General features: G+C 40.9%; 3 protein-coding genes across 3 annotated transcripts; 1 reads left to right on the top strand and 2 right to left on the bottom strand.

Moving 5' to 3' along the window:
• Window positions 1-340: 340 nt before the first annotated feature.
• Window positions 341-7,342, bottom strand: LOC117493080 (dihydrolipoyllysine-residue succinyltransferase component of 2-oxoglutarate dehydrogenase complex, mitochondrial-like). Its single transcript, XM_034143477.1, has 15 exons — window positions 7,174-7,342; window positions 5,344-5,377; window positions 5,048-5,090; window positions 4,727-4,791; window positions 4,568-4,642; window positions 4,397-4,452; window positions 4,188-4,296; window positions 3,488-3,613; window positions 3,333-3,406; window positions 3,148-3,245; window positions 2,888-3,018; window positions 2,675-2,748; window positions 2,502-2,585; window positions 2,215-2,382; window positions 341-1,510 (listed from the first exon to the last, which is right to left on the bottom strand). The coding sequence occupies exons 1-15, from the start codon at window positions 7,234-7,236 to the stop codon at window positions 1,376-1,378; spliced, it is 1,335 nt and encodes a 444-aa protein (XP_033999368.1). The 5' UTR covers window positions 7,237-7,342; the 3' UTR covers window positions 341-1,375.
• A 1,038-nt stretch (window positions 7,343-8,380) lies between these two features.
• On the top strand, window positions 8,381-16,127 carry LOC117492489 (prospero homeobox protein 1-like). The gene is made up of 4 exons (XM_034142770.1): window positions 8,381-9,658; window positions 10,045-10,146; window positions 10,730-10,924; window positions 13,809-16,127. Exons 1-4 carry the CDS (start codon window positions 8,381-8,383, stop codon window positions 13,974-13,976), a joined length of 1,743 nt encoding a protein of 580 aa, XP_033998661.1. The 3' UTR covers window positions 13,977-16,127.
• An 85-nt stretch (window positions 16,128-16,212) lies between these two features.
• On the bottom strand, window positions 16,213-46,427 carry ylpm1 (YLP motif containing 1). Its single transcript, XM_034142769.1, is given in 22 exon segments — window positions 16,213-16,517; window positions 17,381-17,557; window positions 17,752-17,873; window positions 18,451-18,502; window positions 31,967-32,050; window positions 32,141-32,224; window positions 32,331-32,414; window positions 32,501-32,677; window positions 32,784-32,903; window positions 33,028-33,090; window positions 33,186-33,340; window positions 33,433-33,623; window positions 34,569-34,749; window positions 34,834-34,923; window positions 35,019-35,160; window positions 35,353-35,476; window positions 35,766-38,552; window positions 38,774-39,288; window positions 39,524-39,712; window positions 44,251-44,475; window positions 45,527-45,649; window positions 45,651-46,427. Coding segments are annotated over 21 exon segments (6,126 nt in total). The 5' UTR covers window positions 46,122-46,427; the 3' UTR covers window positions 16,213-16,517; window positions 17,381-17,410.
• Window positions 46,428-53,174: the final 6,747 nt, after the last annotated feature.

The raw sequence follows: 53,174 nt of genomic DNA, 5'->3' as shown, positions 1-53,174 counted from the left end.
AGAAGATGAAACTGAAGGTAAAATGTGCCGTCAACAAATTCTCTGCTGCTATACAAATTCAGAAAAGCCGAACAGAAGTACCCAGAGCTCAATGACATTTCTGTCCATTGTTTTGTGCGAAAAACTATTTTAAAGCCCAAAGACTTGCAATCATATACTGTAGGAAACATTCCGATTCTAGAGCCTGTGACTCTAAAACATTAAACCAATCGTCAAAGTAGTTGTAATCTAATGGATAATTTAGTTAATGGAAAATTGAATGGAGGGATTGTTTAGCGTCTTGAAAATCATTATGTACAATGTTATTAGTGGTAAGTAAATGTAGAAAGACACATTTCAGTACATAAAACTCTTGAGATGTTTAATGTTTAAAACTGTTTCTTTAAATAGATACAAGTATTTTATATATAGGATAGCATAATGAAAATCTCGTCCAACATTGAAGCTCAACATAAAAACCTGCTGCCAAATTGTGCGTTTTGAACATTTCTCCCAACATATTGCCCAAAAAGAAACAATATACTGTAAAAAAACATATAGTGTTTGGTTTTTGTTTGTATGGTTGAACATGTGTGTCTGTTTTACTAAAAGCTTGTAACAGTTTGATCAATATGTTTAGACTTACATGGACAAAGGATCTGCAATGCAGGTGTAAATAAAAAGGATGCAAGACATGGATGAATATGTGAAGCAGGAATATAACAGGAGTCGCCTCCAGACATGGCACGGGTATACACGCCATTTATCCAAAAAACATGGTTTCCTGGTTGCGGATTCGTTAATCAAGGCTGTCGGTAGTTACAGTTACAAGCCGGAAACCAAGGAATTCTCTCAATCCTTTGTTAACATTAAAAGACATCTTGAACTAATTTGAATGAGCTCCGCTTTGCCCGGCTGTGGAAAAAGTGGCTCAGGAGCTCCAACTAACGAGAAGGGGAGAAACTCATGAAGGTTATTGTTGCCAGGAGAAGCCATTTTGTTTCATGATTTCACAAAATGTGTTCATCTACTGCTTCATATGTCCATCTGAAGAGCACATGGGTATCATAACACACCCGTAATGACTTATCTTAAACATCTTAAGCATGCGTTTGCCAATCTTAGTCCTGAGACGTTTAACAGTAGTGTGACATGTCTCTCACATTTAGCAAAACTGTAACCAATTCAAGATGCTCTGTTGATCTAGCCAAAACCCATTTTAAGTGTATTCTCTAAAGATAAAACCATATATCTTAGCTCCATTTGGTGTTTAAACACTACTTTAATATCCTAATAACCAAAGTCGTTTAGGCAATTTTGTACGATTTGTGCGTGTTTTGTGAGGTGGAGTTCATTTTATGCAGCTTTAAATAAGAGTAATGTGGCTGTAGAAACATCACATGTCCAGAAGCAGCACTCGTGGGTCTTCCACCACTGCTTTGATCTTGCGGAGGAAAGTCACCGCTTCTCTGCCGTCGACCAGTCGGTGGTCGTATGTCAGAGCCACGTACATCATGGGGCGGATCTCCACCTGCCAGAGCAGAAAGAGGTTTATTACTTATGGTTGAGTTTACTGTGACAGTGACACTATTGCTAACCAAATAGGTCAACTGAAGTCACTCTTTTTTTTAGTGATACTTTTACATCAAGACGTTACTGTAGGGCTTTGCAGAATGTCATTTTTTTACATTTGAAGCTTCTATTAAGGTTTTCAAACAAAGCTTAAAATGCCGGTCTCCATATTTTATGATGTCATTACCTTAAAACTAATGATTTGTCTTTATTGTGGTTATATTAATAAGATGCATGGTGCTGTTTGATTAGCAAACTGATGTCTCCGAGGCAAAATAACAACATATTGATTGAAGCTTAATAGGTTATCAGATAAAAACACATTGTGAAATGTAGGAATAATTACATATATCTTAATAATTTGCGAATTTTGACGCTCTGGAATTATTGGAAATATTTGAATCACACAAGTCAGAATGAATCCTACTAATCTGGAATCTAATTCTACAAACAGAAAAATACTAGTTATGTTAGTGTAGACTACATTTCCTCTGGAACTCTGCAATAATACAGGGTTTAATCCTAATGATAATAACAAAAAACAGCTCAGAAATAAAATATTGATTCAAAATAAGAATGTTAACATTATGTATGAGAGGCTTTGAACTATTTGGTACTGCTCTACATAATAATAATCTGCGTCTACAGACACACAGCTCCCACCTTGCCATTGATGGCCACAGGGCGGTCGAAGATGCCGTGCATGCCGAGGATGGCAGACTGGGGGGGGTTGATGATGGGCGTGCCAAACATGGAGCCAAACACGCCGCCGTTGCTGATGGTGAAGGTGCCTCCGTCCATATCTTCAACAGCTAGCTGATTGCCACGGGCCTAAAGCACACAACAAATCGATTTCACATTTTTTCTAATACATTTAAAAAGATAGTGGTTTAAATCAAAATAGCATAGCATTTTAAAATGACACATTTCTATTGCATTAAGATTTGTACCTTTTCTCCCAATGCATTAATGGTTTTCTCAATGTCAGCGAAGTTCATGGTCTCAACATTACGGATCACCGGTACAACGAGCCCCTAAACAAACACATGTTAGTCAGGTGTATGAAGCATTAAGAGGCTTTAACAGCTGTAATTTAAAAAGATTATATATATATATAAAGTACCTTTGGAGTTGACACAGCGACACTGATGTCTACGTACTCCCTGTAGACGATCTCTTTGGTTGAATCATCGATAACTGTGGTAAAAGCATATAACGATGCAAGTGAGAAAAAATAAATAGACACATTTAAAGTATTATTCTAGGCTGTGCTAGCAGGGAGTAAACTCCATTGGGGAAAGTAAACATTTAAAGCGAAAGAAGAACATTGTCTCACCGGCATTGACAGCAGGCTGGTCGGTCAGAGCGTAAGCAGCAGCCTTCACAAAGGCCGACATGAAACCCAGCTTGATGTTGTGCTTCTTCAAGAAAGCATCCTTATGGAGTTTCCTCATGTCCTGGATGTTGCTGAAGCAAAATTAAGGAAGTATTAACGAATCTGTTCAGTAGGAAAACCTCCTGAACCATTGGCATTTGTCGATTGAACTGTATATACTATAAAGTCAGATAGAATAAATGTTTCCAGCTGCAGCTCACCTCATGTCCACCTCGTTGAAGGTGGTCAACATGGCGCAGGTTTCCTGGGCCTCCTTTAACCTCTGGGCGATCCTCAACCTCATGCGGTTCATCTTCACCTGTAGAGAAAGAGAAAATACATAATGAATTCCTATCAAAACATCAAAACAAATGAACTAACATCAGGAGAGTTTCATGTGCGTTACCCTGTTTTCTCCTCTGCCCCCTAATGTTGGGAGACGGGGGGCGGGAGCTGCAACTGTGGGCTTGATGGCAGAAACTTGATAAAGAAGGAAAGACAGAATGATATGTTAACAGTTTGCTAGTGGCGTGGATTTAGATGCTACAGAAGGAAACTCACTAGGTTTGGCTTGGGCAGCCTGCAGTGGCACTGGAGGCATGGCAGTGAGGGCTGGAGGTGGTGGGGGGGGAGGGGCTGCAGCTGGGGCCTCTGCAGCCGGGGCGGGGGCAGCTTTGGCAGCAACGACTGGGGAGACAGAAGTAAATAAGGACAAATGTAGTATGGGCCTCATGATGACGTAGTATCATGCTCGTTTTTTCTTTTTAATTCATTTCTTATTTCATAGTTTTTCATCATTTTTATTTTTATCTTTGATTTTATTAATCTGTGAGAATCTGTGCTGTCGTGTTTTTCATCCTTACCCTGTTGCTGTTTGAACTACTGAATCCCTCACGGGGATTAATAAAGGTCCATCTTATCTTATCTTAGTACACACTTTGGCTCAATATGCGTCATAATTCAATACATTCAGCAGATTCACAGCAACACCTGTAATGTAATGTACAGCACAGTGGGAAATATAGAGGTCTGCTCAGCTGGAAGTAATACATAGTACCAAGAATAGAAAAATGGCTAGATGTTTCAAAACGTTAACTGATTGCGATAATTGTAAACTGTGTATTATTAAGGGAGAATAAAGCATTAGTGTGAAGTTTAAATTGCACAGTAAAGTATCAAAAACGTAGTGTTTCATTACTGAAACTCGAGCATATTAAAAGTGTGTTTTACAGGTTTGTTTAGTGATGATAACTACGCGTACCTCCTTTCCGGAGTTTGAAGAGCGGCATCCCTGCTTCTACTTTCTCTCCATCAGGCACCAGCAGCTCCTCGATGACACCAGATGCTGGAGCGGGGACTTGTACTGAGGTCTGGAAGTGTGAAAGACATTTTTTGTAAATATTTGTCATACTCTGAAGGAAACATTCATTAAGGTCATAGCAAGGAATTAACAGTCTTTCTTGTTCATACCTTGTCTGTCTCAATTTCGCACACCACTTCATCTTCTGACACCGAGTCGCCCACAGCTAAAACACAAACAATAAAAGATTATGTATTTCATGTTCAAATATATGGCTACTTGGGACACTTAGACCTGTGAAATTCTGACACTTTATCAAAGATATGTTGACGAATACTAACCTTTCTCCCACCTCACGTCCCCCTCTGTAACAGATTCTGCAAATGCAGGAGTGTTGACTGTGACCACCTCATCCCCTGTACAGAAACAAAACAGCAGTTGCTATAAATGAAACACCGAGCATGGTTGTCTTCATTACATGATGTTGTTGCAACACGTACTGTGGACAGCAGATGTCCTGAAGTATCTGATGTGGAAGACATTCCCTGATGATGGAAATGCACATCTAAATGTTGAGAAAATAACGGTTACTTTTTAATTCTGGACAAACTAAATGATTGTGTTAAAACAGACACACACAGAATACTGATCAACACACAGCCTTCCTAATTAATCTACATTTAAAATCCCTTTTAATATACTGTTATGCATTACTAAATAGACAGATCTAACACTGACAATGCTGAAGAGTTTTGAAACATGCAGTAGTGGTTACGGAGAGGCATTCAAAGACAGACAACAGAATGGGAGAGCGCACTTACGGCTGCGAATTCCTGTAAGCTACCTGGCTGCAGACAGGTAGGCCTTCAGAGGGAAAAAGAAAAGAGAAAGTAAATCAACCAGTGCTTCTCCTGAGGCTCCAACACAGATGTGAGTTCTCTGAGCGCTCTAATGAACCACTTGTGGGTTTCTAAGGCATCTTACTCACTCAACAAGCATCACTTACTCTGCTTTGGGTAATCCACTCAGAGTTTGTTTATTCATGAGCAATACAATTTGGAGTGTGGTTACTGATAAGGTTCTTAAAGGTCTAGTATACTCTCAGAGGCACACTTACCTGATACACTTTGTCGGAGCAGCACATTATTGGCCTAAAAAAGAAAGAAAAGGAAAACAGTAAAAATCTGTTTCATATGCATTATATTATACCTGCAGCTTTTAAATCCCATTAGTGTGATTATGATTAGTGGCCCTCCCCATTCTGAACCTGTATTTAGCTTAAAGTAAGCTTTAAAAACAATAGATGACTTTCCCCATAAATCTTGCACAGAGGTTAAAGAGTTATTGAGCCTACTTAAACTGCTGCAGCAACGAGCTTATGTAAACTGTACGTTTACATAATACATTTGCTGGTAAACTCCAAAGAGCTTGATCTTTGAGTTAAACATCTGGACTTTTCAATGGTGGCTGAGATGTTGACTGCGCCACATTGCTTACTGTATGATTCATGTTTGTGGGTTTTTTGAGGGCAGAGCCTCTCGTGAAGAAGCCTGCCTAGTTCTGGCTTCTTCACTGATGTCTATCCTGATGTCTATCCTGATGTCTATCCTGATGTCTATCCGGCATCCTACATTAGTAGGATGCCGGAGCTGGGTGGAGTTGTCAGAAATGTCATATTTACACTAGGTCAAAGCTTGTGCCGGCATGCAGATAGTTTTTAGAGTTTTCCCTTCTCTGACTCACTAGAACAACTGGCGCTGAAAATGTAACCATCAAAACGCCTAGTGTACAACATTACACTGGCCGATACACAACAAACATATAGGTTAAATCATTCATATTGTCAATCTCTTCTACTTGAGTTTTTCTCCTCCAAAACTTTAGGATTATTTAAAAAAATGATAGATTTAAAACAAAACAATGTGCGTTATTACAGACGCACATTTGCAAAGTTAATTAAGGCAGTATAACAGAACCACCCTGCAATAAATAGAACTTTAAATAAATATTTCCCAGTATATCAAGAGCAAAAACTATTTTCGATTCAAGATCTGATCTATCAATTGAAAGACAAGGTCCTGAGGTCCTGCAGGACATTCATTGATGTAATATTCTAAACCAAAACTGAACGATAATGAAAAAATAATTAGTTGCAACCTTAACCTTGACTTTTTTTATTTGGTACACCTCATTAAATGAATACCCTGCAATAAATCCTGCCTCCATGAAGGTTATTATGTTCATATTCTTTACTGTAAGTGTGTGTGAAAGTTAGCTGATATAAATTGGGTGGACAAATGTATAGCAACACCTCAGTATGAGACAATAAAACTCACAAACACCTCTATCTTGTCATTTTAAAACAAACACTCGGCCTTAGTCCACTGTAAACACTAGCACAAGTCTCCTTGAAATATTGAGAACTACACTTCTTAACCCCGACAAGACACACAAGCTGTTCTCCTAGTGATCATGTTTCAGTTCAATACCTGCTCAAAGCAATGAAAAGACAGCTGTAGCTTGTGAGGGCAGAGCCAAGCAGCACATATATGTCTAACTTGACATGGGCTATTTCTGTCAGGTCAGCTGAGACACACACCTCAGTCTTACAAACACAGGACACCACAACATGCTAACATTAGCCTGTCAAGAGGGCTAAGAGTAGTAAACCAGGTATTGAAACAAAAATAATATAGTTGACAGCGACATGAAATACATATATTGTTTTAATAGTCAGATATAGATACTGTTCTCTTCAAACGTAACTTCCCTAGCCTCCTCTAAAGCTGTCAGTGTGTGTCTGCCCTTGGTAGGTGAGGCCTCTTCATAAGCTAACGTCTGTTGAATGCTAACGGTAGCTAACAGCTAGGTGTGTCTTGTTTTATTCAAGTTTTTATCGTTCCAGAGTTATTCCACAGAATCCGTTCAGTGTTTCTTTCCAACATACCTGGCTGACCGCTGACAGGGAGCGACCAAGCGTCCTGTAAGCACATCTGGATCGTGATAACATAGCGCTAGCTTGCAGCTGTGTTCCTTGTTATCTGACAGCAGTTGAAGAAGCGGTGCGGAAGCTCCGAGTGGGATGAACCATTGCGGTTAGAAGGGGAGGGGTGTGTTAAACCCATAGGTTAAATCCTTTATATGTACAGCCTATGGTTAAACCAAAGCCTGTGGCCCGTCAGATTCCGCGACTCAAATAGCAATTACAGTTGTTTTATGTTTTATCCGTTTTTATCATGCATTGTTACATACCTTAATATGATTGCTATTACCAAAGCTGGTGCTCTGTAGAATTTAGACAGTCCAAAATATTGATAGCTGTAAACCGAAAAGGGTTTGTGGAATTAGGGCTACTCAATACACAAATCAAATATATAAAGTGTTGTCAATGTTTGATGTCTGAAAACTGTTAGGAAGATGCTATAAAAAAAAAAGTAGTATGGTAAAACATTTTGCAGAAGCAGTGTAGCTGAAGATCCTGCAAAACACTATACTGAATAACAACTACAATCTGACAAACATCATAAAAAGGACAAAATAAAAGTATTTTTTAGATGGTAAAACATTAATGTACCAATACCTGCACAACAACAGAAAAAGGATAAGGAAATATATACAGTGGGTTGTCTTCAGTTCACATCAATCTAATTATGTGCAGGTAGGGATGGGATAGGGTGGCATATTTGGCCACACCTCCTGTTTTTTGGAGGGTCTTTCAGCTGGACCGCTACAAATAGTCACTCCAGCAACAGAAAGCTCCAGACCTGCAGCCTTCTGGGGTCTTTTTCTACAGGCAACAGGTGGGTTTCATAATACTGTGTATGTGCTCTTTATTTTTCTAATGTTCACATTTGAGTTTTTACTATTTCTTTACTGTCATATAAAACTAGAATGTAATATACTTTTTACATTTTTGAATCAAGTCTGAAATAAATTAAGTTAAATTAAAATGTGCCAAGAAGTAGCCAATATAGCAAATTCTTATTTAAAAAAAAAAAAAGATTTTATTTTTACAAGATCCATTATTGTTGTGTTACGTCTTAAAGTTGAAAAGTATTTCAGTTCACTTGAATGACATTTTATTAGGAATTTCTCACCACACCTGCATCAGTAATTAATTATGTTTTTCCTTCACAGTGCTGTCTTTTGAAGGCATGAATCCAAGTGTTTGGAGAGAAGGTATGTATTCTTCTAGCAGCATTTGCCTTGACGGCTTTCATGCAGAGCATCTCTCCTCTTTTCAACTGGACCCTGTGCTATCAAATGTAGATGTGTCAGCCGTTTCCGTGTCATTACACAAAGACAGCGAAGACAGAAAAATGCTATCGGAGAGTGCCTATTACAGAAGTGGGGATGCTGGTTCAAGTTTGATGAATCCATCCAAAGACAACACGACTGGACATTCACCCATAAGAAGGCACCCAATTCCTGCATCCAGTTCCTGTGGTCATGATGAGTGGAACTTAAACAGTGGCCATCAGGCAAAGCGTGCCAGAGTAGAAAATATCATCAAAGGCATGATCAGCTCTCCAGGTATGCACTGCACCAATGTGACCAGAAACCAATGCGTGAAGTCAGACGGCATGCAGGAAAAGGAAACGATACATGAGCAGGACTACGTGGAAACGAGTGGATTTGGCAGCCAGAGAGCAGGAAAGCAGCTGGAGAATCAGCATCTCAGAGCAAGGTTCGACCATGTGGACGAAGTAGTCGACACTATAGACAAGGACGAATCTCCTGAAACATCTCCAAGGGACGCATTCACAGATTCATACAGTGAGTTTCAGACCAGCTCAAGTAGAGAATATCAAGGACGGAAGTCGGTGATGAGCTACTTCCAATCCCAACCCGAGAGAATAAAGCTGATGGCAGAGGTTTTAAAGTACGAGCTGTCCAGAGCTGTCAGTAGGAGCGTTGACTCTATTTTCAAAAGCATGCCACTTATACAAACAAACATTGAGGGGAATGCAGAGACAGATATACGTCTTCAATCATCAGTTGGTGAAGATGAATTGGGACTAACCTGTTGTGGAAATGCAGAGGTGCAAGTCCCAGATGTTCAAACCGAAGCTCTGTCCTTGGTCGTACAAAAGCCTCGACTGGAAAACAAGTTTGTCCTTCACCATCGTCCACAACCTCCAATCCTGTTCGGGAATCATGACTCTGAAGATCAGCCGTCAGAGAGGAATCACGAAGCCGTCCGTCAACATGCCCTCAGGTGCTCTCAGGATGCATGCTCCAGAGTTGGTCCGGCAAAGTTTGACACCCTTCGGAATTCAATCAAAGTGAGGTCGAAGGTCAACTCCAGGTCTGTGAGAAGCCCACAGACTCACACTGTGTCTGTGGACCCCACGCTGATGGAAAGCCCTGGTCTCCCTCATGTCAATATAGAGTCCGACTGCCTAGTGAAGACCAACCTGTACATGCTGAATGTATCCTTTACAATGGAGTCATACTTTTGATATTTTATTCTGTTTTCTTGTGGGTTTAAGACTCAATCAGCAGTGAGAGAACGTTGTACTCTCTCCTTGTATACACTTCTTAATCAGCTGTCTTTACATACCAGAAATATCTCTTCATTGGCTTATTTGAGTTCCAAATCACAACCTTTTCTGTGACGGTATTCTTTCTTCTTGCTTAAATTACTTTTCACCTTTTAGAATCCAACAAGTTATTTCTTTGATCTTTCAAATTTTAAACAACATTTCCAGTTGTCTTTCTATTTGTCCCAAGTTGTAACGATTTAATGGAGGGACAATGTATCCAGTCCAGTCATGTTTAGGGTGTGTGTGTTTACCCTTAACACTGGTGCATACAGGAGGGTCTGACCACAAATCATCTGAAGAAAGCAAAGCTCATGTTCTTCTACACGCGCTACCCGAGTTCCCTGGTGCTAAAGATGTGTTTCCATGATGTGCAGGTAAGAAATATTAATCACAAGTGCAATTCTTCCACATGTGTGATTTTAATAGATCATTTTACAAAACATGACTTAATTTTACTGTAAGGAATACAGATTCTTAAACATTTTGGGAAAGTCACTGTGTTTTGCTTTTAACTGGACATATTTTTTGCTGATTCTGAGAAAAAATGTAACATTTAAGCAGTCTGAAAATGTCGGTTTTTGAACCTGCGACTTGTTTTGATGATCCCAAACCAGTTTGATTCCTCAATAGTGCATCTCTGTCACCACAGAATAAATAATCAGTCCCAGACAAGAAAATACTATTTGTTTTTTATTTGTCAACAGCAATAACATCAAGCAATCAGATCAGGATTATAAAAACATCACTATTGCAATTCTGTAAATCTGAAAAACTGTAAAAATGGTAACCATGTGGTAAAATACTTTTATTAACGTTTATTCATGTTTTATTTGCTTTATATTTTTTAATACAGTAAATAATAATGATCACCTTCTCTCTCACATAGAAACTAATTATTTATAATATATTAAATTACCCACTTCATTTCACTCACCCGTCCCTCTGTTTTTTCCTCAGTTCTCGCGCTGCATCACCTCTCAGCTCATCAAGTGGTTCAGTAACTTCAGGGAGTTTTTCTACATCCAGATGGAGAAGTTCGCCCGTCACGCTCTCATCGAAGGAGTCTCCGACGTGCGGGGTCTGACTGTGGAGAGACAATCAGAACTTTTCAGAGCTCTCAACATGCACTACAACAAAGCCAACGACTTCCAGGTAAACTGCTGCTACACTGAATGTCTTACTGCCCTGAGAGCATTACATAGTGGTCATATTTGCCTCATTGATTTGTCACTCAGTTATTTGTGTTTGTGTTGCTTTGGGATCTTCCAGGGGGATCATGTCATTGTCTTATTTTTGTACAGTCCAACACATGTTTTAATTTTATTAGATGTGTGTGTGTGTGTTGTATTGTTTCAAAGCATCATTTTCTTATGTCTGCTCGATGCATCTCCTTATTTATAAACTTGCATAAATTATAGTTCCTCTTCAAGGTTAACTAAATAGAAGTGTTCTTTTATTTGTTTATGTTATATTATACACACTTAGTAAATAGTTAATGATGTAAAATACATTTGATTATTTTCATTCATGCTTGCTTTTTACTGAAAGTATAGAAAGAAGGTGACTTTATTTTAGCCAGAGCTACTGCATTATTATTTTCAACATGAGGAATAAACCACAGAAATAGATTTTTTGGGTAGCGAGGCCACTCTCTCAACATTCAAATGTAATCACATTACAACAGCAAAACTACTAACAGACACAACAAATACATAGATAGTTATACTTATGATAAAGTAAACACTAGGCAGAAATAGTTATTTAATATTCAAGATCACATGCTGTAATTAAAGAATTGTGGGACTCCAAGTATATTTAGTATATTGTCCTAATTTCTATTATAGCACAGTTAATAATGTTCACAGACGGTCACATATTTAACATAAAGCAACTTAGCTTTAATATTATTTCTACTAACTAGTACAACTATTATACAAATATATTACAGCAGCAGTGAGAAAGATAAAATAGAGTGATAGGAAATTACTTAGATTTATTTCACAAGAGTGAATGCTATGATAATGAACACAGCTGATTAATACACATAATAATGGCTGCCTGGAGTAGCATGCTGTGAAGTACATGTCAATAGTTTGTGTAACTTGTTTTATTTTGTTAACTTTAAATATAAACACATTGTTGTTTTGGAGATTTTAAGTCATTTAGTTTGTTCCATTTGTGTTCAGTATAACATTTACCACTGAAAGAGTTATTTCACACTGTGGTTGATGTGCTATCAACATGTTGACTTGTCATTATATTACTTTGTTGGTGTATAGGAATTATAAATCCATTCACATTATTATATAAAATAAAAATATTTGTGATGTTGAATTAAATATGAAATTTCCCATGCATTAATGTGTTATAAGGAAAAACCTTACTGCACATTTAGGAATATATACTTTAAAACGGCTATGAATTACAGATTCAAATAAGGTTTTTGGAGCCAGATATGTCGTTTAAAAAAAAAAAAAAATACATTAATAAATTAACATTATTTATTATTATTCTAATGTTTTACATTTTCTTTAAAGTGACTTAAATCACCAAGCTCCACAAAAGAAGGACAAACAGCCTCCTGCTCTGTACTCTGTTAAAGATGCATAACGCTCAGAACATCTTATAAGTTAAATGTAAATATTTAAGATGTTAATAAGTACGATTTTTGTTGGATAAAATTGACGTTGACATTTCCAAGTATTTTTTACATGACTTAAAATTAGTGAAAAGGGACCAGTGTAATGGAAATAATGTGAAAACATTCATCTTGAAGTGTCAAAGATTAGAGAAAATACTACAAAGGACAAAACAATTGAAAAACAACATGCCTAAACATAACATGACCACCTTATAGTTTCTAGGTTTGTTTTCTGAGTGACAGACTCTCAACCTTCCCTCCTTGAGTCTTCTCATGAAACACAATTAAGATGTTAATGTTCTTCAGTTTATCTCCCAATTTATGTTCAGCATTATAATCAAAATTATTTGATATCCTTTGTATTGTTTGACTGTTTGGTCTCAGGTCAGACAGATTACACACATGGACACCCAGCAGTGATGCTGAAATCAAATGTGCATGTTAGACGGAATGAAAGCAGACTGTCTTTTTTTATTTATCAGCTTGACTTAGCACAATTTAAAGAGTAAATGCTCTTTTTAGAGTTGGACCTCAACTGGTTTTTTAATGAATCACACACTGGCACTGTACTGCAAAAGCATCAACATGCACACACAAACAGTAAATACTGACATCTCATGACCATAGAGGCAACCCTTTCTCAGGCCTCATTTTGAGTTGAAGGTTAAGTGTTAAGGGCATGGCCAAACAGTCTGTGTGCACAATGGATTTTCAAAACATAAAAGGGTCCATCCTCTGGGGAGCACAAATGTGCTCACAAGATGTCATGGTAGATTTACTCTAAGCTCTGATGTATGTACAAGTAGGCCTTTTGATCAAATGGTGGTGAGGAAAAAGCTGAAAATAACCTGTACACCAAAGTATTTGTTTGTTTTTTTACGTTACAATCTTGAATATTTCCATGTTGCTCTCCTTAGCGGCAACTATGACAATGAGTGATAATTGCATGTGTTTTGGATCAAACTATAACAAAAGGCCACTGGTGTTAGGGTTAGATGCATACACCAAGCCCGTAGTACTGCAAAGGCTCATCATTGGGCCATAGCCTCAAGATCCAGTGTGTTACCTCGTTTTGCTAAACATTTGACAACAGACAATTATTTAATTGAAAAACGTCATGCTTTTGACTTGATTGGCAATTTCATATTTTCAGAATTAGCATTCGTCATAAAATAATATGATCAACTGAATCCATTCTTTGGTTACTGTGGTTGAGAACGTTTATTGATCATTTGAACTGTTTGAATATTGTTATAAATAACCGTACTTGCTTTGTTGTGTTCAGACTGGTTACTTACCTTATGGTTTTCCAGGCATCATAACGATTCTGTAAAATATAAACAGTATGTGTGCAAAAGTTTTTGACATTTTCAATCTTCTACTGTGACACCACAGGTCCCTGACAGTTTCCTGGAGGTTGCAGAGATTACATTAAGAGAATTTTACATTTCCATTTCAATGGGCAAAGATCGTGATCCCTCGTGGAAGAAAGCGATCTACAAGGTGATCTGTAAACTGGACAGTGACGTACCAGCTCAATTCAAAAGTCATCACTCTGCATGACAACCAATCAGAAGACATCATGTGCTGCAGTGGCTACTGTCACCATGTGGACTTACTCGCCTTGATTAGCAAAGTACTAGTTTTTAATAAAGAACCTGCTGTATTGTACAAGTGAGTTATGTACATGCTTGCACATATCCAGTCTCCACCCATATAGCAGACTGATTTAGGCTTCTATGGCTGTTTTTTTCATGAGGTCATTTGATATTATTAGTATTTTGCTATATCAACCTTATTGTATAGCAATAACACATAACAATTTTATCTGTGAAATGTGTGCAACAGAACACATTTTTAGAGGCATTGTTCTTTAATAAGGACAAAAAAAGGTCCACACAACACAAGTGAAAAAACACATTTATTATACAGCAGAGCTTTATTGTCAAAATATTTGTATGTACAGAATATATTAATGAGATTACATTCCAAACATTTTAAAATTGGTAATTTTCAAAATAACAGTGTTTCGGTCTTTCTTCCATACTCACTATGAAGACCCATCCACTTTGCAGATGATACACTGAGGCTGGATGTCCGCAGGAAAATCAAACATGGTCTTCACCAGCGGTGCCGTGTGTTCGGTCATATTCGATGATCCATTTTTTGTCTTCAGTGCAAATACAAAATTCTCAGCAGGTAAAATTGTTGGCCATTTGCTTCACAAGTGTAACGTTTGTAAATATAAAAAGTATATTCAAAGCGGAATTCAATTGCTTACATATTAACCATGACAATCACACTCAGTGAGACTGAAATTGGGCACTAAATACGAACAAGCAGTTTGAACATAGGCATTCGAAATAACGTCTTTCAAATATTTTCCTTTAAAGGTCACCTATTATGCAAAGATTAAGTGTCCCCTCTATGAAAGAGATTTGGAAAGTTTCAGGAATAAATATTCTCTCTCTTTTTGTCAGATTTTGGCCACTTTATGATGTCACAATGTTTGTATGGGTTGTGCAACCATTAGCTATCATTAATAATCAGCTGAATGTGGTACAGGTAACATTTTTGTATCTTTACTCTCGATGTAAAAATGGGGTTTAAAGTCTAAAAAAATAGAATTAAGACAAACAAATAAAATACTATTCTAGTCATGAAAAGTCACTGTGGGCTCGACTTGTCATTGAAGTAACCAGGGTTTAAACACTTGATCCACAATATTCCCAGTATTCCCAACTTCCCGTAGTTTATCAGGACAAATTGTGGTTCTTTGGAAATTGAGAGTTGTTGACAACATTGGGGTTCTCCAATATCATTTACTGTTATGGTCACAGGTTAGAAAACACCCTTTTCAATCCCGCAATTGTGCATTTTCATTACACTTTATTTTGTGATACTCGCCGTTGAAGCTGAAGTGAAGTTCAAGTTAGGCTAATTCTAGCCTAGACAATACAAGTACATAGAACTGTATTGATTTACAAAATACACACAGTACCATTAAGGGACTGAGAGGCAACCCACAAAGGCGTAAAACTGTTCAGCTTTGCATTATGAATGTAGCCCTTTACTCTTTCCTTTGTTCTCCTCACTTAACCATGCACACTGAGAAACATAATAACAGTACTTCTTTAAAAAAAAAAAACAGGGTCAATGTGTAATATCTGGCCACATACAAAAAACAAAAAAATAGGGGCAGCAATTCATCTCGAATACTTGGTTCATATAATCTAAATGTAGTCATCAGTTATTAAAACTTAATGAAAAAGCAAACTAACAACAGGTCAAGGATACGCAATATTGACCCGATGGTACGAAATGTGCCATTTTGGGCTACTTTCAATTTAATCCAATTAGCGAACTATTAAAAAGTCACATGGATCCTTTACCTTTAATGTAATTGACGAGTCCTTCTGGACTCTTGGTTCTTCATCATCTAACGTTGGACTGAGGGCAGACAGACGCTACATCGACTCACGCCTTCTGAAGTACAAGAGGTGTTACGGTAAAAGACTGTCGGAGACGAGCTGGTTAGCATGCTCACTTCAGTATATATATCTGCAACACAACACACGAAGATTTTGACATAATATCAAAAGTGTCATGTGTTTGGTTAAGTTCTAAATAAATAAAATCTGGCCATATCTTACACATTGCCACTTTAAAATGTCACAGGAGGGAAAGAGGTGAAGTCGGAGTGATGCAAATAATACTTCTTCCGCCCCAATGATGAATCTCCAGGACATTCGGCCTGTTGTTCATCGGGCCCTTACGCAAGAAAGACTCTCCAGGTTGGTAATTTTGTGAAAGTTTATTGTGTTTTTTCAAGAATTAAATGGACCAAAAAACACGGCTACAGTACAGAAAGCATGAAGAGTATAAAACAGTAACATAACTGAATACAGACCATGACCAGAAGATGCACAGTTACAAACTACAAATTGAACAGCAAATAAGCAGTGTCTCTTTAAAAATAATGGAAAAAGACTTATCCTTATCGATCAAATAACTAATAATTTGATAACAATCGGTGATCTTGCCACCTGGATGAGTCTCTTGTTCCACTACAAGCGAGCTTCAGTATTTTCACATTCTTGAAACCTTCAGAAAGAAAAAGAAATGATTGATTACTTGGTTAAAGACAAACTTATTATTGATCATGTTAAACTTTTACATGTGAAAACTTTGATAATTCCCTGCCATAAAATGTAACTTTTATAAATTCGGAAATACTGATGAACAATCCCTTTATGCAGAATTAAGTAACAACTGTATTTGTATCATTACAGAAGGCAGTACAGGTGCTTTACAAGTGAAAATATATGCCCGCAATCAAACCTATTGAGGGTTTTTTCAGTTATTCATAGCATTTGAAGACAAGCCTTTTTGAAGAATTGGCTTCTTGATCAAAAATGAAATCGCATTTAAAAAACATTTGATTTGTAAATTCCATTTCAAATTGAAGGTATGTAATAAGAAAAGGCAAAACATGTCGCCATTAAATTACATAAATCCAATACAAACATTTATTTGGAGCTTCGGCCGGAGAATTCACAAGACATATCACGGGCCACGAGTTGACCACACGGTTGAGATGCCACAATCAAATCTGAAGAACCCTCCTGTAGCTCGAGGTTTTAACTAGTTCAGAGTGTAATAATCAACATTCTTCAATAGATAGACTAAACAGCTGAGGACACTGAATCACAGTTGTTGTCGCTTATGGCTCGGGGTCATCTACACCCCGAGAAGGATGTGTTCCAGGTGTCCCACAACAATAACTATCTCTGACCGAGAGTTGCCCGGTCATAAACTGGCAACATCAACAAAATGCTAGGGCAGCCCCTCCTTATAGGAGATAACGGCTGCTCAAGGTTGGTCAGCTGCGTCAGAGGGCGAAGGAGGACATGCAGGGCAAATTATTCCCCAACACTAACAACAATATAAAAAAGAGTGACACATACCTTTCAATGAAGGGGGAAAAGATTATCTTCTTAGAAATACTTGGTACGGTTAAGAGCTCTTTGTGCCATCTGGCCGCTCTCGTCCGTTATTCTTTCCCAGTCCGTTTGACCCACCACAAAGCCGATAGCGCGCTTTCGATCTGCTTCCTTCTTCTCTTCGAGATCAGCCCAGCGAACCTTGACAAGACAACCACGGTGTTATGACCAGGAAGTGGATCATTTGAGATAATAATTTATATTATTTTACATTAATTTTATAAAAAATTGTATTTTTCCGCACTGAAAGCCACCCTGGACGACCTGTAATTGTTTTCCATTAATAGTTAACGTCATTGGCGAATCTACAAAGCAGCTGCTCTGTGGCAATTTACCCTTTTCTTTCCTGGTTGTGACATGCGCGTAGCATAATCGTCTGGCAGCTGAAGGTAGTCCTCCAGGCCGGACATGTCTTCACGTTTCCTTTTCCCACCGCTCCCCAGACCATCCAACCTGTCTGTATAAAGATCACTGAACTGGTCAGTTCCCCCTCCACATAAGAACTTAAAATGTATCATCCTGACATTTATTTGTCTATGCAAAGACAGCTAGTAGATCAGCATTATCTGTTATCCTGCTTCACATTCACACAATTAAAACTACTCTGAGGGGTTCTTATTTACTTTCCCCCTAATGTGCCTGGCTTTGGATTTGTAGAAATTATTTAGAGAGTATAGTTTACATGAGTATGTAGTTGACAAATAGTTAAAAAGCTAAGAAGGCCCACTTTGCACTTTTTGGCCTTTGGTAGAAGAACCTTATCTTTACATTCTCTCGGGACATTCAACCAAATATTTAGACATCTTAAGATGCAGACAAGTAATTGTGCTAAATGTGAAGCCTTTGTCAACACAACATGAATAGCTTAGGTCGTTGTCCTTCTGCGTGCACAGACACACAGCTACACAACATCATAAACATCACAAATCAAACCAATCATTTCTTAAGCCTCTCGAAAAAGGTGAAATACTGGGAATTCAGTCATAAAACAAAGACTGACAAGACTAACAGACTAACAAAAGAAGAATACCTACCAAGTTTCGCCTCGGACGTGTCCATCTCCCATTTGCTTTTTGGAATGTAGCCCTATATTATATAAAGAAACACTTCAATGGTTAAACATCTGGGTGACACGGGGAGAAGGAGAGAGAAAGCAGGGAGGCGGCTGAAAAGAGAGCAGACTGGTTTATCAGAAGTTTAGAGACAAACATAACTGAAGGATGAGACTGCGGGAGGACACATAATGTAACAGGGGCATGCAAATAGTTTTGATCTTGCAAGTTAGAAGAGACTCATGTTTTTAGACTTAGCATTTATCTTGGCCACATGCAAAAGAAAATTAGGAATGGACAACAGCTGTGCTGCTTTGAAGAGCATTGGTTCTGTGCTTTTGCTTTGAAAACTAAAGGTCATCAAGATAACCCTGTGTGAGTTAATGATAATGTGATCGACATATTTTACATTACACAGAACAATGCCCTTGTGTCTGAGTCTGAAATGCTCCTACTCCAGTTTTCTTTTTAAGTAAAAGCTTAACATATAAAGTATCCTGGTCAAAAGCAAACTGAGGTTTCTGACGAAGCTTCACATTTCCCTAACCAATCGTCAGCTGCAGAGTCACAGTGAGGCCATTTGGTCGGCTAGCACTAGTCAGTCCCAGGTTTATGGTTTATGGTTCTTCGAGGACGGTATCTCGGAGTATTGCATGCTCCAATTTTGATATCATGTAAGTTTCTGGTTCAGTAAATCACTTAAAATCACGAAATATTTTATTTTAACAATCTAAACCATGACCTTTTCACCAAATCCTAGGACAGATTAAAGATTGTCTGCAACAAGTAATGAATTAAAATGAGTCAGGCCGATAACAGTTGCATCTGTGGCACGTTCTGTCAAAGTGCATGCCTAACCAAACTTTTTCTGGTTGAAAAACAATGCATTTAGTTCAATAATCTCTTTTGTTCAAAATATATATATTTTTTCCAGTTTTGGTTCATACATATTTGTTGTTTTTACTCTTTAATATTTTTGTAAGGCTTTGTGTTAAAGGCTTGTGTCTTTCTAACTGCTTTTTATTCTTTTTACAACAACATTGATCTAACCCAGCCTTTAACTGTGGATTTTAAAACTTATTAACAGTTTTAGGTAAGACATTTAATTCCACATAGATATGTATTCGACAAAATATCAACTTTTTTTCTGACATTTATTCGTTTTTGGTCTGTGTTTAATTTATTATTTGGTTTAGTTCTTTATTTCTTAAGATGCATTCACATCAGTCAAAGTATACATTTGTGTACCCCCTTTATTTTTAGTGTTAAATGAAACACAGGTGTTTTCAACGATTTGTTCTGATTAGACCTCTGCTCAGGTTTAAGGTGGGCGGAGCTTTGTGTGGACATACGAGAGTCAGAGATGTCAATCAAGCGCAGGCTGTACAGGAACCCTGACAGAAGTCTCATCAGACACGTGAGAACACCTGTGTGGGCGGAGCTTTAAAGAGGTCCATGTTATTTGGTATATTAAAATGCACATTTTGTATGTTTTTTTCTAACAATATTTAAAGTGTGTAAATTATGATAAATAAACCCGTTTTGCTCGGCTTGTATGCACATATGGCACAACAAAACACGAATGATAAAGATATGCAGCTGGAAACTCATCTTCCAGTAGCATCTGCTCAGGTCAGGCGCTTTGGATTTCAGAGTTTAACATACAACTCGAAGTTTGATCATTGAATATAGAGAAAGGTGGCAACCTTTTAAGAGAACAGATGGATAAGTCTGTTTGAATTATTTATGATACACATTTAAGGCACACTGCATAACAAAACAATTAAATAAACTATATACAGGCTGGATATCCAGCTTGTACTGCCAAGAAGCAGCTTCTGCATACAATGTGCAGTCGAGTACAACACTACATCACTGATGGATGTGGTCGCAGATAAAAACAAGCCATATCTGACCACATTCAACTGTGATGCTGGTGTGATAAATCAAAATTGTACAAATATATTGTATTAAGAATAGGGCTGGGCAAGTAAACACATTATTACTGCGCTAACCCATTAAATAATAAACTGTTTATTTAATTAATATTATTATTATTTTGAAAGTCTGTTGCTCACTGGCTCTGAATACACATACAGACAAACCATGGGTCACAGGAGGGCTGGGATGTTGATCAGTATTGGCTTAGGATGGGCGTCATCAGGCGTTTCAACCAATGAGAGCATTTGGGGCGGGCCTAAGATTCTTGAAGTTGAGATTTACAATAAATATTTTACCTGCTACTGTGTGAAGGGAATACTGCTGTTAAAAAGCACCTTATTTGTTTAAAGTGTTTTTTCAAACCAAATCTTATTGCACATTTGTTCATAGCAGTACTTTTAAAATCAAAAGTGCGCTATACACTACTTTTGAATTCATTATTGAATTAATTGCAGAAAATCATTTTTTTATCGTTGCCTAGCACTAATTAAGAACAGTAAAATAGTGCAGCATCACAGAAAGAAATGTTTTGAATTGTGCTTACTTTACTACACCATAGTAATCTTATTAATAATTATTTAAACATTTCCATATGAGAATATGTAAGTATTTAGCTTAAAGTGCACCTATCATGCTATTTTTAGGCAATAGCATAGGTCTCAAATATATAAAAAACATGTCTATGAAGTATTTTGCTCAAAATACCAAACAGATCATGATATCAGATATGCGCGTCGCTGCTAGGGGGCGCCAGCCAGGTACCGAAAAAAAAAAAAAAATTAAATAATAATAAGTGGCGTTTTTTCATTTTTGATTGTTTGTTATGTGGATTTGTAGTATTTGTGTTACTGTATGTTCAATAAAGGTGTATTTTTGCTAAATCTTGAGACATTGCCACTGTATGTACTAGGCAGGGCCGATTCATAGGCGGTCGTCTAGGGCAGTGATTCTCAAATGGGGGTACGCGGACCCCTAGGGGTACGTGGGGGTACTGCAGGGGGTACGCGAGAGAAAACAATAAAAAAGGTTAATAAGACAAATGCTTGTCACGTTGGTAAGCCACCAGAGTTTTTCAAAAGAAAACTTGCTGAGTATAGATCCTCCCAAGAGATTATGCGAAAAGCCTCCACAACATCAGCCAAAGCACTGGAGGCATCGTATGCGGTATCACTGCTCATCGCTAAAGCCAAAAAGCCGTTCACGATTGCTGAGGACCTGTTACTCCCAGCTGCTGTTGTTTTGGCCGAGACGATGCTGGATTAGATGCTTTCTAATGACACCGTTTCACGCAGAATAGAACGAATGGGATCAGATATTGTTGAACAAGTTGTGGGAAAACTTGGCGAAACATTTTCACTCCAGCTTGATGAATCGACCGATGTCAGCGGTAAGGCTCAGCTCATTGCTTTCGTGAGATACGTGGATACTGACGACATTTATGAAAATGTGCTTTTCTGCAAGACCTTAGAGGGGAAAACAACGGGGGAGGAAATTTTTAACGTTGTGAATGATTTCTTTATTGAAAACGAGCTGGACTGGAGAAACTGCATGAGTGTTTACTGACGGAGCTGCCTCAATGACGGGCCGATTTAAAGGGCTCATGGCACGAATTAGGGATAAAAATCCAGAAGTGCAGTGGAATCACTGTGTCATACACAGGGAAGCACTGGCGGCCAAAAAGCTGAGTCCTGTGTTGCATGACGTTTTCAACAACAGCATCAAAGTGATTAACTTCATAAAGTCAAGGCCACTCAATGCGCGTCTGTTTCACCGCCTTTGCGAGGACATGGGAGCTGAACACACCCAACTACTGCTCTGCACATAGAAGTGCGCTGGCTCTCTCAGGGGAGGATACTGAGCAGGCTGTTGGAGCTACGATCGGAGGTGCACACCTTTCTGTCAGAGCAAGGATCTCCCTATGCCACACTGTTTGAGGACACAGATTGGCTTGCAAAGCTTTGCTATCTGGCAGACATATTCAGCAAATTGAATGAGCTGAATGTGTGCATGCAGGGCAAGAACACCAACATTCTGAACCTGTATGACAAGGTGGGTGGTTTCGTAAAGAAAGCAGAGTTGTGGAAACGGGCATGTGCACAGGGGGATCTCACCTGCTTTCCTCAGGTAGATGCTTTCCTCTCCAGTGAGGATGTGCAGAGCGCTCCAGTCAAGTCCATTATAGAGGAACACTTGGCCAACCTGATAGTTAGTTTCATGTCGTACTTTCCTGACATGGAGGATAAACCTGCACAGCTTGATTGGGTAAGAAACCCATTTCTTCTGTCAGAAGCAAACAGAGAAAAGCTTCCTCTCTGTCACCAGGAAAAACTCTTGGATGTGTCATCTGACCGCGGCCTAAAGATGACATTTGAAAACTCCACTCTCACGCAGTTTTGGGTGTGTGTGAAAAAGGAGCATCCTGAGCTGGATGAAACAGCTTTGGAGCAGCTACTGCCCTTTGGATCCACATATTTGTGTGAGGCCTCCTTCTCCGCAATGACTCTGATCAAAACAAAGCAGAGAAACAGACTGGGCCTGGAAAAGAGTCTGATCACTGCTGTGTCCTCTCTGCCACCAAGGATGACCAAGATCCTCAGTGAAGGACAAGCACACGTTTCACACTAAATTGAGTGCTAAAGTGCTCTTATTATTACTTGTTAGTGTTATTGCAATTTATAATTTATTTATTATTACAATTGTTTTGTTTTTTTGCCAATGTTTTGACACTAAATTGTATTTTCTATTTTCAAATGCAGTTTAATGCACCTAAAACTCATTAATAGTGTCATTACAGTGTTATTACGTAGTTTTTATTGTAATTGCACATTTTTGTTACAATGTTTTGTTTTGTTTTTAACCCTTTCATGCATTGTGACTGCTTATTTAATGCTGTTTTCTTGTTTATGCATGGGGTTTTGGATGGTACCACATTTTATTATAATATTTGTTTATTGTATTTTATAGTTTTTGCATAATATAACATTTTGTTCATTGGTTCATTAAACATATAATTATTACTTAAAAATCTGTCGTTATGTTCTTTGTTTGTTGTAATTCATGGATGAAGGAGTTCATAAATCACACACTGATGGAACATCACTATATTGTAATTATTTATATAGGCTTTTTCTATCAAAAATGTTCGGGGTCGGTCAGGGGGTACTTGGCTGAGAAAATGTTTCAAAGGGGGTACATTACTGAAAAAAGTTTGAGAACCACTGCCCTAGAGGATGTGACGTCCACCCCCCAATTCAAACATGTTCATACAATACTGAATACATTTGAAGCCATTTTGACGTATATTACCTATGTCAATAAGTTTCTGTTTTTGTAGTGTATTTGTCTTTTGTAGAGATTTTTCATTTATTCTTTATATATAAAATCTCGCCTAGGGCAGCAAATTGGCTAGAACCGGCCCTGGCACTATACTAGGCCTCAAGAGCCTTTCTTGTGCTGGCAGACACATAGAAACAAATTGGCGGGGCGCACTTCGCACGTGCACACACAAAAAAATTCCACGCGCTCCGCGCTCAGATTATGCTGGGCCCACGTGCCTTAGCACCGCTGCTATGACTCCATCCTAGGAGAAACACTGCCCTCTATTTCACTTCCTGTTTCAAAAGTGCTGATTTTGGGTATAAAGCTTTAAAAAAATAAAGAATTGATAAAAAATTAAAAAGGAGGGGGCTGAGCTCATGCGGGACCCGGCAGCTACTGTCCAAACTAAATACTGCCGTGATGAAACGCCATATCATGGATTATTTCTGAAACAGTGTGGAGCTCAAAGGCTTTCTCTCTTGCTGGTTATACCACAAGGTGAGTTCCTTTTTATTTCCTGCTTCTTCACACACATGCTCTCCAGTACAGGTTAGCTCTGAGTGTTAGCGGTAACACCGACCATATTACGTCCAAAACAGTCGGGCATTGTTTCTGATAGCAACTTTCTGATAGTGCTGTGGGTTCACATTTCTCCGATATTACGTCATATCGGACGCAAATCTGGATCAGCTCCGTTGTACCCCGTTTTTAGAGATGTGGGTACGGAGGAAAAGAGAGAGGGTTTTATTTTCTGACACCCCGGGGACACATATTTATGTATAAAAGACATCAAAAAGTGCATTTTGCATGATAGGTCCCCTTTCAGTTTGCCTAATGCCAGCATTAAGTGGCTTGAACAAGGTAGTAGCCTTTACTATAGGAAAGATTAAAGGAGACAGTGTTCATTTTACAAAAAATAAAAGAAGGACAAAACAAAATGTTTCATTCCCAAAAAGAGAAGATTACTGAATAAAAAATAATACATGTTGACACTTTCTTCAATGAATAAAAACAAGACAAAAAAGTTAGGGAGTAATTAGAGAAAAGATCCTCTGATAAATGAATGGCATTAATTAAATCAGTGTATTAATTAGGGATGTAACGATACACTCAACTCACGATTTGATATGATTCGCGATTTTAAGTTCACGATACGATTTTCTCAAGATTTCTTTTTTTAACAGAATGAGCTGCGGACAAATGACTGAAAAATATTTCTGTAAAAATCCCTTCAAATAAATAAAAAATAAAGTGCAGCTTGAAATGTATGCTCTGCTCGATCAAGAGACTAGATATATGGATACAGCTCTCTACACTCTGAAGTGACAATTTAATAAAAATACATAAACAGTATTTACTTTTACAAGCTAATTAACAGTTTCATCTCCACTGTACATCCGGGTCTCTGATTTGATTTAGTTCCAATAAATTGTAATATTCTAACCTTTTTTTTGAAGGGGGGGACACAGGGGGGTCCCTGGTCAGTGTTACAGGGGCACTGGCCTCTGTTGGCCCCCCCTAGAACCGCACCTGCTCGCTCGCTCGCACACACACATACAGAGCCGAGCTTGAATGAAACACAGACCCAGTAGTACTTGTACTATACCATATTATTTTCGATGGCTTTATTGTATTATCAGTATGACAGATCGCCACTGGGCTTTCAACTAAAAGACACAGCCACACAAAAACTGCGGCATTGCGGCATGTGTACAGCTCCTTATGGGTAGTGCAATGTTTGAAGTGCCGGAGCGGCGTTCCGGCAGCGCTAAACGGCATCACGGATGTCCGAGTTATCCAGTGTGTCGATTTCACGGGAATTTCGTTGGTCATCTGCACTGAGGAGAGCAGCTGCCACGGCAAGTTGTTGTTCTAGATAGCGTTCAATCATGTCCAGACTGCTGTTCCAGCGAATCAAATCAAAATGTGTTCACGCCCTGTGCCGTTTAGAAAAGTGCATCACGAATAATTTTTTAGCTCAACCGATTTTAATCTTAACGCATCTGTAGCGATATTTAACCGATTCACAATGCATCGTTACATCCCTAGTATTAATCAATACCATGACTGAAAAGTATAAATACATGCATGTCCCTTTAGCATTCAAATAATACACTACATCTGAACTAGAACAATTGGATCTAGTCAACTAAAAATGTTGTCCCGTGGACCCCCTCCCCCCCTTTTCTCAAAGGCATAGATGCCCCATTAAGGTCCTTACACACCAAACTGACACCAAAGAACACGTCCCGACGGAACGTCGCCTCACGTCTCCTGCGTCTTGGCCATGTTTCGCACTGGAACACACCGCAAAGACTTCAGCCGACGGCCATGTTGCACGTACGAACTGCGCATGCGTGAGTGGCAATAACTCTCCTTACCAGCAGTAGTGTGTATTCGTCATTCAAAAGAGGCAACAACCGGAAGACAGACTGCGTGATACACCGAGAGAAGAACAGACTGCATGATATAAACAAACAACAAATATCGTGTGCGTTCCATTTTCACTCTACAGCGAGAAGCTCAGGGGCTTTCCCGAACCTGTGTCGAGAGCCGGAGTTAAATGAAATCTCAGATTTGCCTTCTTAATAGTTTGTTTGGGTCCCTCACTTCCGTTTCGCTTCTCATGCACTGATTCGCTAAGCTGAACAGCCAATCAGAGTGATTTCTTTGGCCGACAGCCTCCCGATTCAACATGTCGAATCTGTGGCGGAAGGTGTCGGCACGGCCGAAAAGACAACGGTGCGGGACACACCAAGACACACCAATCTGAGTAGGGCGACACGATGCTCATCGGCGGCCCGACATCTATCGACACCGAAAATCGGCTTGGTGTGTAAGGACCTTTAGAGAAAGCGTTTCATGTCCCTGGATCAAGCTGTTCTGGAGATTTAAGAAAAGCTTTAAATTGTTGTCTATTCTTTCTTGTTTTGGCTGAAGTGAGCATAATATGATTATGTGATGCTCACCAAAAGCATCAATATAAATGTTGCTTGTCGGAAAAACAATCAACATTGATTTTGTATTGTAAAATAATTGTGGAGAAATCCTTTTGGGAATCACAAACCCAGGGTTTCAGGAAAACCTGATAAAAGCTTCAGTACAGATACAGAGGCACGTTAGATCACGATTTTATCCGTCTTTCCTGAGAGTCCCTTTGTTGTACATTTTCTTGATTTCAGACACAGTAGTTTACTACTGTGACAGCAGGAAAGATTTACAACAAAAGAAGAAGCCAAAACTGGTTAAGCAATATAAAAATGGTTTGTGTAACCAAGATGGTTTCCAAATCTATTAGTAAACAACTAGAATTTTTAGCCTTAAATATTGAAGTAGCAAAGGGTCAACAGCTCATGGTGGTGGGCTGCTACAGACCCCCCTCAGCTGTCAAGGACTCTTTATCTTCATTGGCAAAACTTCTATCTCAACTTGACTACAAGGAAATAGTGCTGCTTGGTGATTTTAATTGGGACTGGTTAACTTCTGTGTCAGAGGATTTTAAAAACCTTTGTATCTCTCTGAATGTTACTCAGATTATAGACAGTCCTACTCGCCCTAACATTAAGTCCCCAAATAAATCCTCCTTAATTGATCTCATTTTAACTAATGTTCCCCATAAATACTTATCTGTGGGAGTATTTGCAAATGATTTGAGTGATCACTGTGTTGTAGCCACAATTAGGGACACAAAAGTCCAAAAGGTTAAACCTCGCATTATCAGTAAGAGAGACAAAAAACATTTTGTGGAGCAGGGTTTTGTACATGATCTGTTTGATTTTGATTGGGGTAAAATCGATCTGTGTGCTGATGTAGAAACTGCATGGTCTTATTTTTATCTTGGTTTTATGGAAATTATAGATAGACATGCACCCCTGCGTAAATTTAGAGTGAAGGGACGAGACAACCCTTGGTTTTCTGCTGACTTATCTAGTCTCCTTCATGAGAGAAACAAGGCCTGGGCAAAGGCTAGGAAATCAGGCTCAGAGGTAGAATGGCTACGCTTTAGGCAGCTAAGAAATAGCTTCACATCACAAATAAAAAATGCTAAGTCTAACTATTATCTGTCAGTTACCACAAAGAACCTGAATAATCCTGGAAAATTTTGGAAAGCCATAAAATCGATATCCACTGGTGATATCCGTAATGAGCTACCTCCGTGCATTACCACAGCATCTGGCACTATATCGGACAGGGCTACTATGTTAAATTGTTTTAATGAGCATTTTGTGTTCTGTGGCTCTCTGTTTGATTCTGTGACTAACTCTGCTTCTGTGAACACCACAGTGTGTGATTCGGAAAAACGTGTTTTGGAAAACCCTTTTAGTTTTACTCCTTTTACTGTTGATGTTGTTCGTGAAGCTTTAACCAAGTTAGATCCTAAGAAACCGGCCGGCCTGGACAACGTGGAACCTTTCTTTTTAAAGATAGCTGCAGATTTTATTGCTCCACCTCTCACTACTCTTTTTAACCTCTCCCTCAGCACAAACACAATTCCAAAATTGTGGAAGTCAGCGTATGTCCTGCTGAAAGGAGGGGAGGCAACCGTTTTAAATAATTATAGACCCATCTCTAAATTATCAGTTCTGGCTAAGGTTCTTGAACGCCTAGTGAGTGAGCAGGTAAAGGTGTTTTTATGTACAAATGACATCCTGTCTAAACATCAGTCAGGCTTCAGAAAGCAACATAGCACCATCACTGCCACAATGAAGGTGGTGAATGATGTGGCGAGTATTTTAGATAATAAGCAGAGCTGTGCAGCTCTATTTATTGACCTTTCCAAAGCGTTTGATACCGTCGATCATCGCATCTTAAAGCAGAGGCTACTCAGTATTGGCATATCCAGTCATGCAGTGGGGTGGTTTGTGAACTACCTCTCTGAAAGGTCCCAATGTGTTCATTTTGATGGGCTGTCTTCTGAGTGGTTAAACATTACTTATGGTGTTCCTCAAGGTTCTGTTTTAGGTCCACTTTTATTCTCCATCTACATCAATAGTTTAGGTGAAAATGTCGATGGAGCAACATTACATTTTTATGCGGACGATACCGTTATGTACTGTGCACGTCCCTCCATTAAGGAGGCTGTTGTTGAATTGCAAGCTGCTTTTAACATTATTCAGACTCAGCTCTCTGAACTAAAGCTTCTTTTAAATGTTGATAAAACCAAGGTAATGCTCTTTTCAAAAGCCAAAAAGACACCAGAGCCTGTTTTAGATATTTTAACTACGCAAGGAATAAAACTTGAAGTGGTTACCTGTTACAAATACCTTGGTATCTGGCTTGATGATTGTCTCACTTTTAAACGTTATGTCAATAACCTGCTTAAAAAACTAAGGGTTAGGCTAGGTTTCTTCTACAGGAACAAGTCCTGTTTCTCGCTCGAGGCCAGAAAAAGGCTAGTCTCTGTGACCTTTTTACCTGTGCTGGACTATGGTGATTTGATTTATATGAATGCACCTGCCAATTGCCTGGTCAAGTTAGATGCTGCGTATCACAGTGCACTGAGATTTGTGACAAACTGTAAAGCATTAACTCATCACTGTACCCTGTATGCAAGGGCTGGTCTGCCTTCACTAACTGTACGGAGGCTCAGTCACTGGTACATTTTTATATATAAAGCCATGTTAGGGAAACTTCCATCCTACATCTGCTCCCTGATCTCACGGCGAATTGTAAGTGGCTACTGCCTGAGATCGCATGCTGTGGTTTTATTAAATGTGCCAACTGCTAGGACTGTCTTAGGGAAAATAGCATTTAGATGCGCAGCTCCACTGTCCTGGAATAGTCTGCAATTAAAATGGAAACTGAGCAATCTGGTGCCACTAAATGTTTTTAAAGCTCGGTTGGATGCTACTGAATCGGAAGCTGTTGGTACCTGTGCATGTGGATAGTTATGTAAATTGTAATCCCTGTAATGCTAATGTATGATGTCCTTTTGTTGCTCTGTTATGTTTTTAATGTTTCATGTGGAACCTACTTGAGCAGGTCTCCCTTGAAAAAGAGATCAACGATCTCAATGGGATATAACCTGAATAAATAAAGGTTTGAAATGAAATTGAAATGAAAACAAGCTATTATAAGAAAGTGTTTGAATATAATAAACTTTATATTTTTGACTTTTTCTTGACTTTGATAAAAGACAATAAGACCTTTGCATTTTGAGTTGCTTCCACTGCTTAGTGCCATGGTATAATTAGGAACACTGCACATCATGCCTTCATCAGGGCTTTGTGGACATTATTGTTATTACCATTATTACTCAAATCTATTTATCTGAATATAATAAACTATAATGGATTCATCAATCAAACCTAGAAGACCTCAGCGTCTCACGTAGTGAGATTCACAAGCTCAAGTTTGTTTTACGAGGACCAGAAAAGTATAATTACGGTTTCTGTCGATGGAGTCTTATACCTCATTCACACCAACGCAACTCCGGTTCAAGCTCCGTGCTAGAGCTTTTCAGGTTCAGAACCGGTTTTTCGGTTTAGCTCCGGCTCTTTTCAAACCGCCCAGAGTCCGACTGGTGCTGCGTCATTGCGTCATCGTTTGCGTGCCTGCTTCATAAAACCAAACCGCGCGGAAACCCCTCACAGCAACAACAACAATGGCCGATTGTGCTCCAGCTTCCTCTGTACCTCTTCGGAAGACCAGATTCCCAGTAGGTAGCTGGTCTCTTCAGTGGACCACTGCTGCTTGTTAAGTTTCTCCATCGTTGTGTACAAACTGGATAAAACGCGGGCTTTTTGTTGTTGTTCAGGAGTTGATCCCGCCCCTGCCCCCGCCTCGACGTAAGCGTGACGTATGCGGTGCTTTTGCTCCAGCCGGACAATTTTTTGGTGCTTGAAACGAACCGGATTCCGGAGCTAAGAGGCTGCTCCGCTGCGGTGTGAACAGGAAAACCCGGTGCTTTTCAAGCTCCAGCTCCGAACCGGCCCTGAAACACTGTTGGTGTGAATGAGGTATCTGTGGTTTTAAGCAGAGCTTATTCATACGATCTACTTGTTGAAATCCCGGTTGATAGTTAAGCCTATTATGCACAACTACATTTTTGCATGTTGTCTTCTGAAAAACCTCAAGCCCTTTTATATCTCACACTTTACAAAGTTGTTTACATACATTACAGTCAAATCCAAGTCAACTTATGGAATCTGGCCATGTTTAAAGTAAGTGGTTAATGGTTTACAAAAATAAAAAATACCATAAACATGAAGATGCACATTCAGTGCAGATCTTCAGTTTGTGATATTGATAGTTAATAGTCTATGAAGACATTTGTATGTTACTACCGCATTTTCATATGCTCATATGCCAGTGGATATCATGCTAGTGATGTACCATGCTAACAAATCATGCCTCATGGAAGAGTCCTGCACGGGCACAATTTTTCCAACCGGACGACCCATTACCGCAATTATTTTCAGGTCACACGCAGACCTCATTTTTCCCTGTGCATTCGTAAAGATGCATTTTTCACACACGCGCGTACCTGACCCCGAGCAGGACTCCCCCTCAGGGCACAGCTGGACCCTTAACAGGATTTAGTTTGTTCAAACGTCACCAGAATGGTTGTTGAGCAACTTTTTGTCTGCTTTTAAAAGAATCAGCATTTAAGGCAATATTTACCTCATCTCTGTAAATGCATTTTAAAATCACCTATATGTAAAAAACAATTATTTGATTTGTGTTGTTTGAGTTGTTATACAACAACTTAGAATTGTATTTATTATATATTACATATAAGAACATTTTCAAAAGTTTGAAGCAGATGTTTTTTCAATACTGATTTTTGAATTTAAATACAATTTTGTCTTTTGATCAAAAAAGTTTTTATTTTCTGTGAATTATGAAGATCTGAGTTTAGCAGAGTGGCCTCTCCACTTTGACAGAGACTAAAGAAATGAATTTGGTACTTTAGGAACAATAAGATTTTTTCCAACTTTTTTTGAAGAACCCTTGATATGAAGACTAATTATAAGGATGAATCTCATAATGAAATCTAATCAAAATATTGATCAATGAACAGGAAGCCCTGAAAGTGATTGGACTGTTGCCCCTATCATTTCATTTGAGCTACTTATCTTTATCTCACTGAATTATATTTTCTCTGATATCTTTCCTGATATTTTCTAAATGATATATTAAATAACTGGATAAGCCTTATGTGGTGGATGGGAATACAATTAGGTGAAAATGATTCTAAAAACTATGTGTCTAAAAGTTTCAAGATTTCATGTCCTACCTTATCGCCCTCTTCTTCCTCCTCTCTCTTCTCTCTCTTCGGCTCCTTGGGCTCGTCATCGGGATTGAAGTCTTCCATTTCGACCTAACAACAGAAGCACATGTTAACTTAGCTCAGTGACTAAAAAAAAAGGACGATTATACCATGAGAACCGCAAATTCGTGAAGACCTCACCTCCTCTATAGCTGCATCCTGAAGCAGGGACCGGACATCCAATCGCACCATATGCCGAGGTGAAGCCTCCCAGTTGTTTGACATCTGTGAACAAAATGGTCTATTTAGAGCAGCACTCTATTTACATGACGCTCAGTGGACATTACTCTCATAAAAAATGTATCTGAGAATGTAATTTTATGTGACAAACCTTCAAAATATCCTTTAGCGTGCGCCCATGGTTGTTTCTCTTTGCACAAGTCTGAGTGTCTGCAGTGATCTCAGCAAGATATACCTTCAAATAAGAAAAACCAAACCTCTTTAGCACAGGGCAGACTGAAACAGGAATAATAAAATGAGTCATTCATGAACAGAACTCACCTCAAAGCCTTTCGTTTTGGCTGCGCTCCAGAACTGATCAAAATGTTTAACCTTGTCATTAATAGTGTCTAAAATGATGAAGGGAAAAAAGCCATCATCCAGAGTTTTCTTAAATGTTTTCAGCATGCTGTTCCGGTACGTATCCTCCATCTCTGGCTCATATTCGTACTCAAGAACCTGCACGACAGATTTCATTTCATTAGAGTTTATGTTAACAATAATAATTGTAATACATCTGCAGGTTGATACTGTTCTCTGATGTTTTACTGCAGGTCGGACTCACCTTGCGTTTCACTCGTCTCCCTGTGTCTGGGTCTTTCTCTACTTTCTCAACCTCCGTCATAAAATAATCGTCCAAAACGAGAACTCTTGGGGGTGCACCGCCACAATCCACTTCCTTATCCTTAATATCATCAACAAGAGAAAAAAAGCAATAATTGTATGTTTCCATTTGGTATTACTGTATATTGTTTATTAACATTACATGATAACATTATATTACATGATTTTCTGTTATGACTACTCACCCGTATCAGCTTTGCCACGTGGCTTTTTCCGCTTCCTGGAAGCCCTCTCATTATGATGACAATCTGTGAAAATGTATTTCACAAAAATGAGTACTAGATATCACACAACTAATAGTCTGTGATGGTACATTGGGAAGCTTTGCAACATTGATAAGTACCCTTTCAGGCCGAGATGATCTTCCAGGTGGTTTGAGGATATCGTCAATATTCTTGATTTCTGGCTTTTTCTCAACGCGCGGGGCTGGCTGTGGGGGAGGTGCGAGGGGTGATGCAGTGGGAGGCCCCCTTTCCTCTGGATAACTTCTTCTTTCTCCTGTAAGAAATAATTGCAATTTAAGTTATTTCTGAATGGCATTTTGTTTAACCTTTATTGACTACTGATACCAGATGCAGGGTTGAACATACCGTACGGTGAGGAGCTATGGCCGTACCGCTCAGGCACGCCACGGTCGGGTCCGCTGCGCTCATATGGAGGTCTGTCATAGCCCGGCCTTCCATAATGCTCCTCTCGGTCACGACTGTCACTTCGGTCTCTCTCTCGAAGTTCCCGCTCTCTCTCCCTGTATCCTGAGCGGGGCGCAGGTGCCAGTGGAGATCTACACAGAGGAGGAGCATCGTTTTGTCAACAGAATTTCTTCTGTTGACAAATTTCTCCCATGTCATGCTTTTCCGGTTATTATCCGTCCCCTTGTGTGTTATGAAGGTTTTTATGCATGTAAACGGTCTGCAAAGTCACAAACCCTCAAAGTACACCCTGTAGCGAGTAAAACTCTAACACAGAAAAGACCTGTCTATGCTGCCCCAAAACGCCTCGTTGGAGATTTCTCTTTTTCCATTTTTATTATTACTGGGTACAGTGACGTGCCCATACCCAAATGGACCAATCCGTGGAGCCGTGACGTTACGTCCGCGGAGCTGTTAGGTTAAGTCCGTGGATTGGTCCAAATGGATTGTGTGTGTGTTCCTCTCACACACACACAATCTTTTCTCAGCTGCAGCGCCGCCGATTTCTCCTCCCTGAGACGGCGGGACGCGGCGAGGCTGTGAGTTGGTGTGTGAGCACACACACAAACTCCCAGCCAGGCTGCGGGTGTGTGTGTGTGTTCGGGCTAGTTTCTCACTGTCTCGCAGACGGCCACTGGGCTCACAGGGAGGGGGGGGCAGGAGCTCCAACAAGCCGTTTAGGACAGAGAGTGAATACACATACTATACAGAGATGCTGTATGAGAAACCAATGTGATTTTGGAAAATTGCACAATATAAATCTATATTTATATTATAAATATATATATACTATACATTTTAGTATACCTCAACAATGGAATTATGATCAGTAGAAATGGCCATGACATGGGACCTTTAAACAGGCACACTAATCACAATGTATTGAAACAATGTGATAAAGTACCTTTCTTCAACCATCGACTGTGTGCTTGAATCAAAGCAGACACATAGAAAAACACAATTACATATGTACGGAAGCAGCTCACTTCCCTACAGTTTGGAAAAATAAATGTTATAGCCACGAGGAAATATGTTACCTGTCATCTCTCTCTCGTGGTGGATAGCGCTCCCTCTCATATCGTTCTCTTTCATATTCAGGTGGGGGCTTCTCTCTGTATAACTCCCTCTCTCTGCTGTACTCCCGGCGCTCCATGTAAGGGTCTGATCTTCTTTCATAATATGGATCTCTGCCGTAAGGATCCCTGGGACCAAGGGGTTCTAAGAGAATGGAAGAGATTATCAATGAACAGGGGTAAGAGCTAGCTCTGTTCAAGTTGAGAAAGATAACCTGAAGAGACATACCTTTTTCATAGCCCCGGTCTGAGAGAACTGGGTCAGGCCTCAACACAATCCTCTCACCATAAGAGATCCGCTCAACAGTGGCTCCAGGCTCTGAAACATTGAGTGTTTTTGTCAACAACAAAGTTCTGAAACTTAACCCGTTTCATCTGTTAATGGTCGAATATGTACATCTTTGCTGCTCATACCGTGGCCATGCCCGTAATCCACAGTCTTTGGCATCACTGAAGGTGTGGCCGCAGAGAGAGATGTCTGGTAACGTGTGGCAGCAGGTGTATTATCCCAAGACCCAGGTTCGGTTGAAGCCGTCTGTGCTGCTGCACTCATGCCCTAAGGATGACAGAATAAATATGATAAAGACCCAACAGTTAAATAAACATTTATGTAAAAGATGTGTGTGACCACAGTGTTTTAAACAAACTTGCATAATCAGTGATGATACATTCTTTCAACAATGCACTTCTAGTATTGGGGCTTAAATTGTTAAGCTAAAATAGCCAAGTGTTATTTGAATTAAATTACCTTCAGAACATTCCTGATGTCTGCTGGGATCTCCAAACCAAGAAGACCAGCAGGAAGCTCGGCTGGGATGTCGGCCGATGCAGGCTGGGGTGCAGTAGCAGGTGTCTTCCCTTCATGCAATTCCCTGTAGACCCAAAATAAGTTAAGTTCACCAAAAAGTTCTCCCTTAAATCCATTTGAACATAAAGTACAAGAGGTAATACACTGAATTGCAGAGGACTGCAGTGTGCAAAGGCAGGCTGGCCCAACTTGATAACATGTTTTTTTAAATGATTTTATTTAAAAATATACCATTCACATTCACTGTTTATGCGTGGTGGCAGAAAACTCAGAAGTGGATATTTAGAATATTAGGGAAATATAAACAAGCATAATGCATTAATTAATGATGAAGGTCTAGAAATAAGGCCTACCTTATAAGTTTAAGCTCTTGAGCAGCTTTCAAGATGATCTCATGTTGACGTTGGGAGAGTGCAAGTACATTTGATCCACTCGATCCTTGTGATTCTGGGTCATGTTCTGGCAAGTTTGTGACGGGTGCAGCAGCAGCAGCAGCAGGTAAGGGAGTCTCTTCTCTGGGATCTTCATAGCGAGGTCTGCGATTCTCATACTCAGCAGGATACCCTCTCACTGGTGATGGAGGAAGTCTTGAAGGCCTGTCCCATTCTGAAGGTGGAGCTGATGGCGGGTATGGTTGGTCATCCTGGCGATATGCTGGCTCATCTCTATACTCCCGAATTCTGAGTTCTCCTCTTCCCCTGTCATGCTCATCATAAGAATGTGGGTGACCTCTTTCTCTTTCTTCTCTGTAGAGCTCTGGGCGTGGCATGCGGGGGGGATAATCCCTCTCAGGAGGAGCACGCTCTCTGTCCCATTCAGACTCATAGCCATACTTGGCCTCATGCCGATAGTTACCAGGAGGATGGTCCTGTGGTGGCCGCCAGCGACCGTGTTCTCCATGACCATAATCCTCCACGAAACCCTCTTTATGTCTCTCTTCATATTCCTCATGTGTTGGACCTGGCCGCGACATGCCTCTACCCATAGGTCTCCGCCTCATTCCTTCAGGATCAATGATCTCATGTGGAGGCAGAGGAGGTTCTCTGCCATGAGGAGGTTCTCTGCCATGAGGAGGTTCTCTGCCATGAGGCGGTTCTCTGCCATGAGGCGGTTCTCTGCCATGAGGCGGTTGCCAGTCTAAATCTCTCTCCATGCCTTCACTGTACATTGGGTCCTCTATAGAATCAATCACTTCGCGAGGTGGGGGTGGCACGCCATGCCTTTCTCTTCCTGCATCAGGATGCATCGGGTGGCTATGAGGCTCATGTCCGGGGTGCATTGTGGGATCCATTTCGGTATCATCCATGTTTATTCCTTGGCCTAACGCCTCATGATCCATTGGGCCATGCGCTGGATGAGGGGGGCGCCCTCGTCCTTGGTGCATGAAACCAGGATGACCAGGTGGGGGACGGCCCCGGCCAGGTGGAAATTGGGGTCTCATGCCTCTCATAGGAGGTCTCCTTTCTCCCCAGTAAGGATCGCCTTCCTCCGGGTACTCTGCCGACTCAGGGTCTTCCCAGTACATGTCCATTGGTCCTCCTCTTCCCATGGGTGGCCCTCCTCTTCCCATATGGGGTCCACCTCTACCCATTGGTGGTCCTCCTCTACCCATTGGTGGTCCTCCTCTACCCATTGGGGGTCCTCCTCTACCCATTGGGGGTCCTCCTCTACCCATTGGGGGTCCTCCTCTGCCCATTTGTGGACCCCCTCTACCAAAAGGCGGTCCCCCTCTACCAAAAGGCGGTCCCCCTCTACCCATAGGTGGCCCTCCTCTCCCCATTGGTGGCCCTCCTCTCCCCATAGGCGGCCCCCCTCTACCCATAGGTGGACCTCCCCTCCCCATAGGAAGACCACCTCTCCCAAAAGGTGGTCCTCCTCTTCCCATATGGGGCCCTCCTCTCATCATCGGGGGGCCTCCTCTCCCCATAGAGGGTCCACAAGTTGGCTCTTCATAATACTCTTCCTCTGCTGCGTAGTGATATCCATCTTGCATCCACATTTCTTCAGGGGGCTCCTCTGATTCCTCATCACCACACTCCTCATATGAAGGATCTTGCCAATGATACTCCTCCTGTTCTTCTGGCATCCCCACGTTTTCTTCAGGTGGCATGTAGTCATACGGCATTTCCTCAATCTCCCCCCCAAGTGGTATAGAGTTAGGTCCCCTGAAATCTCCATGCCCCATTTGCCCACGCCCTCGACCTTGCACAGGTCCCGGTGGCTGGCCTCGTCCCCTTCCAGGAGGATGCCTTGGTTGATCTGGTCTTGACTGCATATGGCCAGTCTCCTGTTGGATTCCTGAGGGCTTTGGAACCTGTGGGGTTTTGTTTTTTGTCAATGGCCCATCAGGTTTGAGCAAACTTTGTGCAGCAGTATTTTTTGATGCGACAGAAGAGGGAGCAGTTACAGAAGAGGGAGCAGGTAAAGAAGGTTTGTTGTTACCAGGTTTGGGTTTCTCACTTTTGTTAGAAGCATCCTTGTTGTCCTCTGATTCCTCAGGCTTTGTGCTGGTATTTAATGTCTGGGGAATGGGGTCCTTCTGGACAAAAAAACCCTCAGTTCCAAGTAAGTTGTCCTCTGTCAAGTCATCAGAATTGGCCTTATCGCCGGGTTTTGATTTACCTTTTTCTTTTTCAGACTGTAGCTGCCCGGCTGTCTTTCCAGGAGTCTTCAAGTCTGTAGTGGCAGGTTTTGCCTTAGGTTGGACTACTTGCTGTTGCTGCTGGGGCCCAGGTGGGCGTTCAAATGGCGCGGGGCCAGGAGGCCTTTGGGGCTGGTCAAACCTAGACGGCGGCCCAAATCGGGGGGGGGCATCAAAGCGTTGCCGTGGTTGGTCAAATCTTGGTGGACCATCAAAGCGGTGCCTTTGTTGGTCAAATCGAGGGGGGCCATCAAATCGCTGCTGTTGTTGGTTGAACCTTGGGGGGCCATCAAACCGCTGCTGTTGTGGGTTGAACCTTGGGGGGCCATCAAACCGCTGCTGCGGTTGGTTGAACCTTGGGGGTCCATCAAAGCGGTGCTGCGTTTGTTCGAACCTTGGAGGACCATCAAAGCGATTTGGCTGGTCAAATCTTGGAGGACCATCAAACCCTTGCTGTGGCTGGTCATATCTAGGGTTGTTTCCAGTGGGAACAGCGGGACTATAGAAATAACAAGAAAACATTATTACTAATCATTATTTATCTTAGAGACATTCACTGATACCCTCACAAAAATAAGTTAAAACATAATTTTGGTAAACATGGGAATACTTAAATAGTCCGACTAAATTCAATTACCATCAAATTATTTTAATAAACATTTTGGCTGGATTTTTAACAAACAAAAGCCAATTACAGTACTACAAAACAACCATACTAACCGTGGACCGCTGACACTGTTGTTGCTTGTTGGCTGAATAGCAGGGGGACCTGGGGGTCTGACTCCTAAGCCAGCAGGGCCGGTGCCTCTCACAGGGGGTCCAGCAGGTGACTCTGAATGTGGTCCAAAGCCAGTGGGAGGTGGACCTTGAGAGTTTGGACCAACACCAGCTGGGGAATGCTGCAAACCTGGTATTGCTGTGTGCTGCTGCATGTGAATGTCTTGTCCAGGGTAATGGCCAAACTGTCCCATCATTCCACTACTATACTGGTTTGAAGCGAATGGCACCATGGCAGTGAGTGTGGCCACCCTTTCTTGAAGGTGCGCATTGGTGGCGTTCATCTGCTCCTGCCACTGCTTCCATTGGCGTTCATAGTCCTGCAGTTGATCTTTGTGGGGATAGGTCTTAAACTGTTCATACCACAGGACGAAGGAGCGATCCCACTCTTGGAATAAGGGGGTGAACTGCTGCCGTTGCATTTCATAGTGCCTGAGCTGCATTTCAGCAGACATTGACTGCAACAAAGAACATTTGGGTTTGAGTTTTTCGGTAATGATCTTATTGGTACATGCAGAATAAAGAAACAACTGGGGCATGAGATGTAAGATGTAAACTAATGAGGCTCCACGATGATGCTTGAGTTTTTACAGTACAGGGTGGTTGCAGTTCCTAAATAATATTACCTTCACCATTCGTTTTCTGTGGAAAATATTCAGATGAATAGTAGCTTTCAAATAAACAACCACTTACCGCTAGATTTGCAGGTTGCTGAATCAGCTGTTGATATTTTTCCAGGATCTGCTGAAGCTTTTCGTGTTGTTGCATGAGAGCCTGGTATTGTAAGCCAGCTCTTTCTTGCTGCACCTTTTGCCACTGCGCTGCTGCAGCCTGTAACTCCTGGAGGCGGGCAGCCTCCTCTGGGTCTTCCAGAGTATCACTCTTTAAACACAAACAATCAGAATCAGAAACAGGTTTATTGACAGGTAGGTACGCACATACTAGGAATTTGACTTGATGTCATGGTGCATACATAAAATATAAAAAACAAGAAATCTAATATAAAACACAAAATCTTATACACCGTAATAAAATACAGATAAATAGCAATACAAATTAAATAAAGCAGTAATTTACATGGAAATAGAATGCTATGAATGAATTTTTGCATATAAACTAAGAAATGTGAAATCAGAATATGTGCAGAAAGGAGTATGACATTGTGTGCATTAATGTAATGCATATAGTCTATGATGTGGCAGAGGTAAGAGGCTGGTAGCGGATGGGAAGAAACTGTTCAGGGGCCTCATTTATAACGCCTTGCGTAGGATTGACGTGAGAAGGTTGCTTACGTAGTACAAAGCACAAAAATAGGTACAGAAATGTTCCGATTCACAAAACATTGCGTACCGGCGAGGGAAGTGCGTACCGGCACTTCATACGCCTGTTTCCCTTTATAAATCACAATCGACTCGAAATGCGGCGCAGCTTTTCCAGGCTTCTCGTAACGCCCATATTTGCCTATAAATAGTCAAAGAAACGCCCATTCATTCATTCATTTTGACTGACTGCATGAAGAAGATCGCAGGAAATTACGACCGAACAGCTAAAAAAAGATTTTTGGTTATTGTGGGGAGGTTGAGATAAATCATATTGTTTGGTGGATGCAGTTTGAACCAGAGTAGCAGCATGGAGGTCGGATCGTCACCAAAATAAATAAATAAGTGGTCCGAAAAAAGTTAATGACAAAAAAAATACACATAACCTTCCTCAGGCAGTGTGTTTGTCCCGGGGACAGGAGACCCCCCCTTGATGAGAAACTGTAAGAAATGATAGGGGAATCCCTCCGGAGTGGAGTCATGGCGATCTCAATTATTTTGTTGTATTTGGTGGTTTGTGTTCCAGCTGTCGATCAGCAACTATATATCCATAATCCACCAGTTAAAGGAAATACAATGTGTTGTGTTATATTAGCTGTACAATTGATCACATATGGTGTTCGTAGTTTCCATACCTCCTGTGTTTTACGAGCGACTTATCAAGTCTTGGCAAACGGCATAAAACGCGATTAAACGTGATAGTATATAAAACCACGCTCGTATCTACAACCTATAGAAATGCAAAACGGCGTCAGTTTAGACGTTATTCTGTCCTCCTGCTTACCGCATCATTTATGAGAAAACATTTCATAACATTAACACAACATATTCGAGGTGGTTTAAATAACATATCCGTATTTATTTATTTCTCCAAGTTATGTTTTTGTGTGCACTGAGGAGTCTCAAACAGGCGTTTGTTTAATCGTTTTAAGATTGGCTTTAATCAATGTTTGAAAATGAATTCTTCATATGATAAATGAGAGGTAACATTTTATTTATTTCCACATATTTCTCTCCATTCTTCCTTCTGCCAACGGTATCGCAGTTTCTCGTCTCTCCCGTTGTTGTGCTTAGTGCGTACGCATGGGTTAGAGTTTGCGTGAAGGACCGCACATTTTCCCGTCAAGTTAGTATTTTATAAATCGCAAACATTGCGTAGAAACTGGCGTACGCCATTTTTTGAGCGTATATCCCTTTATAAATGAGGCCCCAGGTGGCGTGAGGTTTTGGTCCTGATGGAGCGCAGCCTCCTGCCAGAGGGGAGGGGGGTGAACAGTTTGTGTCCAGGGTGGGAGGGGTCGGCCACTATCTTCCCTGCCCGCCTCAGGGTCCTGGAGGCATGCAGGTCGTGGAGGGATGGCAGATTGCAGCCGATCACCTTCTCTGCAGAGCGGATGACCCGCTGCAGTCTGCCCTTATCCTTGGCTGTGGCTGCGGCGTACCAGATGGTGATGGAGGAGGTGAGGATGGACTCGATGATGGAGGTGTAGAAGTTCACCATCATTGTCTTTGGCAGGTTGAATTTCTTCAGCTGCCTCAGGAAGAACATCCTCTGCTGTGCTTTTTTGATGAGGGAGCAGATGTTCTTCTCCCATTTGAGGTCCTGGGCGATGATGGTGCCCAGGAAGCGGAAAGACTTCACAGCAGTTACTGGGGAGTCACACAGAGTGATGGGGGCGGGCGGGGCTGCGTTCTTCTTGAAGTCCACGACCATCTCCACTGTTTTTAGGGCGTTTAGCTCCAGGTGATTTTCTCCACACCAGGTCACCAGATGGTCCATTTTGGACTTCATAACCACAGAGGTCAGGGCGACAGGTCTGTAGTCATTTGGTCCTGTGATCCTTGTTTTCTTGGGAACCGGGATGATTGTTGAGGTTTTGAAGCATGCTGGGACGTGGCATGTCTCCAGTGAGGTGTTAAAGATGTCAGTAAACACAGGAGACAGCTGATCAGCACAGAGCTTCACGGTGGAGGGGGAGACATTGTCAGGGCCAGCCGCTTTTCTGGTATTGAGTTTTCTGAAAAGTCTGTTTACATCCCTTTCATTGATTGAGAGAGAGTCTGATGTGTTGGGGGGGGGGGGGTCAGTGGTGTAGGAGAGTGGGACACTGAAAGGGAGGGGGATGTGGAGGTGTGAGACTGGAGCTGTTGAGAGGTGTCATGGGGGATGGAGTCAGGACTGAACTCTTTGTCTTCAAATATGCAGTAGAACTGATTCAGATTGTTTGCAAGGCGTTGGTCGTTCATGGAGGGGGAGGCTTTTGTCTTGTAGTTTGTTATCTGTCTTTGAGGCCCCGCTCACACAGGACCGTTTGCGTTTATGCACAGTATGCGTATTCAAAAAAGTCTTCCGTTCACATGCATTCGTTTCATTTAACGTGTCTGTTCAAACGAGGCCGCTGGAAACGCTGTAGTACATATGCCGGGACTGTAAGTGGCGCTGTAACTTCCGCCAAAATACACCAAAAGCCGCGAAGAAGAGCAGCCCGAGCAGCCCCGCCACAATGTTGCCATGGCTACCCTTCTGTTTAAGCCCCGCGGTGTATTTAGCAACATGTAGTTCATGTAATTCTCCATGTCCACTTGTTGCTGATGGTTGTGGTAGAGGAGCTGTAGATTTTGCACTAATATCTGTAGCATGGTCAGTAGCAGTAGCACTAGCAGTAGCTACTGACAGGAGGAAGTGTGTGTGGCGATTGCTGGTATTCAGCGGGATATAGTCATTTCCTCAGCATATGGATAAATGCAACAGGGAAGTTAACTGAAAGAAACCGAATCTGTGGATATTGCATAGACCGACCAAGAAGCACGTCTCCGTGGAGAGGACGCGCTCAGAAAGAGAGATATTCTCTACAAACACCAGGTGAGATCGCACCTTTGTCAATATAATGGATCAATGCATGAAATCTGACTCTGTTTATTTTGTTTAAGGAGTATATTGGGCGTTAACAATTCTGGTTTGCCTTTTATAATATTATTTCATTCAAGAACCCCTTGTGCGTTTAATTAACACAGCTATTTTTGACAGTTGCTACAGCAGTGAGCAGGAGAGGTGGGGAGAGGCGGGGCTATCGTTATTTTTTCAGGAAATATTCGTATCGAGGTGATTACACGGACTCGGTTGACCCCCCCAGAGCGTTTCGTTTGCAAATCTATCCACCTTGGGACCAGTTATTGTTTGTGGGGTCAGTTTCTATCGGCCTTGTGTAAATAATAGGGCTATACGCACGCGAAACTATGCAGATACAAGCAGTTTTCTCCTCGTGTAAACAGCGCCTTAGACCACGCCAGACCGAAGCAGAGTCGTTTGCTGAGAGCTGATGTTGGAGTTTCTCAGGTGCTTGCCCCACGGGAACGCATACGGCAAAACACATAGGATTAACGCAATCGCAAAAAAGCTTCCGTCCATTAGCCCAGCGCACCAACGGAGAGAGAATAACTTATGGCAACACAAAAGAAAACATGGGAGCGGTGGAGTGATGAGGAGGTGTCGGCGTTCTGGCGATTCACTCGGAAGGCTTCAGTAGAAGCTGCTGGGAGTCCCAGCAGCTTCTACTGAAGCCAGTCCCCAACTCCGGGGACTTCGGGTGGCAGTATACTCCGTGAAGTTGTTTGCGGCCTGCCAGTAAACCCAAAGCAGAAAAAGAAGAAGTTACGTCAGCGGCTTCATTTGCGTAATCTTCCCTCAGGGAACTTATTCCGGTGTGAACGCGATCTGCTCTTTAGTTCCATGGGGGAACTAAGTGCTGGGAAAGTACTTGGTGTGAAAGCGGCTATGGCAACTCATCCACCAACAGTTTGGTAGGAAATCCGGGTATGACATGCTAACCACACACATCAGAAGAACTTTTCAGCGTTATCTTAAAATTATATTTTCCCCATTTCTTCTTTGCTGCCTTACATTTAGTTATTTGAGTGCAATACTACTGCAATTTGAAAGATTTACTTTTCTGCATTCGTTAGGAAAGAGCAAAGGGGACAACTTATGTTGCATTTGCAGTTGTAGTCCAAACCTGAGTAGAATAGGTAGAGTGTCCCTTTACTCAAGAAAGGTTTGAATTGTTACAATCACACACCTCTGTAAAATTAAAAAATGCTTACCTTTCCCTCATCAGGTGGTGGAGGGGGTGCTGGAGGCTCCTCTTTTGGAGGGGGTGGAGGAGGTGCGCCTTTTGGTGGTTCTGATGGAGGAGGAGGAGGAACTGCATGGCCAGAGGGGGGTGGTGGCCCATGACCACCACCCTCTTTCTGATTCTGTTTTGCCTTCTCTTGCTTTAACTTTTGTAAATTCTGAAGATGCTGTTTGTACCAACGTTGCTGTTGCTCCTGTAAGAAACAAACTCATTCGTCACACAAGTATCATTGTTGTCAATTTAACACAGCAAATATTTGTGGAATCGTACTTTCATTGTAGGTGTCTATTCGTCCCTCAATGTGACATAGGATTACACTTTCATATTTTATGATCAAACCCTGAAACAAACAGTGCCTTCAGATTTATTTTTAGTTAAGCTTTGAGTCATTGGGATTTACTATAAAACATTCAAATAATTAAATGCTCTTTAATTGCCCATAGTTCCCTTATATTAAAACACAAATTATAGTAAACCAGTTGGGGCAATATGTATGCTCAAATACTGCACATCGTAAATATCTTCATATTGACCACATTGAATACCTGGCTATACTGCTGAATCAATTGTATATGCCTGATAAGATTTTGAATCCTTACAGCAGCTCGTTTTTTATTTATTATGTTATTTTAAACATCAGAAAACAAAATGTTTTTGAGTCGAATAATATCCATATTCTTTTCATCCAGCCACTACAACAGTACTTTCAGTTATTATACTTTGAGATTTGACATTAAAACTATCTGCTGATAGTTTTTGATTAGAAAGAACATAACATGTTAAAGTCTAAACATTTATCACATATTAAATATGTTTAATAGCTAGCATCAAATGTGCCAGGCATCCCTCGTTCCCACAGCCAGTGTTCTTGTATTTGTGAGTTATGGCAGTTTTGAATACAAAGTAATATACTAGTTGTACTGGTCCGGTCTGCTATTGAATACAACACAATGAATGCTAGTAAGTGGTCTGATTTTCCATGTATGTGTTTATTCACTTATCTACCACCTTTGACATGTATAGGACGATGCTTGGATGCAATATCTGTATATTGGTTTCAACCAATAATACACATCCTGTCACAGGAACGGGAGACATTTTCAGAGTGTCAACAAATGTGATGTCTGCTAGATAACGTTTTTAGTAAAATCAACAGAAACAGTACGATGCCTTTCGGTCGTGATATCTGGCAGCAAAGTGGTGAGATTAAGCAACAAAAACAAAAAAACAATACAAGACATTACCTGCAATGGTAGGGTTGTGTCGTCCTCTGGTGTGGGTGGGTCTTTGTTATTGGACTCTTTTTCTTTGGGAGCACCGATGTTCTCCGGTGGCTTAGACGACTGGGGCTCTGGAGGGGGGGGGTACCGGTTTGCTGTCGTTGGGATGCGGTTGCGGTGGCAGTGGAGGAGGCTGTGGCTGACCCGTCTGAGGTGCAGGGGGACCTCTGGTCGCCTCGTCCTGTTGATAGTACGATTGAGCTCCAGCATTGCTGTCTGAATGTCCTGCACTTTCTGGATGCCACGACGACCCGGAATAACCAACGTTGTGTCCACCACCACCACCACCACCACCACCACTGTACGCATTGGCATTAGCATTACTACCGTGGTGAAGCACTGACTGGAGCTGTTTCTGGTGTAGCATCTGCAGCTGCTGCATCTGCTGCAAGTGTTGCTCCTGGAGGCTGGAGAACATGGATCCGGCTGATGGGGCCTCGAAGCCCCCGAACCCCGGTGCATCAGTGCCGATGTTTCCGCCACCGGGCTGCTTACGGGGCCCTTGCCCTCCAAAGTTTTGCGACGGGGGTGCCCCATAATTTCCCCAGGAGGGATACATTGTTATGAGGCGTGGCGATGGACTCGGCCTTTGTGCTCACATACAGCCGGTCCGGAGTGCCTGAAAAAAAGCTAACAGCTAATGCTAACCTACCTGGTAAAAATAACTATAGCAAACGTTTCATTTTATTGTCCCGACGGGCCTTGGCTGCATCAAACACAATGCACACACGCCAGCTCTGTAGCAAGGAACACTATCTTATTATATCGTAATACGCACGTATATACTTGTGTTTTAAGTTACAAAACCGTTGAGCCGCGGACGATGCTAAACATGATGCTAGAGCGCACTCACTGATGACGGAAACACGTCACATCCAGTGTTGCCAACTCCATAGTAAGGAAAGTAGCTATTGGCTGTCCGAAAAGTCGCCAGAAGTCCCTAAATGACGTCATCGCCTAATTTGCATATCATGTAATGGCGGTAAAAAAACGTTCCACCCCCTTCAAGGATCAAAACTTGAAACCACCAGAGTAAATCCAGACGACAGTAGATCAGAAATGTCTCTATTAGAAAAAGTAGAAAGTAGAAATTGTTTTAGTAGTTTTTAGTAGAAATCTCCCTTACAATAAAGGCAGTAGGCTATAGTATGCCCGTGTGTCATCTCCAATAAATGGCTTCAACCATCCTTTAAACTCAGGGTTTGATTCCCACTCCTTTCTGTACTTTTGTGAATAGGCTACAGTTTAGACTGTGACATGATGACCTACGTGGATGTTTAGCTTGTCACAGAGGCACACACACAGTGGACGAGGTGATTAAGTGACTGAGGCTGTGTGAGTCAAAGCAAAGCAAAGGCAGTTATTTATTATAGTGTGACAGTGACAGTGAAGAAACATTTACATTTTACATTTAAATCCCGCTCATGCGCAATTCATTTGCAGTCTCGACGCGGGAGAGTGTGGCTGTCTCCTCTCTGCTCTGACTGCAGCTGAGCTGTTGCGGGAGGCAACTGTGAGTCTGAGCGCCTGTGAGTACTATGGGAGGGCAGAGGGGCTCACGGCAGCACCCGCGGCTCGTTAACTGCTGAACAATATTTGAGTCTCCAAACACCAGAAAAGTCCCTAATAACACCATTATAAGTCGTTGAATTAGTCGTTAGTCGCTTTTGATAAAAATAAGTAGCCGGAGGGTTTGGAAAGCCGCCGAATTTAACGAGAAAGTCGCCAAGTTGGCAACACTGGTCACATCAGACAACCACTTCCGGTAGTGCTCCTATCAGGGATGCAAACTCATCAGGTATGAACAAGGTGACAAGGATCCGAGCCCCCCGACCCCACGGAATATCGGCTTTAAAATGAGGAATAACAGAGGATTTTAGCAGTCAGAACAACTAAAGCAGCAGTGTCAATAATAACAGAAACGCCAAAGAGTCACATCTAATAGAAATATATAAAAGCATTTATTTTAATTGTGTAGCAGTCAGTTTATAATTTTGGCAGGACTGTTGAGCATTTTTTAAATGTATTTTCATGCCTCTGTTCAAGGCTTAGTCTTTCTATCTTTATAGCCAGTGGTGTAAAGCAGTGGTTCTCAAACCTTTTTCAATAATGTACCCCCTTTGAAAAGAAAATTCAGCCAAGTACCCCCTGGTCAGTGCAAAAAACATTTTTTAGGGAAAAAAGCCTATAGGCTATAAAGAGGTACAGTAGGGCGCTGCACCATCAGTGTCTGATTTATTAAAACAACAACCTTGTAACACTTAAATGCTACATTTCAAATGTTTACAATCCATCACTAAATTCATGGCAAACCTATTTTAACATCATGCAATAATGCTAAGACGACATTAGTTGCATTGAACTGATCTTTTTAATAAGTTGTACTTACAATGTAGTGAGAAACATGGGCTTGTGCTTCACTGAGGATCTTTGTCATTCTGACAGGGAGGCAAACTGCAGTTATTACACTTCGCGTTTTGAAATATGTGTAACTGTTAATATAAAACCCACACTGCTCAAACTTCGTTACTTTTCCTAAAATTGGTATATTTATTTATTTATTTTGGGGTGTGGGGAATGAAGAGAAAAATATATATGAGCATTTTATGAGCATGGGATTTTGACCCCTCATATAAACATATGCATAATGCTGCGCTATACTTTGCGGCCACACGCCGTTGCCAAGCATAGCTTATTGTTTAGGTCCTTTGATAAGCAGGCAGTCATAGAATTAACTAGAAGTAGCTAGATCTGATAGATTTGGACATAAACGCGAGTGAAGTATAACCGGACGCGAGAGAGAGATCAGATCATAACGGAGAACACGCAGGTCTTCCGGATCACAGCTCCCCCGCTGTGACGGACCGGTGAGCGGAGCAAAATACACGAAGAGTTAGACCTAACACACTTAGCTAGTTTATCTACTCTGGAACTAGCTAAACTAGTTATAAATATATGTATTCTTTACTGTCGGGTCACTTAGTACAGGTTCAGCGAGCTGCACAAGACTGACGGGCTGTCAGGAGAGAGAGAGGGAGAGGAAAAGAGAGCACCCCGTTTATTTTTCCCATTTTATTATCCAGAATTACTGTAAACTTTTGAATAAAGTAGTTAATCTACTATTAGTAGTTTGTTTAAATGCATTACTTATGTTGTTTTTTCATTAACATAAAATAAATCTCACGTACCCCCTACAGTACTCCAACGTACCCCTAGGGGTCCGCGTACCCCCATTTGAGAACCACCACTGGTGTAAAGTAACTAAGTTCATAATTAATGAGATACTTGTACTTTATTTAAAGGGGATCTATCATGCAAAATGCACTTTTGTACGTCTTTTATACATGAATATGTGTCCCCGGTGTTCCAGGGAACTCACCAAGTGTCAGAAAATACAACCCTCTCTATTTTCCTCCATACCCAAATCTCTAAAAAAGGGGCTGCAACGGATCTGATAAAAACTGATCCAGATTTGAACACTGTCCTGACGTCAGGACGGTGGCGCTACGGCTATTGGGCCAACTCCACCAATCAGGAGGAGACAGCCACGGCCATTGCCGTTCGAAAGCGCTGGAGACGCTGTAGTACCAACCTGGTCTCACCAGAATGCGTGACTCCACCACAACTCCTTAACACCGCATTGCGTGGTGGAGTCACGAACTTTGCTACATTTACGTGTCTGCACCACGCAAACAACCCCAATGTAAAGTGAATGAGGCTCCTTTGTCGTGGTGCACACACGCATTTCTACAACGTCCAGCAGTGAGCTTTTATTCTATAAAACGTTTTTAAAATCTACTTTATAGCTTGTAGTAACTCACGAGAGGCTTCTTTTATTTTATTTGTATTCATAATAATTTTTATTTTTCGTCAGAATGTATTATGGTGCATTATTCACCAATGTTTGTTCTCAAAAAACAGTGCATTGTGTGTAATACAACTGTGATTTTTATTAAATGAGTTAGTTTTTAAGGAAGGCCAGAGCTTCAGCTGTGTCAAATAGATTGTTCCCTTTAGTTCACGTTATTTAAAAGATAATTATATTCCTATTTGATCATGTCCCCTTTATAGAGTGGCGAAGTCCCTCCCCTTCCGGTTGAGCCCCATGGGACCTTATTTCGGAAAAGTTATGCATTGAAGTCAATGGAGAGAGAAAGATTATCTTTCGATCCCGTTTGAATTGTGCCACGAATTACACATATGATGTTTGTCAATTTAAAAGATAATTTTGCAAGTCAAAAAAAAAAAAATGTGTCGTAAAACTGTGAAGTAACACATTTGTTTGTGTGAAACGCTAAATGAACTACATCTCTGGTCAACCACACACGTCACCAAGATGGCCGTCACTACTGTCTTGTCAACAAACGATTGACTATCCTCACTATCAGCACAATGAAACACGTCCTGAAGAATGTCATGCAAAGCTGCCTGCCTGCCTTCATTTGATTCTCTCTGAACTGCCTGGTCGTTTTAATGTTTAATGTCAACCATTTGTGCAGATAGCATGAAGTAGAAAAGATCGCCGAGGCTAACGTTAGCGTTAGCATTTCTCCCCCGGAATTAAATGGTGTATTATAGAATGATCACACCGGTGACAGTACTATTCAAAGGGTTCACGAAATATGACTACTACTCTTACTGTTTAACATTTTGGGTTACTTAATGTTACTTCATGTTAAGGCTAATAAAAATGACAAGGCTGTAATGCTAACTAACGTGCTAGCTACTAGCTAGGTAGCTAACTTGATCAAGCCACTCCTGGTCGTTTCATCAGACGGGAAGCAAAAGAACGAGCAAGACCCATTGCTGGTATAATAACAACCTGGTACTAAGCACACAGGCATCTTGTTAAAGTTATCTTATCTTAGCCAGCGCCATATAGATAGATTATATCTATATTGCGCTGATCTTAGGTATCTGAATGGTGGAGGTAAACAATTGTGACATCACTTACGCGACTCTGGGATTTGTAGTCTTTCTAGTTACGTATTTTTCATAGTCTTATATTTCAACAGTTTTACGACAAACTGTGACTTTTTTGACATGGAAATGATTTTTTAAGATTGACAAACATCATATGTGTAATTCATGGCACAATTCAAACGGGATCGAAAGATAAGTTTTCTCTCCCCATTGACTTCAATGCATAATTTTTCCGAAATAAGGTCCCATACCCCGGAAGTAAGTGGGAGGGACTTCGCCACTCTATTGTATTACGGACGCAGAGAGCAATGTGAGCGTCCATTCCATGGATGTATAATAAGAACTGGATACAGCGTGGGAGGCGGGGCCTCATTCATTCCTATGAGAGTTGCTCATTCGCGCATGATGATAAAATGGCCCAACTTTTGAGAGAGCGAAACGTCACAGATTACCCGGCATGCCTGAGAAGTACCCGTATGTGCGCTCATAGCGCATGCGCAACTTTAACCATGCCCCCCAAAATGCTCGTTCACATCAAGCACGTCAATTTGGGTACACGTAACAGCACCGCACGTTCATGATAGCATGGTAATGGTTTGTTATTATGATAGATTTGATATTAACGAGGCGGCAGTTAGCAGCTAGCGGTTAGCTAGTAATTATGCTAATTTACACATCAATCGTTATGTACTTTTATATTACGCTGTAACAGGATCTAGTGATATCCAAGCAACAGAGCTTCATTTAGCATGAAAGAATTATTGCACTGTATATATATATATATATATGTATATATATACAGTGCAATAAGCTTCTTAGTGCAATAAGAAGCTACAGGGACGTTAATCTACGTCGGTAATATTAACTTTATTTAATACAACATTTACGGTACAAGATTTAATCTTGTAGTATAATATTTTACAAATGATGAATTACAGCAAACATGTGCAATATATCCATTATTACAGCTCCGTGGGCTGGCAGTAAGGCAATATGGTCCGTTCTTATTGTACATCCATGGGTAAAGATAAACGCATGTAGTGCTGAACACGTAACATGAACGTGCCGGGCGGCGCGGTCCCGTGGGTTAGATGCGCGTTCATAATGCAGAGGGAAATAACTCTCAGAATAACGTTATTAGCACATTTTTACAACTTGAGGAACGAATGTTTTTAATAAGGGCTATACAAGTGTTCATACTGGGTAGTTTATTTAGTTTAAAAAAAATTATCCAATGATTTACAGACCACTCTTTCCCCATGTAAGTCAATAGAGTGGCGAAGTCCCTCCCACTTACTTCCGGGGTATGGGACCTTATTTCGGAAAAATTATGCATTGAAGTCAATGGGGAGAGAAAACTTATCTTTCGATCCCGTTTGAATTGTGCCATGAATTACACATATGATGTTTGTCAATCTTAAAAAATCATTTCCATGTCAAAAAAGTCACAGTTTGTCGTAAAACTGTTGAAATATAAGACTATGAAAAATACGTAACTAGAAAGACTACAAATCCCAGAGTCGCGTAAGTGATGTCACAATTGTTTACCTCCACCATTCAGATACCTAAGATCAGCGCAATATAGATATAATCTATCTATATGGCGCTGGCTAAGATAAGATAACTTTAACAAGATGCCTGTGTGCTTAGTACCAGGTTGTTATTATACCAGCAATGGGTCTTGCTCGTTCTTTTGCTTCCCGTCTGATGAAACGACCAGGAGTGGCTTGATCAAGTTAGCTACCTAGCTAGTAGCTAGCACGTTAGTTAGCATTACAGCCTTGTCATTTTTATTAGCCTTAACATGAAGTAACATTAAGTAACCCAAAATGTTAAACAGTAAGAGTAGTAGTCATATTTCGTGAACCCTTTGAATAGTACTGTCACCGGTGTGATCATTCTATAATACACCATTTAATTCCGGGGGAGAAATGCTAACGCTAACGTTAGCATCGGCGATCTTTTCTACTTCATGCTATCTGCACAAATGGTTGACATTAAACATTAAAACGACCAGGCAGTTCAGAGAGAATCAAAGGAAGGCAGGCAGGCAGCTTTGCATGACATTCTTCAGGACGTGTTTCATTGTGGTGATAGTCAATCGTTTGTTGACAAGACAGTAGTGACGGCCATCTTGGTGACGTGTGTGGTTGACCAGAGATGTAGTTCATTTAGCGTTTCACACAAACAAATGTGTTACTTCACAGTTTTACGACACATTTTTTTTTTTTTGACTTGCAAAATTATCTTTTAAATTGACAAACATCATATGTGTAATTCGTGGCACAATTCAAACGGGATCGAAAGATAATCTTTCTCTCTCCATTGACTTCAATGCATAACTTTTCCGAAATAAGGTCCCATGGGGCTCAACCGGAAGGGGAGGGACTTCGCCACTCTATGGGAAAAAGTGTTTCCGGGCCTGGCAACCAAAAGGAAGTGTAGTACCGCCGTTTGGCCAGCACGAATATTTTCATCTGAGTCCGGCGCACTTCCTGGGGGCTTGGTCCATTCCCATTGGATAATGGGGGATTTTACACCCGGAAGTAAGTATTCTCCTCTCCTTACTGTCGATTGATTTTACAGTGATATCTGCACTACTCATCAACTAAAAAACACCAGATTATCCTTGTTAATTACACAACATTGATTGGTTTAAATTGTGTATAATGCTTTTGTAATTTTCCCC

This window comes from Trematomus bernacchii, unplaced genomic scaffold (genome assembly GCF_902827165.1).
Source record: "Trematomus bernacchii unplaced genomic scaffold, fTreBer1.1, whole genome shotgun sequence".
NCBI classification, from domain to species: domain Eukaryota; kingdom Metazoa; phylum Chordata; class Actinopteri; order Perciformes; family Nototheniidae; genus Trematomus; species Trematomus bernacchii.
Note: the sequence above shows the minus strand (reverse complement) of the source record. Positions and strands in the feature narration are given on the sequence as shown.

Bases quoted from the DNA above. Each gene is read 5' to 3' on its own strand.
- LOC117492489 (XM_034142770.1), top strand. From the start codon at position 8,381: ATGAATCCAAGTGTTTGGAGAGAAGGTATGTATTCTTCTAGCAGCATT. The intron at 9,659-10,044 runs GTATCCTTTACA...TGGTGCATACAG, and splicing joins CCAACCTGTACATGCTGAAT to GAGGGTCTGACCACAAATCA. The intron at 10,925-13,808 runs GTAAACTGCTGC...GTGACACCACAG, and splicing joins ACAAAGCCAACGACTTCCAG to GTCCCTGACAGTTTCCTGGA.
- LOC117493080 (XM_034143477.1), bottom strand. From the start codon at position 7,236: ATGTTATCACGATCCAGATGTGCTTACAGGACGCTTGGTCGCTCCCTG. The intron at 4,453-4,567 runs GTTAGTATTCGT...TTTGTGTTTTAG, and splicing joins GGACGTGAGGTGGGAGAAAG to CTGTGGGCGACTCGGTGTCA. The intron at 3,246-3,332 runs GTAACGCACATG...CTTTCTCTACAG, and splicing joins GGGGCAGAGGAGAAAACAGG to GTGAAGATGAACCGCATGAG.